At 35.1% G+C, this 72089-nt stretch overlaps 4 protein-coding genes across 4 annotated transcripts; all 4 read left to right on the forward strand.

Moving 5' to 3' along the window:
- The first annotated feature begins 6928 nt into the window (after positions 1–6928).
- Positions 6929–10645, forward strand: LOC144566203 (inositol transporter 1-like). Its single transcript, XM_078316147.1, has 6 exons — positions 6929–7526; positions 8302–8372; positions 8784–9119; positions 9230–9337; positions 9481–9669; positions 9842–10645. The coding sequence occupies exons 1-6, from the start codon at positions 7382–7384 to the stop codon at positions 10529–10531; spliced, it is 1539 nt and encodes a 512-aa protein (XP_078172273.1). The 5' UTR covers positions 6929–7381; the 3' UTR covers positions 10532–10645.
- Positions 10646–14769: 4124 nt separating this feature from the next.
- On the forward strand, positions 14770–18416 carry LOC144566335 (Tetratricopeptide repeat (TPR)-like superfamily protein). The gene is made up of 2 exons (XM_078316347.1): positions 14770–17887; positions 18250–18416. The coding sequence occupies exons 1-2, from the start codon at positions 14951–14953 to the stop codon at positions 18289–18291; spliced, it is 2979 nt and encodes a 992-aa protein (XP_078172473.1). The 5' UTR covers positions 14770–14950; the 3' UTR covers positions 18292–18416.
- An 8412-nt stretch (positions 18417–26828) lies between these two features.
- Positions 26829–30760, forward strand: LOC144566639 (protein NRT1/ PTR FAMILY 4.4-like). The gene is made up of 5 exons (XM_078316678.1): positions 26829–26935; positions 27213–27427; positions 27568–28011; positions 29745–29875; positions 29983–30760. Exons 1-5 carry the CDS (start codon positions 26854–26856, stop codon positions 30758–30760), a joined length of 1650 nt encoding a protein of 549 aa, XP_078172804.1. The 5' UTR covers positions 26829–26853.
- A 7121-nt stretch (positions 30761–37881) lies between these two features.
- On the forward strand, positions 37882–39458 carry LOC144566640 (uncharacterized). The gene is made up of 2 exons (XM_078316679.1): positions 37882–38191; positions 38938–39458. Exons 1-2 carry the CDS (start codon positions 37882–37884, stop codon positions 39456–39458), a joined length of 831 nt encoding a protein of 276 aa, XP_078172805.1.
- The last annotated feature ends 32631 nt before the right edge of the window (positions 39459–72089 follow it).

The following is a 72089-nucleotide window of genomic DNA, read 5'->3' on the forward strand; positions in this document are numbered from 1 at the left end:
TGTAACGTTTTAGCTCAATTAGCTCATTTTTGAGCTGACTCTATAAATAGTTAATTGGGATTTCTTCTCAAAAAAATCTCAGCTGACCCTAATTAATTCAAAAACGATTTTTTGAGAGCTTAGCCTACTCCATTGTTGTGAGAGCTTAAAACTTCAAAATCCCTCAAACAACCTCAAATCCACTTCACTAATCTCAACTTAGATTAGGTTAGAGTGATCTATTGAGTGTTTCTCTTGACTAGCTTGAACTAAGAGACCTTGTTCTCATCTCTTTGAGTTGGCCGTTTGACTTCCCGCTTGGTGTGTAAGGGCTTAACGGTTCACAAGTTGTAATCCTTTCGTATTGGGTAATAGAAAGGCGCACCACTCAAGGTTGCGAAGCCCCGGGGACGTAGGCCTTTGTTTTGCCGAACTCCGTTAACATCCCGTGTGTCAAATTTCTCTAAACTCTTCTCTTTACTTTCAATTGCGATTTAATTTCAGTTTTTGAGCAATTAGAGGTGCCCCTTAGTTCAATAATTGCAGCAGCTTCAATTCACCAATAACTTCAAATATGGCAACTATTTAACATCCATTTTAGGATCATTTAAGTACATGTGCATAGCAACAACCCCTTACTACAAGCTTTGTCAGTGCTTGAGTAAAGCTTTGAGAAAGGTGAATGCTATAAGAAAGATGAAATTTTTGACTTTGTAGCAAGTGGACAAAGATTATTTTTACCTACTTGGCATTTACCTCCTCATAAAAGTAAAAACATACAGTGAAAACCATGAAAATATATACAACTAGGCCTAATTGCATTTTTGCTACACCTATTGATTATATATTGTGATAATCTAAGTTAGTTTTAAGATATTTTCTCAAAAAGAAAGCTAGTATTAAGATTGTTGAAGATAGACGAGATGACAGTTTATTTTACATGCAACTTAATTTTATGGATTCATGTTTACAATAAAAAAATGAAAAAAAAGGAAAAAGAAAAAAAAAAGAGTTAAGTATATTTTAACTAAATTTTTGACAACAATAATTAATTTCTAATGCTGTGCACATTGGGGCTTAATATTGTGAAGAAATCAACTATATGTCATCCAAAATACTATTTGGTACTATTTTAAAAAGTTATAGGGGATACTATTTAGATACTATATCAAACTATAGAAGAATCTATCAATCAAATCATATTAATGCAATAATATTTGGCAAGAATCTTGCTGCCATATTTTTGGTTTGTATTTTGAGATCTTATGCCCAAAGTTGACTTAATAATGTATTAAATCAATCAAAGCACCTGGAGACAAATTTCTTTTAAGTATCACTTTATGAGACAACTAACATCCAAATTATATTCAATGTAGGTGTAGAGGAGGGAAAGCTAATATGCAGCATGTTGAGGCGTTGGAAGCTACAGGAATATATCAAGCAAATATAAATATCCCTCCATATCCACACTTCAAACTCCACGGCTGATGAGTGCAAAGAGAGCCTAGCAAAGAAAAAAAATAAGTTGAAATCAGCCCCAAAAATAGAGTAAAAAAAAAGTCAGATTTTTAGAAGAATTTTAGTAGAGAGCTTAGTGTCATGAGTAAAAAAAATGGGAGACATGATGAATATGTTTTCTCATTAATCAAGCCCTCAACTTGCAAAAAAAAAGGCAGCCATACTGACAATGAAGACGATGATCTGCGCATCTTGAAAATTTCTATTTTTAATTCTCCTTTAGCTATTTCGACTTCTTTTTTCCTTGTTTTATTGTTATGTTTTGTTTACTTCATTTTGTAATTTGCACTATTGTGGAAATATATTTTTGAAAGCTAGAAATTAGTAAAGACCGGTTTTCTTGCGGATGAGTGCGGTGCCTAACACCTTCCACATTCATAACCAAGACACGAACCCATTAGTCATAAGTTAAAATAACTTGTATTTCCCGTTTCCTGACGGGTGGCGACTCCGAGTAAAATTTATATTAAACTTAAGAGGTCGAGTTGAGCGTCAGTCTCGTAGCATGGTTGCTACATTGGCAGAAACAGAAAATGCTGAAAAACAGTATATTCGGCCAAAATAGCTGCACAAAAAAAATTTTCTAACAATAACTTCAAGTTATTATTTTATCCGAGTAATATGAACTTCGGGTTCTTGAGAAATTTTTAGTTGTGATAATAACTTCAGGTTATTACTCTTATTATTATAGTTAGGTAATACGAACTTCAGGTTCTTGATAAACATTTAGTTTTGATAATAACTTCAGGTTATTATTCCATCAATCACTTCATGGAATGATTCTTATAAACTAAAACAAATATAGTAAAAAATTTAAATAAAATTTAAATTAATGAAATATATAATAATTAATCATACTAATTACTTACATATTAACTTTACTTCTTCCGAGCAATTCGTGCTGATAACGTGTTGTAAAATAAAGATAAAGAAAAGTAAACAAGATATTAAGAATGTACAAGATGGCTATCTCTTATTCATATGATTTTCTTGTGTATCTAATACAATCTTACAATCCTCTATTTATAGGTAGAAAATGTAGGTAACAAGCCATTGTAAATTAATTGTATTGATAAATGAGAAAAGAATAACATAAATCTTTATGGAGAGTTTTGAAGTAATTATGGAAGAGTTGCAAATAAATATCCATCTATAACTTATTTTATTTATAACAACAATTAATAATTACACTACAAAAACCTAAATTATTCTAAACAAAATACCAGTCATTGTATGTCTACCGTTGATAGAAACTTAAACTGAATTTTCGTGGCACTAAACAACATTTTTTTGAAATTCTGATGCTTCGAATGTCCGGGGGTTCTCCCCCCAGAAAAATCTGGATCCATCTCGTCCCCCCTTTCCGAATTGTAGTCATACACGCAAATCCGACTTTCCTAGCCAAATTTGATGGTTTGTATTTTAAGTTGGGTATTAATAAAAATATCGGTAAATTACTCTACGCGCAAATTAAAAAAAATTCTATAATTAATAATTACACTACAAAAACCTAAATTACACTAAACAAAAAAATTATTTTTATTAATTATGGTTTATAAAAAAAATACATGAGACCGAATAGCCTATTTAGTCCCAAGAGAAATACGTTTCTACACACATGGCCACATCAAAAAGTGCAAAATAAAGGGAGATCAAATCTCCAATTCGGTCCAGAAAAAAGTAAATTTTGGGGAACAAGTTCCCAATTAAGTTCTTGTTGTTTTTGTAAAAAAAAAAAATAGTAATCATGCTGCTTTACTAAAATTAATTTAATTAATTATGATTTATAAAAAAAAATTCCAGTTCTTGATGTATTTCGTTTCGGGGAAAATACACAACCTTGAGGAAATAAATCTGCTGTGATTCTTTGGGATCGCAGGGACCCTGCAATTCCACATCCGCCCTTTTATTTATTTCGAGATTCGTGCAAGAAAAATAATTGCTTTTAAGATTCGTAAATTTCAAAAAATAGATGGTGAGATTTGAAATTGCAGGGTCCCTGCGATCCTCAAGAATCGCAGCAGATTTATTTCCCACCCTTGATGGACTTGCTTATGACAGAGTGGAAAAACATGCATCATTGCTATTGACGGAGGTGTGGTTGGATTTTGGTTGTCTTGAGCATAGTGACAAATGAATTATTCGGGTTCGGTTCGGCGAGATCAAAAATTTGTGATTCGGGTATAATTCGGGAATGATTCGGAATTATCCGGATCAGAAATCTCAGTCCTGCAAGGGAGCAAAAAAAGAAAAAACCAAAAAAATAATTGTTCTTGGAAAAATTCAGGAAAAATTCGTGAATAATTCGTGAATAATTTGTAAAATTCGAAAAAAGTTCGTAAAATTCGGGAATTATTCGGGTTTAATTCGGTCAAAGTTCAGTCAACCGAATAATTCAGTGTTTGGTTTGGCATCACCCCAAAAAAGAATTAAACGAGTATAATTCGGATATAATTCGGGTATCTTGTCACTGTGATCTTGAGTACAAACTAACTAAAAGGATGTGTAACAGTAGAAGCTGACAACTTTTATATTTGAATAGGAATATAGGATTTTAATGGATGTAGAGAGGACTTAATGAAGATAGGTTTGTAGGGCACTGTTCACGTAGGGAATTATTGTTGTTTCGTGTTTGAGTGGAGATATATATATGATATTAGCAAGGTCACACCAGTCACCTTCTGGGAGAATCACCATTTTTTCACTTGATATAATTCGTACGTTTTTTTTGAGTAAGAACAGGAGTCATGCTCCTATTTGATTAACCGCAATTGGTTACATTGTTTAGGAGTTTAAAGATTAAACCCCTTGATGTATTTACAACAACAACAACAAAAAAAAAAAACCCGAGTACAAAACGTCTCTGATAAAGCAAAACAGAAAAAACCAACAAAATAGAAAGATACATGAGTCTTGCTTATTAAGATATATATCTTCTATTCATCCAATCCCACTGGATCTCAATCTCCTCTAGCAGTTCTTCAATCGTCTTTGATTTCTCTCTAAAAGTCCTAGTGCATCTCTCTCTCCACAAGACAAATATAGCGATTAGCAGTAGCTCTCGTAGGACAATAGTTGATACATAGTATTGGTGGAGCCTTAGCACAGTATTTTTTTTATTATTATTTTTTTTTTGAGGAAAAGCCCGTAGGACAATAGTTGACACATAGTGGCGCCGAATGGTCCGTGTTGACCCCTCTTGAAGTTCCATGGTATCATTTGATACTATTAAAGATCTATCAAAAATTATTTCAGTCGGTGAATTTAATATTTTTTTTGTGATTAAAAAAATGTTTGAAAATTAACACTGCAGGCTATGTATCTTCTTCTAATAAAACAATAATGTATATTAACTATTGCATGTAGTCAATGAATTTTAGTAATTTAATATCAATCCAGATTCACGCAAATTAATTTGCATATGGATCTCAGAAATATATTTGATAGCATATGGATTTTGAAAATAATCCACCTTCTTTATTGAATTCACATTTGAATTTTGTGTGATTTAAATTTAAAATATGTTAATAATTTAATAATAAAATTTTGCATTTGAATTTTGTGTGATTTTAAATTCAAAATATGTTAAGAATTTGATAAGTAATTTTATTCCAATAAAATGTATATAATCCGAGTTGTTTAAAGTTATATATATATATTATATGATAATGGTTCAAATACTTCTATTTTTAAAACTATAATAACTTAAAAATTTAAAATTTAAATGTCAGAATAAAACAGTTAGATACGATGTATGTAATTTCCTCTATGCATGCACAAATAATCATGACATTTTAGTTAGTATCAATAGCTTGTAAAAATACATCGATATAGATAAATTATTCTAATATAATAAAATGGAGATAATTCTGTATTTGAACCTCCTCATGTTACATACGTTTGAAAAAAAATATATTATAATATAATAAATATTATTCTAATTAAATCCGTTCTTCTTATATGATAATCACTACGATAATAAATATGAATTGAATTTCATTTTCTTATTAGACATGTATTTCTATGTGAATATTGTAAAATATTAATATATTTGATACGATCCGAGTCCAATCCATCCGCGCGCAATCCTAATATATATAGGCATCATAATTTGTACATCCAAGAGATGACAAGGATTAGTTGATGAATTACCTTTCACTAATTATTTGATTTTTTTAATGTAATCATTCTTTACAATCTTGAATAATATTGAAGTTTTATACAATTTAATAAGTTACATGTCAAGCAAACTTACTTATTGACCTACTATCTAGTTTTGATATATTTCTAAATCAATTTAAAAATTAGAGTCAGAATTATTTGACATCACATTGGTCCTTTTGACGATATTTTTTTTTAAAATCAAGTAAAAAAAATTAAATACATAAAATATTGTTGGCCACAGATTGATATAATTTACTTTTTCCTCGAAAGCTATTTCATAAATACAAATTGTTACAAGTAGAACTATAGCATATTAGCATAGATCATTGTTTTCGTGCTGCAAATCATTTTCACGATTATCTAAATTCTGGACGGCTTAAAGATGATTTATAATACGGATTAATCCAGACGGTGCATTCAGAAACGGATGTCTCAGATCTGCTTATGAGCATCCTATTAATCAGAGCCAGACTACTTGAGAAGAACTGGAGGTGAATAACCGAGAAGTTTCCAGAAGTGCCACGTTGCGCTCGTTCATCTCTATGACTCTATCCCAAGTTCCCAACAAATGGCCGTCGCCCGTCGACATTCTCCTTTTTTATGGGCCCGCATATGGAACGAGGGTCTCCATCTCGAGTTCATGTCCTCCGAGGTAACAAAATATATCTTTTAGATCAGCACCGTTCGATCGAAATTCGGGGTCGATCGAAATTCGGGCCAATCCGACTCGAAGTGGAATGCGTCCACGGATATTTAATATTCGTGCCCGTTCTGATCAGACGGTCCAGATCTAAAAGTAAATATTGTGTTACCTTAGGTAATATGAATTCCACAATCATGCATTTCACAAAACAGCACTACTCGATAAAATAGAACGGCACCTCAGGAGTGAAAATCTAGAACAAAGTGCATAGGCGCTCAAATTGCTGTCTGCTGTTTGCTTCTCCAGATGTGATATCAGACAAGTAGCTGACTGTGTCTTTCCTTCTATTTCGTGTGACGCAGCATAAAGTAAAGCCATCCACGTTCTTTTTGGAGCCCGCATCTGCATTAACTGAAAAGAGCATCTTTTGAGTTAATGCATCTCGACCGTCTGATTTTAAATGGAGTCCATCCGGTCCGTAACTTAGGGACTACAATATTAGTGTGATCTAATATTAACGAATTTAAAGTTGATTGGACGGTCTAGATACATCAACTCAAAAAATTCCTTTTTAAGTTAATGCAGAGGATACGAGTTCTTCTTTTTCTTCGGAGGAGAAGCTGGTCAACCGATTTCGTTTTGTAAACAGAATTAATCCACATTTCATGGTGTAAAGAACGAAACAAGCAGCGATTTAATCTCTTATCCACTTCTCCAAAAAAACCCGCTACCTTTCCGTCAAATTTGTTATGCGTCTTGCTCTCGTGGGTTACTTGTATACGAAGGGTCTCTCTCTTTTGGAGTCGGGTTTCTGAGAAGTTGGGGACTAAATAGAAAAACCTTAGTCCTTTTGCTGGGTCCTTTTTCTATTTTGTGAATTGGTGACCCAGGATTTTGTCGTAAGACAATTTATCAGAGTTCAGGGATTCAGTGTAGAACATTAATATAAGGAAAGATCTTAACTTTTCTCTCCGTATTTTGGAGTTTCTGGTTAATTTAAATACCGGACTGGGAGAGATTTCTTGTGCTTGAGCAAATAACTTTAAGCAAATTTGTGGGTTATTTGGGAGAAAGAAGATGACGATAGACCTTTCTATGCCAGGTAGTTCTGGTCTATTGGATGCCTCTTCTAACAGAGATTTATCTGTCTTAAGCAACAAATACGTGCTTGGACTAACAGTTACAGCTGGAATTGGTGGATTGCTATTTGGCTATGATACAGGTACATAATTTTTTTTTTCTCGTTTCTTTTCCCGTTAGATTGAATTGATTTGTTCATCATTCCTGTGTAATATTTATTTTTTAATTTTTGGTTGTGAACAGGGAAAAGTAAATACGAAGTTATTGTTATCTTAGTGGGCTGTGGGCAAAAATATTACCATGAGACCCAGCTCTTTAATTAATTAAACTTGTCAAAGAAGCCGTTTATTTATAATCCACATAGTTCGTTTCGATAAAAATTACTTTTGGTTGATTTTTTTTTTTGTTATAAGCCAGTAATTGCATGTGATTGTTGCCACTTACCTATTTTCCATGTTCTTAGGTGTTAACGAGCCATTAAAAATTCAAGCTGTAGACACAGCTTAGTGCTGTACAGGTACATACCTGTACTGATCAGTGTAGTAATTCAGATCCCGTATAAAATAATGTGCAAAAGCCAAAGGGGCATTGGGCTTTGCTTTCATAATAATATTGGTAGTTGGAATGAACAGTGTATACCTGTATTGATCAGTGTCATAAGCCTTGATATAAAGTATTACACGAACGGGGACTAGAGGTTGCTCGTATGCATGATTATCTCTTGCATGCAGCTTAGTCTTTAACATTTATAAATTGAATATAAAAAGTCACATGTCAAAATGTTTAATTAATAACTAAGCTGTTTAAACTGTAAAAGTGACTTGTCATCTTTGGAATATTTCTTTAATGGAATCGGGTGGTATAAATGCCACTAATTGAAGAAAAAAAAATGTTCTGACAAATTTTCAAATTTGTAGGTGTCATATCTGGAGCTCTTTTGTATATTCGTGATGATTTTAAAGTAGTCAATGATAGTTCGTTTATTCAGGTATAGCAAATCTCTTCATATTACTTTTATACTGATAATAGTGACCTATTACTGGCAATTTTCTAGTATTCTGAAACATCTTAAAACATCATTTGCACTACAAGCCTTCACTAATCAATAACAAATTGCCATATGCCCCTGGAAAATGTGGAAAACATCGCTATATTGTTTTCTGCATTAACATCTGAACTTCCAAACTACCACTCCTATGCTCTTACTCCCAATGACTGGGCGACTTGATAGGGCAGTTTTGGTACTTTTGGAAAGAGGAGAGGAGGGTCATGGATTGTAAAGGATACTTTTTATTTTTAGCAGGCATACTATATATTCTTTTAAAGGACATTTTTATTGTATATTGTTTACTACAAACAACAGAACCTTTAAACAAAATTATGAACTCTCAATTCTCAGGAAACAATAGTAAGCATGGCCTTAGTCGGTGCCATAATTGGGGCTGCTAGTGGTGGGTGGATCAATGATGTGTACGGTCGAAAGAAGGCTACACTTATTGCTGATGTAGTCTTTACCATTGGATCCCTCATCATGTGTGCTGCACCTGATCCTTATATTTTGATTCTCGGACGGTTTTTTGTTGGTCTGGGAATTGGTGCAGCATCTGTGACGGCACCAGTTTACATTGCCGAGGCAGCACCATCAGAGATCAGAGGCGGGTTGGTGGCTACCAATGTGTTGATGATTACTGGGGGCCAGTTTTTGTCGTATCTTGTAAATCTTGCTTTTACTGAGGTAAAGGCTGTTCTTGATTGTGTAACTGGCTATATATATGGGTTTTTTCTTTTTCTTTTTCTTTATATCCTCTTTGCAACTTTTTGTGTGATCATACTGTTGTGGCTTAGGTTCCTGGTACGTGGAGGTGGATGCTTGGAGTGTCAGCTGTACCAGCAGTTGTACAATTTTGCATCATGGTTTTTCTCCCTGAATCACCTCGCTGGCTGTATATGAAGGTAACCATTCTATTCAAACGAGCTGTCAGTTTAGTCAATGTTTTTAGTTAAAATTCAATTAGTCAATTTATGTTTAGTTGTTCTTCATATTCGGAGCAATCATCCATATATTCATTTCGTTTCTTTTAATCTGTTGTTCATAGGATAGGAAATCAGAGGCCATAGCAGTGCTTGAGAAGATATATGATTCAGATCGATTGGAGGAGGAAATTGAACAGCTTGCCGCTGTTGCTATGCATGACTTTCAGTCTAGAAGTACAACTGTCAGTTACATGGATGTGTTTAAGTCAAAGGAGATGCGACTTGCCTTTTATGCTGGGGCTGGCCTCCAGGTAAAAGGAATGCAATTACATTTATTCAGGATGAAATTAGAGAGAGGTGTTTTTTATTTGAGCTTATGGTAGTTCAGTATCAAAATTACCCTGTTTTGATTGCAGTTGTCGGTCTGAACTAATCAATTAACAAGAGTTTATCCTTTATTTTTCTTGATTTAATGTTTGACAGGCATTTCAGCAATTCACTGGAATAAACACAGTGATGTATTACAGCCCAACAATTGTTCAAATGGCCGGCTTTGCTTCCAACCAGCTCGCACTCCTCCTCTCCTTGATTGTTGCGGCTATGAATGCAGCCGGTACCATTGTTGGCATCCTCCTCATTGATCGCTGCGGCCGCCGCCGCCTCGCACTCCTATCTCTCTCGGGTGTCATCGTCTCGCTCCTCATCCTTTCCATGGCCTTCTTCCTCCAATCGTCCTGCAATTCCAACAATCAAATCGTAACCCTGGGTTCTTTTTGCAGCTCAGGCGTCGGCTGGTTTGCCGTGGTCGGTCTGGCATTGTACATTGCATTTTTTGCACCGGGCATGGGGCCTGTGCCCTGGACGGTGAACTCTGAGATATATCCCGAGGCATACCGTGGGGTTTGTGGCGGCATGTCAGCCACGGTGAACTGGGTTTCTAATTTGATTGTGGCGCAGACATTTTTGTCAATTGTGGAGTTGGTGGGGACGGGAGGTACCTTTATGATTATTGCGGGGATTGCAGTAGTGGCGCTTGTGTTTGTATTGATTGTTGTGCCGGAAACAAAAGGATTAACATTTGAGCAGGTCGAGAGAATTTGGAAGGAGCGTGCTTGGGGAAGCGAGGCAGCTTCCAGTGGAAGCACCCAGAAGCTTCTAGAACACGTAGCTTGAGTTCTGTGAATTGTGATGATTCTATGCATTGAGGCCCCTTTTTGGAAGGGTGGTTTTGCCATGCATGGGGGCAGTGAAATAAAATTGTATAAATCTTTTTTTGTTTTTCCTTTTGAACTTGGTCAAAAATGTGCATTTTGTTCAATTGTTGAGCAACAGCTATAAATAAAAGTGGGGCTGGTAATATATCCATATCTCCGTATTATTTTGCTGGCATTGGTGAAACTAGCATCACATAATTTATTGTGCTTGTACAGTGTTTAGTGTTAGTTTGTTGTTCCTCTTATTATGAGTTCATTTTGTGTTTTTGTTTGGGACTACACTTATTTTTGTTATTATTGTGGTTGTTACATTGGTGCTTATTCCGCTTATTTTTCTCATGTGTCGGTAGTAAGGTCGTTGAGCATCAAATCAACTGGAACATTATTCAATTTTTTATACTCTCTCTATTGTTTTTTGTGACAGAAAATATTATTACTAATAAAACGAAATGTTTATATTTGAGCTCAAAGTGGAAACTATTTTACAGATGAAACTGAGTGCCTGATGTTAGCTCAGTTGGGAAGGGTGGTTATAAAGATGCAAACAACCAACACTTCTTCCGTGTATTTTAACTTTTTCATGCTGTCAATTTCATAATTAAAAACTGAAGGACTAACTTATAATTTAGTTGCAAAAAATAACTTTCTTCGTGGAAAGTCATATGGATTTAAAAATTCGGATTGAAGAGTTCTATGAACATTGAAATTTAAAAGAGTAGATTTTTATCTTTTTCTAAAATAAATTCATAATTAAAAAAGTGAAAAAATGGCAAAAGTGACGTGGTATTTAATTTTTTGAATAGCTTTATGTATAGGAGCTTGATAATTGTACTCCAAATAAAATTCCGAGTGCGTCCCCCAAGTAGTTAAACTAGAAAAAACTTCCAATATTATATAATTTCCATTTCCAGCGCTAATATCAAAACATTTAAAGCTCTGTTTATAACATTTTACAATGCTACTCGCAAGCATTTAAACCTCTATCTGCAAGCATTAAAATTTTAAATCTATATAGTTTTAACTTCTAACTATTTTTATTTTCAAGCAAAAAACGAAAAGATTTCTTTCACCCACTTTTTATTTTTATTTTTTTTCTGATCATTCTCATTTATTTTCTCGACGATCCGTGATGACTTTTGCGAATCTAAAAATATAAGAACGTTTTTTTATCCGATTTTCTTTTTCAAATGAGATCCACGAAGAATAACTTTCAAGTTGTATTTGTATCGTAATTTTTTTTTCCACTTTAAATCTCTGTGACTTTCAGTTTTTTTTTATTTTGCTTCAAGATAATTTAAACCTTTGTTTACAAGCATATAAACCTCGTGTACAAGCATAGAAACCTCATTAATAACACTTTAAATCTCTAGAATAAAACATATAAACCTCATGTACAAAGAATTTAAACCTCAACAATAACACTTCAAAGCATATAAACCTCAACAATAACACTGCATTTAAAAAACTCATGTACAAAGCATGTAAACCTCATGTACAAAGCCTTGAAAATTTTAATGGTTGTAGATTGAGATTTAAAAACTTGAAAATTTAAAGTACTCATGAGTTTTACTTAAAAAAAAACAAATGACTTTAAAATTACTCAAAAGTATTTCTTCATGGATCTTATTTAAAAGATAAAATCGAATAGAAAACATTCGTATTTTTATATTCGTAAAATTCATCACGGATCGTCGGGAAAATAAATTATAATGATCAGAGAAAAAATAAAAAAGAGTGGGAGAAAAAATCTTTCCTTTTTTTGCTTGAAGAAAAAAGTAGTTGAGAGTTAAAATTATCTAGAAATGTTTTCAGACAAAGGTATATATGTATGCGAGTAACATTTTAAAATGTTATAAACATAGCTTTAAATGTTTGGATATTAGTGTTGGAAATGGAAGTTAGACAATATTGAAAATTTTTTCTGTTAAACTACTTGGAGGATGCACTCGAAGGTACCATAATATTTCTCTTATGTATATTGCAGTTCCTACTTAATTGCCTTTTCATATCTTTAATTACGTATAACTTGAGGCAAGAACACAGGAATTCATATCTTCTGCATTAACTTGAGATCTGTACTAATATTAAAGGGCCCCGTGTGTTATAGGCTTGGGCCGGATTGGCCCGAATTCAGAAATTAACTCAAACGGTACGTTAACGCAGAGGATACGTGTCCAGAACACAGCGAGTCAGCGACTGCGAGAGTGCCAGTGTCAGTGTGTGTGAGAGTCTGAGAGACGACATGAGATGGGATCCATTAAATTATTAGAAATTGCACAAGTATTGGTAATGTTAATATAAAAGAGGGGAATTACTTGATAATGATTTATCTAGATATTTCAAATTTAAATAATTTAAAATAAAAAATTAAATATATATTGTTTAATATATAAATAGAGAATGAATCAAATTTTAAACAATTTAAATATTGTTCGATCATATATTAAGAACTGTCAATTTAAAATTAAAATCTAAATTACTTGATGAAAATGAAATATGTATCAAAATTTATCATTTTGCATAGATATAATATATGTACTATATATAGCTCATGTCAATAATGTTAGATTTTAGATTTAATTTTTTTATAATTGTCAGAATTATCAATAGACTTGCATGAACGGATTATCACGATATTCAAGTTGGGACTTGCAAAAATGTCCAGTGCAGTTTAACTCTCGTACCGTCAGGAATTGGGGTCACTGATACTGTAAATCCACTGTTCATTAGAATTAGTGGATCCGGACCATTCTTTTAATCTGACACGAATTTTAAAGGAGACCCCTACAATCTAAATAGACACTGAATTAAGTTTAGTCTGGCTGAAAATAAATCTGAATTATAAAGTAGTGGACACCACTTTACGATACCGAAGAGAATACTTTTTTTTTGGGCAAATACTAGAGAAGTAGAGAGGATACCTGTTCTACTGTCAGTCTGTTGTACTTTGCACTAATTGATAGAATTCAGATCAGCTGAAATTCCAAAGGAAATTTCAGGTCCCTGCAATTCCAAACTCTTCCGATCTCTCTTCTTTCTCTCTCATTAACTCTTTGATGAGAGAGACAGAAGACAGAGGAGAGAGATAGGAAGAATTTGAAATTGCAGGATCCTGAAATTCTCTTTGGAATTTCAGCAGATCCGGAACCCTGATTGATATTCATTAGTTGTCAACTTGTCATAGTTATGATATATTATAATTTTTTTTCAATTATGAAGAAGTATCAGTCTCCAGATCGATTTTTTATTTATAGAAAATAGTTTCATAGAAATTCAAAATATAACAAAAACGTTATGATTTGTTATGATTTGTAACGTTCCCGAACATTATAAACTATAACGTCCTGCTAAATTCCACTTTTCCCAACTCTCTCTATATAAATTTTTTTTGCTACAGTACGAAAGTTATGGTCCATGTCCTCACTGTAGGATTTTTTTTTGAGTTTCATTTTCATATATGTTAAAAAAAACTTAAATCCAACATTATGAGTATTATATATATGATTTATATATAGTGTTAATAAAAATATCTATCATAGCATAAAATTTGAAAAATTTGTAATTAATAGTTTTTTTTGTACATAATAAAACAATATTCAACTTCTACGATATTTAATTGTTAGACTATTTATATGATGAATAATGAATCTATAAATTTACTTTTTAATTTCAACCTCACTTGAATATATTTGAAAGTCAAACATTCTAATTTGAATAATTTCAATTTTGATTTTCGGATTCAAATTAAAAAATTAAAATGGATTTTTTTTAAACATATATAAAAATTAAATACCTGTTTGCTACAGTAGGGACATTATAGTCTATAAAGTCCTTACTGTAGCATTTTTTTTTTTTTTACAAGACTGGAGGTAAAATGAAAATTTAGTGGGATGTTTACAGCGTTCTTCTTGAATTCCGAATTTCCTCAAAAATTTTCCCTATTGTCAATAATTTTTTTTTATTTTCCTATAAATAAAAAAATCGGGTCTGCAGAGGTCAAGGAGCCCAAGGTCCAAAACATGATACAGTCCTATGGGCCGTTCATCATACGGATAGTCCGCTCCGCGTGTAGATTCGGATCCACCTATTGTTGATAAATTCAATCCGGTTTGGACCCAACTCGGACTGCATTAGATGATACGGGTTTAGCAGTGCTGTTAACTGAATATTCATAATTTCATAATCCGAATCCGAATCAGAAGTCAAATGATCCGATCCAATAAACCTCTGCCGAGTGCTGACTGCTGTTCTCTCTCTAGGGTTTAAAGAAACCTCCAAAAATGGCTCTCCATTTTCCCACTCTTTCACAGTAAAGTAATAGAATATTCCATGTTGCCTTAGCTCAGGAAGGAAGACCCTCTCTGGTTACCGCTCTTTCATGATCCGCCGTACCTGTGGCATCGCTTTTTCTCACTGGACTCTCCATTTCTCACGCTTGACTCAAACCCAGAATACCATTAATTGCTTTTTTAGCGACAGCTGCTCTTCTCATAGCGACGATTTGAGTGGCTTAATTGACCCCGATTTTGAGGCCTCTTTTGATCGAGAGAAGCAGCCTGACATATCTCTTTCAGCTAAAGATTTCGACTTTTTGCAAGAGACGACTAGTAAGAGGTTGCCTCTTGATTCAGCTTCCTTTAATTTCTCATCTGATTCAATCCTGATTTCAAAGGTTGTAAAGGCAAGTAGAAGCAACACGTTTGACAACAAAACACTGAAAATTCTGAGGCAATTCAGAGAGAAATTGAATGATTCTTTAGTGACTGAGGTGATTAATTTGGTCAAAAACCCGGAATTATGTATCAAGTTCTTCACCTGGGCTGGCCGGCAAATTGGGTATGTCCACAAGGGATCCACATACGATGCCCTGATTGAGATTCTAGGGTTTGACGAAAGAACAAGGGTCTCTTATGAATTCCTTAAGGAGATCGGAGATGATGACCACGAGGTGCTCGGTAAAATGCTCAATGTATTAATTCGCAAGTGTTGCCATAATGGGTTATGGAATGGGGCATTAGAAGAATTAGCCCAGTTAAAAGAGTTTGGTTTTAGGCCAACAAAAGTTACTTATTATGCACTAATTCAAGTTCTTTCTACTGCCGGTCAATTAGATATGGCTTTCTCTGTCCATGCTGAGATGTCTAATTCAGGATTTTTCTTGGATAAATTCACCATGGGTTGTTTCACACATGCTTTGTGCAAAGCAGGTCGGTGGGTTGAGGCTTTAAACCTAGTAGAAAGAGAAGATTATGAACTCGATACAGTTTTATGTACTAATATGATAAGTGGTTTGTTAGAGGCGTCTCTCTTTGAAGAGGCCATGTCCTTTCTTCATAGGATGCGATGCAATTCTTGCATTCCAAATGTCATCACATACCGAACTCTCTTATCTGGTTTCTTGAAGAAACAGCAATTAGGCTGGTGTAAACGGGTTTTGAACATGATGCTTAACGAGGGTTGTAGCCCAAACCCTGGTCTGTTTAACTCATTAGTGCATGCCTACTGCAAATCAGGGGACTATAACTATGCTAATAAGTTAATGCAGAGGATGGCTTCTTATGGGTGTAAACCTGGTTATGTCATATATAATATATTTATTGGTAGTATTTGTGGGTCAAATGGGTTGCCTGCTCCTGAATTGCTGGATTTGGCTGAGAGGGCTTATGATGAGATGCTTGAAAAGGGAATAGTTCTTAATAAAATAAATGTGGTAAATTTTGCTAGGTGTTTATGTGGTGTAGAAAAATTTGAGAAGGCTTTTGGTGTAATAAGAGAGGTAATGAAGAATGGTTTCATACCAGACACTGGTACGTATTCCCAAGTTATTGGAATTTTGTGTCAATGTGCTAAAGTGGAACGTGCACTACAACTGTTTGATGAAATGAAACGGGTTGGTGTGAAACCTGATGTTTACACTTATACCATATTAATTGACAGCTTTTGCAAATTAGGGCTAATTGCACAATCTAGAGCTTGGTTTGATGAAATGGAGAAAAATAGGTGTGACCCTAGTGTGGCAACATACACCTGTCTTATACATGCTTATTTGAAATCCAAGCAAATATCAGAAGCAAATTTAATATTTGAGAGGATGCTTAATAGGGGTTGTAACCCTAATGTGGTCACTTATACAGCAATAATTGATGGCTTATGTAAGGCTGGTGAGGCTGACAAAGCATGTCGAGTGTATGAGAAAATGCTCGGTAGCTGTGATCAAGGAGATGTTGAATGGTACTTTCGGGGCGAGAATGCTGAAAATACAGAAAAAACTGAGCCCAATGTGGTGACCTATGGTGCGTTGGTGGACGGCTTGTGCAAAGCCCATAAAGTGACTATGGCGCGTGATTTATTAGATGCCATGTCAACTGTTGGGTGCGAACCAAATCACATGGTATACGATGCTTTAATTGCTGGTCTCTGCAAGGCCGATAAACTAGGTGATGCACATGAGGTGTTTGTTAAAATGACCGAGAGAGGATACTTGCCTAATGTGTACACATACAGTACTCTGATTGATAAGTTGTTTAAGGATAGGAGATTGGATCTTGCACTGAAGGTACTTGCTAAAATGCTTGAGAGCTCATGTGCCCCTAATGTGGTTACATACACAGAAATGATTGATGGTCTGTGTAAGGTTGGTAAAGTTGAGGAGGCATTGAAACTTTTTGATATGATGCAAGAGAAAGGGTGTAACCCCAATGTGTATACGTACACGGCATTGATTGATGGGTTAGGTAAAGCTGGCAAAATCAACTATGGTTTGAAGCTGTTTGATGAAATGCAAACCAAGGGTTGTGCACCTAATGCTGTCACTTACAGGGTTCTGATAAACCACTGTTGTAGGTTTGATCTTTTGGACCATGCTCAACAACTACTTGATGAAATGAAACAAACCCATTGGCCTAGAAATGTGAAAGGGTATAAAGATGTGATCCATGGGTTCAGCAAAGATTTTATTCTATCTATCGGTTTAGTTGATGAGGTGGCAGCATCTGATACCCCGCCTCTTGCTGCATCATATGCCATTGTGATAAACAGCTTTTGCAAGGTTGGTAGGGTGGAGGCAGCCTTGGAATTGTACGAGGAGATAAAGGAAGGCATGCCATTGGATTTTGGTACCAATAGGATGTATTGTTCTTTGATTGAGGCACTTTGTTTAGGATTTAGAGTTGAAAAGGCATTTGAGTTGTATAGTGATATGATCAATTGTGGACAAGTACCAGATTTGGGCATCTTGGTTTGTCTTGTTAAAGGGCTTGCTAGAGTCAACATGTGGGATGAGGCACTTCTACTTTGTTATGGTGCTTCTGTGAAGGTATATTTACTTACTATATTGTTGTTATTTTTTTTTTCCTATTTTAATTATGACAATATGTTTGTATTTCCCCTTTGTTTGGCAATATGTTGCAGATTGTACATGTAGATATGACATCACCTTGAAGAAAATTAGCAAAATATTCCCCCTCCCCCATAAATAAATAAATAAAACGATAAAGCCTACAAACAGCTTAGGTTGTAGGGACAATGCATATCATACGGATCAGGACAATTAAAAATGATTTCCTTGATGGAATGATATTTTTCCTTTGCAAATTAAAGAATTATATGTGCTCTTATATACAGAATGATTATTTGTTTCTGAACTAAATCTGTATTTCCTTGCTTTGTTTCAATCAGGGAATAGTATTGTGTGATGGCAAGTCCTTTGACGGAGGCTAGGTACTTCTGAAATTTTATTTATTCATTTATTTCTGAAACACCACATTTTGAGTAACTGTGATTGAGATATACTTGTTCAATAGGAAATGAAAATAAATAAAATTGAAACCTAAAAAGCTTTCCCCCTACATCTCTCAGTTGTTTGGCAATAACTTGTATGCTGGCATCAGAAGAAAGTTGTGTATATATGTGTGGGGTGTGTTCGGGTTGTGAATTTCAGTGTGAAATGGCACTGTTGAATCTGACCACCAGATATAAATATATAATTGAAGCCAAATTGGGTGAGAATATTAGTTCGGGTTTTGATACTGTACCAGTTACCTCTCTTCATGTCCATGAGACCATGACCCTTTCCGTGGTCTAGTTATAAATTTTATTTAACATTGGTGTTTGAAGAAGAAAGAATATAGAAGCACACTTATATTACCAAGACCTTGCCCCACACCCGATTACTAATTACAAATCGCAAGATTGCATAAAGAAAAGAGAGGCAAATCACAAGCAAGCTTTAAAAAATCAAGAAAACTATGCTAGGTAGTAGATGGCACTTATAATGACATTTCAACTACAATAAGATATACTGAAATTATAATTGCACACTTCATGTTAATTTTTTTTATTTATTTATTTTTATCTGCACACCTTGGTAAAAAATAAATAGAAGGGGCCCCATTAATGACTGTAAGCTGCGGAGTCGCTAAAGAAAATATCCACGTGTTAAATTTCTATTTTTTATGATAGAATCATGATCTTATTACTACACTATATATGATTAACCAATTTCTTAATAATTACATTATATTGCATATACTTCATATCAGATTATCAACCGTGAAAGCTATGAATCTTAGATATGAAATTATTGTCATTTACTAAAGAAAGCGCTTGTTTGGGTTTGCAACTTGAGTGTGCACGATATATGCTTTTCTATTTGGTTTAACCTTAACCTTAGAAATGTCTATGATGATAATCTTGTTTGAATAGCCTGTCGCCCACATGACCACATAATATCAGGCCCATGAGGCATGACAAAGGTACAGCATCTCTTTGCGGACAGAGCATGGATTCCAAAGGATATGCCAATAGAAAAATAGATCTATACTTTCGTTTTATTTCGGGATGAAACAAGTCGTATGTTAAATAATTATATTGGATCGTGAGTTAAACATGTAGTACGTTATGTTTCGCAAAGGAACTTGAAAAACAATAATTGAGCTATCAGCTTCCCCTATAAAAAAAGAATGCACAGAGCACTCGTTACATAAAAAAAAGAGGGGAAACTTTTAAAGTTTGTGCATACCAGTGTTGTAAAAAATGGCTTTAACGGCCGATTAATCGGAAACGGTGGCCAAATCGTCACGAATACACTTAACGGAGTCCTTTTTTGCAGATTTTTCCGATTAATCGGCCATTTATTCCCGTTTTTTCCAGTTTTATTCATAAGTTTTTTTTTTCACATTAAAATTTGTTTTTTATGTGATAGTGTGTGAAATAAGTTTTATAAATCATGTATTGTAGTTTTATTTGTACTTAGACATACATTCAACATTTTTTATATATATTTTTTCTTCTTACTTACTTTAAAATTGATTAATTCTTCTTCTATTTATTTATTATATTTTTTCTTACTAATTACTGATGTAATTTTTTCAATTAGTACGACATATTCATTTATGAAACTAAGTTGTTATTATAAACTAAATTTAGTAATTTTATGTTAAAGTCTTTCACATAATATGTTATTAGCATTTGAAAAAAGTTTAACTCTTGAATTTATTTTTTCATTAAATAATGTGTTATTGACACATGTAAAGTACTTGTACGTTAAAAAAAATAAGTGTAGTGTCATGTTATAATAATAAAATTAAGTTAAATTAATTTTATTTGATAAGTTTAATGAATTAAATAAATTATTTTTAATAAATTATGATATATATACATGAATTTAATAAAAACGTTAAATTGTCCGCATAATTCCGATTAATCGGTTGCATACCGATTAATCGCTTGGCGGTACCCCGTCCGTCCAATAACCGCATACCGTTATTTACAACATTGGTGCATACTACATACATCTTTTATCTTTGTATTAAAAAGGCAATTGTCAATTAAGAATTTACGAATTGGTCAGTGCCTTCTAAATTGACCAAACAGAGAAAGTTTCAAGTTTACAGTCCAACATTTTAGCATGAGAATATGGCATACCGCATTTCAGCATATGAGAAACGACCGTGGTGAAATTTTGGCAATTTCTTATGAATAATAAAATATACTAAAGTCAAATAAATAATATGTAAACTATATGAAATTCTGAAAAGCATGTAGCGAAAGTCAAAATAAATCCAGAACAACATGTATGGGCTACAATTTCAGCTGGTACGTGTCAATGGATTAGATAGTAGCAAAATCTGGGCCGCGATTTTTAGAATAATTGAAGATCCAGTAATTCTTCCTATGTTAAGAAGATGCATTAAAGTATATTTGAGGAAAGAAGATGCTCTTAAGTGTATTTGATGCGGATTTTGACTTCAAGCACGGTACCGATGAGCAAGGGCGCCTGACCCAGGATTTTTTTATTTATAGAAATTATTTAAAAATATATAGGAAATCTGATGGAGTACAGGAAACTTCGATCAATCAAATCAATGATCGGTTCCTCTGGACATTTTCAACGGAATCAAATTATTCAAATCAATGATCGGTTCCTCTGGACATTTTCAACGAAATCAAATTATTGATTCAGTTATTTAGCTACTCAATTTTTTTGAATTAGTGTTCATAGGTCTGTATGAAATTAAAGAGTTTAGGAGCCAAATTTGCTGTGTGACATTTTGTGTAGTTGTGTGCCGTGGTGTGAGTATAGTAACAGGGTTCGCGAATAATTCGGATTTAAGCACTTTACGAATCATTAATTCTACGAATAAAACGTTAATTCGAGAATTAAATGAATTATTCGTGATATATTCGCGTATTTTACAAATCTTACGTTTTATACGTGATATATTATGCAAATACTACAAACAGGGTCATCTCTAAAAGTATTAGCATGCGTAGTTGTTGCAAGGGTAGTCAGTTGCATGCAACAAGTCAAAAAATAGTTGTTGCATGAGTGTCATTGCAAGTACTTAATAGTTGTAAGGATTGTTGTTGCAAGGGTAAGCGCACGCAACAAGTTTTTTCGGACTTGTTGCAAGGGTATATCCATGCAACAAGCCATTTTTAGATGCATATAATAAATTCGGATTCTAGTAGTGGATGCTTCAAACCGTTAGAAATCAGACGTTATAAGACCACATTTTTGTTGTAGTATTTTATGTGGTAGTGTTTTTTTTTTTTAGAAAGTTACTATTAGAGACTTTTGTACATAAATATATACATCATGTAACTCACTTGTACAAACATAAGAATGCAATAATAAATTAAATACAATTCTCATCAATCATCATGCATGTCTGATCTTTCTCTCTTCTCTCTTATTCTCTAAAATTCAACAAAAACAAACAATTGCCACTAAACCTGAAATCAGCAAAATATGAAAGGATATATATATATATCTAAAGAAAAGCAAACCACCTAACAGAAACTAGTTTTCTTTCACAATCTTTTGAAAGACCACTTAATAATTTCTTCACGGACCACTAAATTCCAAGTCTTTCTTTTCCATAGAAAATTGGAACTGAAACGAAGAATTGTGTGAGATTAGTCCCTAGCAAGTAATGAAAGCCGGTCTCCGCAAAACGCTAGAAAAAGTTTTTGTTTTTTTTGAATTTTCTAAGGCAAGAAAGGCATATATCCACTATTGGTTGAATTGATCAGTTCAGTATTGTACCCTACTAAGTCAACGAAAATTAACAAGGCGGGTGTAATTAATTAACTCCAGAAGATTGCCGAGATAATTAATTCATTAATAACCGACCACCTAGTTGGTTTAATGACAGCGGAAAACTTCCTAAATGTAAATGACGTATATTAATATACAAAATTGTAATTTTTTTCTTCTTACCATAACCTGGAAGATAATAACATAAATCTCTCATTAAGTTACCTTGTATCATACCATGTTTGGATGGAGAGTAGAGGAAGGAATAGGAGGTTAAGAATAGAAGGGAATGGAATGGAATAGAAAAGAAGATTAACATATTTAACCTCTTCGTGTTTGGATGATTAATGAGAGAAAATAAATGTAACTTTCCTTTCCGTCTTATTTTTTGTTTGGTTGACTAAAATTTAGGAGGTTAATGAGAAATTTAATGACTGTTGTAGGTTTGAGGAAAAAATCTTGTATGAGAATTATATATGTAAAATATAGGGTTAGGCATTTGTGTTATTTTTTCTAAAAATATTTGTAACAAAATTTTTTTCCATCCGTTACACCCCAATTTGGAAGGGAAACCGATTCTATTAATTATAATGATACAAGGTTAAACCTTTCACCTCCTATACCCTTCACCTTCGACATAATTTTAACAACCAAACACGATTCAACGGAAAATTTTTGTTTCTTTCCATTCCCTCCCTTCCTCTACTCTCCATCCAAACAAGGTGTTAGGGGTGTAAATGATACCCTTTTAGCCGTTTACCTGACCCGTACCGTATTCGATAAGTGGGTATGGGTACGAGTAAGAATTTTTTTTCGTTAGTTAAATGGGTAAGGGTACGGATAAATGCTATTTCGTACCCATTACCCTATAGGGTAATTATATAAAATATAATAATATGATAATATTTGATTGAGCAATAATTAGTGAGTAATTTTGTTATTTAGTGTATTATTTTTGTTGTAAGAAAAATATTAAACATTATTTTTATTTGTATGTCTTGTTCTTTAATTACATAATTAAATTTGTCGGAAGATATATTTTTGTTTTTGAATTCTCTTGTTATATAAAAAATACAATTTCGTTGAAATTAATTGCACATTTATTTTTATTTTTATATTAGTAATATTATTGCATATGTGAGAAATAAATGAGTTTTGATGTTCTATTTGTAAAATATAATAAAACTAATTATTATAGTAGTATTATTCGTTATTTACCCGCTACCATTTTGTTACCCGATAATTTTAACGGATAAGGGTAGGGTAGGGTAGGGTAATGTTAAATCTTAATGGGTAAGGGTATGATATAAGGTCATTCTTATTGGGTATGAGTATGAAAATGCTTCCACCCTACCTGTATCATACCCATTGACAACCCTACATACTATCATTTAACTCTCAAATTAATAAATGGGGTTAATAAATTGATTTTAGATTAAAATTTCCTAAGGTAGCTTGTTAGGGTGTAAAAATTTGTATTCGAACATATAACTCAAACCTAAGAGTAGAACTAGGGTGTTCTTAAGTTCACCAAGCTCCTTAGTTAACTCAAGTCTAAAACCAGTCAAATCAATTTCAAGTGACAAATTCAAACTATTGAAACCTGCTTATCTTACGAGTGATGTGTTTACATGTAAAAAAAAAAAAATTAAATTTTGAAATTAATTTTGTATAGAGTCAAAAAGTCAAAAAGTCAAAACACATTAAAAAAATGAATGCATTGAAATTAATTTATTAACCTTTTATTTTGACCACTTGACTTTATATTAAACTAATTCGAATGTTTAAAATTTTTACATGTAGACGCATCACTCATAAGGTAAGTGGATTTTAACGGTTCAGATTCATCATTTGAAGCCGATTTGACGGATTTTAGACTTGAATTCACCAAGAGACTTGTGAAAATTAGTACACGAACAAACATTAATTCTTAATGCACGTGCAAGACTTTAATTGTTAATTAACTTGACAAGTGATCGAGGGCACTTGTCTTATTTGTCATTTGGCAGTTTTCTTTGGATGGAACATGAAAGTACTACTTTTATTTGATTTTAAAATGAGCTGTGAGACTCAGGCGTGTATGAAACTATGAATAAAGTTTCTCTTTGACATAGCTGCGAATCAGCCTATCATATATAGCACGTGCTTAAATATCTCGCATTAATCTACATACTTCCCTCGCAAATAAGAAAAATAATGATTTTACTAAGCCAAGAATGAGTTCAGACTTCAGACAGAGATGGTTCTACTTATGATAACTCGTCGTCTTTTACTCAATTAATTTCAACCACGGTTAGTAATCATTTCGGTTTGCAGTTTATTATTATTTTTATGAGAAAATTCCTGATGTGCCTAAAGAAACTTTTGAAATAGCCAATGTCCCATAGAATCAGTATAATATCCAATATCTCTGTAAGAATTTAATGGTTTTATTTCTATCCCTTTTTATCATTTAACTTTTTATTTAATTATTTTAAAAATTATATTGACTAATATGCCCTTTGTTTTGAAATGGAGGTGTCCATTGGATTGTAACAGATTGAATTTACAGGGCATTGAACCAGAAAAAGAAAGATCGCGCCTAATATTTCATTGTCTCCTCGTCTTCTTCCTTCCTTCCTTCCAATGCTACTATTAGTCCACCTCTCTCCTCCGACCTGTTCGTCCTCTTCTTTTTTTGTTGCCGCTAGTGCCTTGCTCAGCAGTTGACTTTTTAAGTTTCTTTAAAAGACAGATTTTTTTAGCTTATTTTGATTCATCTATCAATTGAAAAATAGAAAATTTAACCTAAATGCTAAGGTTTAATCATGCTCTACATGCTATCTTAGTTTTGGGGCTTAATTCAAGAAAAATCAGAAATTATGAGCCTTTATCTAATTGGTTGTTTTTCCTGTAACTTAATACCAGTTGGTTTAACCTTTAGTTCTTCACTGGTCTGGGGTTGGTGTAGTGCTGGGACAAAGGTTTGGGATTGATGTTGGTTCAACCCTCAGTTCTTCAACCATTCATCCTTACTCAGTATGTCAGCAATTCCATTAGCATAAGCTTGAAGAAACTAAACATAAATACCGGTAACAATTGATTCCAACAAGTAACTTATTGGCTTAATGCTAGAAGAAACTAAAAATAAATAAAAAAACTTGAAATGTTACTTCTACCTTTTTTGTTGTTCCATATGTTGGGCGAATCATATCCAATATTATGTTATTTAGGAAGTTCACATAGACTATCTAATATTTAATGGTTCCTATGGAATTGGTGGTACTTTGATTCCACTTTTTTTAAGAAAATAAAGGCCACTCAAGCTTACTTCTTAGGTTCAGCCTAGCAAAGCTTAAACGGTTAAACCCTCTTATAAGCTGGTTAACATTTAAGATTTAACACAAGCAGGTGGTGGGATGAGTAATATTAAGTTGCATAGTTCTTCGCATGAAGATTAAAAACTAGTACATTTAGCAAAAAATTACAAGTTACATACTGTTGTCTTAAGCTAACTTTATTCATTACTCCTTTTTCTTAAGCTAAATTAGACTAAACCTTAACTCCATAGATTAAAAACAATATATCTTGGGTACTAGATAAATATTGAGTTCCATAATTCCAGTTAGTTTCACACTTGTTCAGAATATTCATCACGATCGACCAAAGTTGCTATATATTAATTTATAAAATCTGTTTCTCTTTGTTTTCCTTACAGAACGCAATAACATATATCAATCAGGCTAGGTAAGCTGTTTCCATCAATCAGTCTTAAAGGAGATGTGGACCATCAACTATAATATTTGTTGATTAAGAGTTTAAGACTAAATCAAGAAAGTTTTCACGAAATTGTTCCAAAGAAATTAGAGTTAGATAATCTAAATTTATCTTAGCTAATTTAATTTCACCCTTCAGGCTATGAAATTGTTCACCCAAATTGTGTTTATTTTGCAATAGATCAAAAGAGCAAGGCACGAGCGGTAACAAAAAATAAGAAGAAGAAAAATAAGAGATCGGAGGAGAGAGGTGGAGTACGTAGGAGTAGCATCGGAAAGAAGAAAGAAGATGAGTAGACAGAATGAAATATTAGGCACGATATTAATTATTTTTTCTGATTCAACGCCATCTAAATTCAATCTGTTACAAATTTATAAACAAAGGGCATATTGGTCAATATGATTTTTAAAATAATTAAATAAAATGTCAAATGATTAAAAGGGGATAGAAATAAGAATGTTAATTTTTATGGGAATATTCGATATTAAGATGATTTTATAGGAATATTGGCTATTTCAAAAGTTTCTATGGACACACTGGAAATTTTCCCTATTTTATATGTTTATTTTCTTATGTGAGGGCAAACTACAACAGATTTAGCTTGGGACGACAATTTCATAAATTTTTCTTATTTTTAGTTGTCCAAATATTAATTTGTAAAAAAAAAAGTAATTACAGTACTTTTTCGGTGTATTGTAAGGAACCATAGCATTGTTACAGTAAACATTATAATTAAGGAGGACACTTAGGAGGTGGACCCAATACATTTCTCTTTTATCGTTGTTATTGTTAGCAGAGTTTTTGGCACGACATGACGGTCGTCAGCATATGTATATTTTTTCTTTAATCTAGAAGAAACTTTGACTTTAATACGACTTCCATCTATAAATACTCACTTTGCACTCATCTTTCTTGCAAAAACACACAAACAGAGTTGCCGCTGCTACGGTTTTCACAGAGAGAGAGAGAGATCTAGAGAGGAGAAAATGGAGGGTATATTGAACTGGAGAGATAACCCAGTGGATCCAAGAAAGCATGGAGGGGTTAGAGCTACTTTGTTTCTCTATAGTAAGCGTGCATTAATTTTTATCTCATATATATTTATCACATTTCTCAGTCACTGATAGTTATAATAAAAGGAAAGGAACCAACAAATTAACATTTTTTCTCTCACAACTTTTTACCTGTGATAATAATGAAAATTGGTTAAAAGGAGGAACAAAAAGTTCGGACAAATTAATTAAATTTAAATGACATTAAAAGTTTGCTGCATCAACATCTGATTTTTTTGTTTTCTTATTTTGTGTATAATTTTGTTCTGACCGAGTGATTTGGGTGAATGCAGCTTTGGTGGTGGTGAGAAGCAGTATCAATGCTGCAAATACAAATCTTGTTGGGTTTTTTCGCTCCACTCACAACATGAGCATTGCGCGTAGTGTTATCCTCAGCACAAATTTTGGTGGTGCCACATGGATGCTCTCCATATTAGGTGCTTTCGTCGCTGATTCATATATCAAGCGCTTCAAAGTCATTATCTTCTTCGGCCCGTTTGAGATACTGGTACGGTACATCTTCTATTCAATTTATTATTTGCGTGCTCTCTCATTCTTACATATAGAATCAATAATTTTTTCAGTTCAGAACTTGAAATATGTTCTCACATTAGCATGCTAATGTTATGAACTATAATATATATGAAGGGATATGGTTTGCTTGCGCTACAAGTGTACATCCCCTCGCTCCACTTCCTTCCATGTAACTTAAATCAAAACAAGAATGCGGACTGCGAATCTTTGTATGGATGGAGAGCTTTACTGCTTTACCTTGGCCTCTTCATGATAGCGCTAGGAGAGGGATTCATGCGTGCTGCCACACCGGGATTTGGTGGCGACCAATTTGATGCTGACGATCAAACTGAGTCAAAGCTCAAAATAAGTTTCTTTGACTTGGCAGCAATGGCAACTTGCTTTGGAGCACTAGTTGGTTTAGTACTTGTGGTATGGGTTGAGAGTTTCAAGGGATGGGATTTGGGACTAGGTGTGTGTGCGCTGTTTATATTGACCGGGCTGATAGTAGTAGCGGTCGGACTTCCGTTCTACCGCAACAAAAAGCCTTGTGGCAGTCCATTGACTCGTATAGTGCAGGTACCTATATATGTTGTACTGCATGACATCAACTAGACATCTAGCATGAATTTCATTTTTTTTCCACTATGAATATTATTTTGATATAAGTACGTGTAATATTCTTGTGCGAGTACAAATGATATGGAAACTATCTTCTAATTAATGACATATAAATTATTAAATATATTCTAATCAAGGTCTTATTGCTTTCCTTATATCCGCAACTACCAAGAGAAAATCAGTTATTAATGCTTGAACTTAAGCGGTTTAGTACTTGTGGTATGGGTTGAGCTTTGATGCTACCAATTCGTTTTTCAATTTTCAAAGTTCAAAACGTCGATCCGAACCGTTCAATTTGTTCTCCATATAAAATTGTGCTTGGAGACCAAATTTTACATTTTTCTGAATTTTTTTACTATTTATTAAGCCACTTTGAAAATTGCTGATCCAACGGTGGCTTAACAAAACAGTAAATTCAGAAGCCACCGTTGGATCAGCTGTTTTCAAAGTGGCTTAATAAATAGTAAAAAAATTCAGAAAAATGTAAAATTTGGTCTCCAAGCACAATTTAATATGGACAACAACTTGAACGGTTCGGATCGATGTTTTGAACTTTAAAAATTAAAAAACGAATTGGTAGCACCAAAGCTCAGAAACTACCACTTTGATCTTTGCCAACCTCTATATATATATATATATATATATATAGATAGATAGATAGATAGATAGAGAGAGAGAGAGAGAGAGAGAGAGGGGCTAAGCTAAAAACGTTTTTTTCTAGCCACCGGAACAATTGACTCGGTTTTTCAATTTTCAAAGTCCAAACAGTTGATCCAAACCGTTAGATGTTCAATCTATATTAAAATGTGCTTAAAGACCAAATTTTTACATATATTTATATGAGAATGGCTAAGCTCAAAATGTTTTTTCCTAGCCTCCAGAACAAATGACTCGGTTTTTTAATTTTTCAAAGTCCAAATAGTTAGATATTTAATCTATATTAAAATGTGCTTGGAGACCAAAATTTACATTTCTTTGAATTTTTTTACTATTTATTAATATGGTTTGAAAATCGTTGTTTTTATTAAAATTCTGCACCATTGAAAAACATCGATTTTCAAACCATCTTAATAAATAGCAAAAAATTTCAAAAAAAATAAATATAAAATTTGGTCTCCAAGCACATTTTAATATAGATTGAATATCTAACGGTTTGGATTGACTATTTGGAGTTTGAAAATCGGAAAACCGAGTCGTTTGTTCCGGATCGAGGCCAGAAAAATACGTTTTGAGCTTAGCCATTAATTCTTATATATGTGTGTGTGTGTGTACACGCATGCTAGCAAATCAAATGTTGTATAAAATAGTCAAGTGGAGTTCGCATACATGGTAATATCTTTAATGAACTTAATATAAAACTGAATTGTACGTATAATATAATCATATATATATATATATATATATATATATATATATATCTATTTAAACATTCAATTTAAATTATTATAATTTCCCTATTAAAGATCTAATAAATAGCACAATAGTACGTCAAGTAAATTAGGTAGACTATATTAAAAAAGATCATTACATACCGCAATTTGCATAACGCGTTCTGTATTGTATATATCATAACTTTCTTCTTGAACGGAAATTGTATCCATATTACAAAAAGAAAGTGATAGATTATTGTATTATATTCAGTGAGCAATTTATGTAAACCTGACCAATAGAATTACTGTTCTGAATTTTAGGTCTTTGTGGTGGCGTTGAAAAAGAGAAAAGCTCGTGTCTCGCCTGAGAATTTAGAAGATCATGAAATTATTGAGAACACGACAGATGATATAACAAGTTTAGAAGTACTTCCTCGCACAAAATATCTCAGGTAAATTTTTATTTCCGAAGAATAAAGTAAAATCACATGTATATATATCTTCTCTTTAATATATATTTTGCTGTAATTCATTATTAATCTTGAAAATTTCTTTACAGGTTCCTTGATAAAGCGTCAATGTACACAGGAGACACCGATGCTTGGTCGTACTGTGACATTTCTCAAGTCGAGGAGGCAAAAATATTTGTAAAGATGCTCCCAATATTCATCAGCTCAATTTTTTGTTACTTGCCTTTTTCCTTCTTCTTCACACTAACCGCACCAGCAGCCTCCACTATGAACACAAAACTACTGGGCGTCAAAATTGCACCTGCATCACTCTACGCAGTCGCAGTAGTTATTCAATTTGTTGTACTTCTAATGTACAACCGTTTCATTATTCCGGTTATTCAAAGGTATACGAGCAGCAGATACTACAGTAGCACATCACATTTAGTACGTGCCGGTGTAGGTTTTATATTTGCCATGCTTGGTACCGGTGTGGCGGCCTTAGTAGAGAGGAAAAGGAGGACGGCGGAGGATCCAAAGGATTTATCTTTTCTTTGGTCATTACCACAATTTATTTGTGTCGGTGTCATGGAAATACTTTCATTTGTCGGGCTAATCGAGTTCTTCAGTTATCAGTTGCCAGTGCAGTTGAAATCTATAAGCTCATCTATGGTGTTTTGTATTGTCGGCACGGCTATCTGGCTCGATGGTGCACTTGTTGTCGTCATAGGCAGAGTTACAAGACATGGAGATAAGAAAAATGGATGGTTGGATGGCACGGGCTTTGAGTCTACTAGGCTTGATCTCTTCTATGCGTTCTTAACTGCTCTTGAATTTCTCTCCTTTCTTATTTTTGTATTTTGTGGAAGAAGATACCTGTTAAGGTAATAAAGGTCTCAGTAAATATAGATTTGAATTTTGATATTACGACTATTGAATGTTGAAGTAATCATGTTTGTATATTTTGCAAGGTTCTAACTATATAGCGATTATTGCGATTATTATGTTATCGCGGAGAAGCTAAAAAAAAAAAAAACAATTAGCTCCAATAACATATCTACAGCAGAAGTCATCATACACACTATTATTATTATTTTTGTAAATATTATATATTTCTACTAATTATCAATATTATCGACATTAGAAAATTAAGGTAACAATCAAATGACAACTAATTTAAGTTCATATTTTTTTCAATCATGTAAATAAAAAAAAAGATCTCCAAGGTAACATTCTTTAATAGTTATTACTTCATGATATTATATATTATACTAGACGAAGATCAATTAATTTTACAAGTGAAACAAAGTCAATACCTATTTGATCATTTTGCAGATTATAATAATCAAAATCAACTTGATCAATTGAAACAAAGGGCAATAATTTTACAAGTGAATACTAAATGAAGAGCAAACAAAAGAAATAATTAATATTTGAATATTTTCCGATATAGAAGGAGAGGTTAATAAAAAATAGAAACAAAAACCATAATCCAGTTTAGCATACCTAGCATAGCGGACCGTGTAACATCACAAATAGAAATAGAAACGCAAAAGTCCATGTAAATTGAAAAAAATCCATGTAGTATAGTGGTCCGCAATAGCGCGTAGCGATAATAGCGGTTCACTATTACAACTATGGCGTATGTAGCTAAATTAGCGCACTTTTATCCCATAACTTGACTTTTATGGTCCGAACTAACTATAGTGCAGCTATAACTAACTATTTAGAATCTTGATATTTTGATACAAGTTGTTTATAAATGTTAATGGGTGAAATTTGTTTTTTGTTTTTGAAAACCTGATAGTTGCTATCAGTATAAATACAATAGTTATTACAGAATTCTACAAATATAAATAAAAAATAACAACTTTATGCATCGGACCGCCTATACTTTAACAATATTTGAGCCACAGCTTGACTTCCCGGTACACTTTGTCTGCCACTACTGAAGGTTCCTCTCCACATCCTTCAAAGATGATGCCATTGCGGTTTCTCCAAATGTACCAACAGCAAGCAAAGAAATATACTGCACATCTTCTAGCTACTGCTTTATTTCTACATGTCTGCTGTGAGTTGAGTAACATGCTCTGAATTGAATCCCCATGTCGCAGGAAGTTGAACCCTGTCACTAGTGGAGAACACACAATTACTGTCACCTCATTTAGCCGACACTAATACTTTAGTATCGGTTATTTTGAATTAACCGACACTAATAACATTACTGTCGGCTGATTAACAATAGGCGACACTAATAACTAAGAATTACTGTCGGCTTATTAGATTTACCCGACACTAATACTTTACTGTCGGATTAGTATAATTAGCCGACATTAATAAGTAAGAATTAGAGCCGACTTATTATATTTAACCGACACTAATATATTACTGTCGGCTCTTTATAATGAACCGACACTAATTCTTACTTATTACTGTCGGCTAATTATACTAATCCGACAGTAAAGTATTATTGTCGGTTAAATCTAATGAGCCGACAGTAATAAATTATTTATAGCTAGGTTTTTATGAACTCACCCAGCCACGCTGAGCTCCCTCTCCACTGATATCTCTCTACGCGAAACACGGTATTTTCTTCGAATATTAAAACATTAGATTATTTTTATATGTTTAATCCTTCTAATAAATGCACCGGGTACCCAGCATCAGCATTTCTTGTTCTATTTTTTGTTTTTGTTTTTTTTTCTCTTTTGTTGTTAATTGATCTTGTCTAGACCTATCAATTTAAAAAAAAAAAATTGTGAAAAACACCGCAAAGAGATGTCATTTCTTATGATTTTATAGAGTCGCATACTTATCATTTTTATCTTTTCTGGAACTAAAATTGCATTCTAGATAAATTGAGAGAGAAGAATTATTAAGCCTTTTCATTTTTAATTTTATTTTATTCTCATTATTTTTTCTTGAGACGGACGGAAAGAGGAACCAAATATAAAGGAATTAAGGGGCCAAGAGTTTAGCAGGGTCGTTAAAAAGGAAATAATGGTTGCAATAATTAAGGAAAATATAAGAAAGAGAGTTATATTATGCAAGACAGAAGGTGAATCGGTGAAACACTTATTCTGCGATTGTGTTATCTCGATAGAGATTCAGATGACAACCCTAAACAGATTCTCCCTCTCCACTAATATCACTACTAGAATTTTCAGTAATGGCAACGGTAGGATTGGGCTTGTTGCAATGGCTTACCCTTGCTATAAATCCCAAAAACGCCATTTGCAAGCGCTACGCTTGCAATAACTACCGTTGCTTTAAACCTCCATGCAAATACTCAATTTCTGACTTTTAGCAAGCGCTTACGCTTGCTAAAACATTTCCCTAAACTTTCTGCAAGGGCAGCCGTTGCAAAAAGACACACTTGCAAAAACTTTGTCCCGCGTGAGCCACTGAGTATTAGCAAGGTTATGTAGCGTAGGCCCCATAGAGTATTAGCAAGGATATCATTTATGGGCCCCACGTATTATTTGCAAGAATGTCCCGCGTGGGTCCCACCTGACTATTTGCAAGGGTAATGAATGTGGGTCCCACCTGATTATTTACAAGAATATCATTGATACTTTTTGCATGCTCCAATTCTATAATCCTCCCTCGTTGTACCAACTCGATACCAACCCGGTACCAACCCAATAAACTATTACATTTCCATTGAACCAGATTTATATAAACACATTGAAATATAGAGAACATTTAATAAACATTAATCAACATAGTACAATTATCATACATTGTACCAAAATACCAAAAAACATTACAACAAAAGTACTAAAATGAACTTCTAAATATATCCAAAACATATCCATCACCATAATTTACAATCAATAAATTATTTGCATAATTCTAAAATATGTCATTAGCGCCAATCATCAGACACAACATTTAAGCACATTCAAGATAGCTTTCGCAATCAAGTACCTAATTAAATAAACAATCAAAATATTAAATAATGAGTATTTAAGATAACAATACTTTCACAAAATATTTTGAAAACTTTACACATCTCATGAAATTCACTTAGATAAAATTTAGATCCTACTATACCTGCTAAATCCAGAACAGAAAAAACATTAACACACCAGTCCATATCCAGTAGCTTCAGTACAGAAGCTAGAACCTTACTAGAAGATCTTTGGTCCTTGTAAAACATACCTGTACCAAAACAAACTAAAGTAATCATTCAAAAAACCCTCCGTTTATCCAAATTAAGAAGTGTAGCATGAAATTTGTAATACAATAAGATGTACCTGGAAGTGACCAGAAAGTCATTTGTACTGCCCAAAGAGGTAACCCGCTCTCTTCGACCAAACCTAAAATATGTAATAATTATAGTGTGATGAGTAATGCCTTACATGACAGAAACAACTTTTGTGTATAGAAGTAGCAGCATGTCAGAACTCTCTTGGCAGGTGTTATTAATTACCAAATATTTCAGAATGCAGTGATCCCTTCTAGAATCAACACGTAGGTAGACCCGGTAACTTCTCTGCATTCACTGAAAATGAAAATAGAGCAATTTATCAATTTCTGTACAAAAGAATATTAGGATGACTTCTAAGAGGTCCTGGGTTCAAACCTTACATCAAAAAATATGGATGGACTTGGGAGCAACTGGTCAGCAGTCACGGAACAAGACTTAAGCCTGGTTGGTCAAACTTCCAGACTCAGAACTAGGTCCAAATGGTAGGTCTTTCATGTTATTTTACCTCTCTATATTGGCTTCTTTTTGCAGCTGGGAGTCCTTACCAGATTTAGACTCTAGTGCCTTGCATCGTTTTCTACTTGGAACTTCCTTAACAGTACCTAAGAGACAAAATAAATTCAATTATACAAGTAATATGCCTAGCTTTTTGTCCTTTTTTATTATAATACACAACATCTAAGAGAAAAAAAACAGACCTGAAATTATCAACTGTGCCTTTTTTATTATAAGACACAACATCTAAGATCCACAAAGTTGCACAACATTCTTCAATGTTATCAATGAGGGCCGCCTCCCACATGAAATTTGAACAAATAAATTCAATTATACAAGTAAGAAGAAAAACTTAACATATGAAAATAAGAAGAGAATTAGAAGCTCTGGAAAACTTGTATTGAACCCTACCAATACTCATTTACCCAATTAACCAGCTTGTTCCACAATTACCCAATTATATCATGCACAATCCAATTACATCCAACACACTTATAACCTACAACAAATTTAAGGAAAAATGTATCATGTTAATAACATCAGCAGCAGTGATAATGAATTAGCAATATTATTAATAGAAAATATAGAACCAGATTGCTAATGACCAAGAAATTAAAAAAACACACTTCCTTAGTTTCTAATATTGTGCTAAGGTCACTGAAATTATTAAAATTATGCTCTAAGGATGAAAAAAGTGACTATATAAATTTTCATTCATGCACTTTACTTGTTCCTCACCAGGTCTCAGACCAACCGGTACTGCACTAATCAAACACAAATCTAAGATCCACAAAGTTGCACAACATTCTTCAATGAGGGCGCGCCTGATGACAATAGTTGTGTGCTTAGTCATTTTGAGTTCTAATTCTAGAATATAATTCTCATAACAATTTGCATATCTAAATTTATGTATATATGTTTCAGGTGGAGCTTTCTTGTTCTTGAGGTGCTCTATCACAAGATCTACAAGGTTTTTTGCACCTTCTTTTTTCATTATTTTCTGGTTCTGTTTTACAAAGTTGTAGATTATCAACTTGGGCTACTGACTGTGTATGGGATGAGCCTTTGTTTATACCTAGATCTTATCTTTTACATTTGTTGGCTAAATTTTTCACCTTTTTGTGTTATTTAGAAATTGAACTGTCAATAGCTTATCAAAGCATGTTGATGCTTGTTTAAGTGTTGCCTTGCTTGCTTGTTAGAATTCTGTGTTATGGCAACAAAGAGGGAAGGTTAATTTGATGGTTCTTTTTAAATATGGCAGTAAGTTTGAGGTTTTAACACTTTTTTAATAAGATAAACCATTAGTGATGATTTATAAGAAATACAGGATAATTGATAAATTTTTAATGGATGTCTAAAAAATATGTGCACAGTTCCTGTCTTGTCAGTCCCATCAAGTAGATTATGCCTTTTAGTCCTTAATATGTCAAAAATATCAATTTTTATAATTGAATATATTTTGATTATGTAGAGTTTAATATAAATCCATCTAGAAGTATTTTTTTCTTCTATTTTAAGTTTTCTAATTAGTGTCAAATTTTTGCATGTATAAAAAGCTTCCTTGTATCAGTAGACAGTTCAAAAATAGTCTAGGATTACTCCTTGATTTAAACAACATAAAGTGTCAAATTTTCAGCAAAAACAACATCCACAGGTTTATACTATAGAACAAAGTGTTTGTTGCAGATTAGAAGGTTAAGAGGTAGAAACAGCCAGCAATACTAATTAAATAGTTGGTGAAAAAATAATATTAAAACCTCTAATCCATTGTAATATTGTTGTATTAATGCATCCAGATTCTTCATTTATCTAATATCATTTACCTTCTATACAAGCAAATGAATACAATTGGTGACCAGAATAAGGGTCATGCACAACATTTTTCCAAAAAAAAGCCAAAGGGCGGGTTTGAACAACATTTGCAAATCATAAAAGCATTTGCAACGGTGACGCTTTCAAATAGATAGGACCTTGCACCAAAATATTATAAACAACATTTGCAACAGTGGCTCTTGCAAATGATAAGTCGGACTCGAATAAAATAATATAAAAATCTACACTAAAAACAATTGCAACGGTGCCGCTTGCAAATAATAATCACTTGCACAATAAAATAATGTAAACAGAATCCTTAAATTTATTTGCAACGGTGCCCGCTTGCAAATAATAACGACCTGCACAATAAAATAATGTAAACATAACCCTTAATTTTATTTGCAACGGTGCCCCTTGCAACTAGTGTGTGCTGATCGTCTAGGACTCATTTGCAAGCGCAATAGGAGACATTAGCAAGGGTAAGTATAAGACATTAGCAAGCGTACTTATTTGCAAGGGCTGCCGTTGCAAATATATTAATTTATTCAGAAAAAATCAGAATCTCAATTTCTATTGCAAGGGCTCTTATTACGCTTGCTAAAACCACTTAGTACCGTTGCAATTACTGGGAATTCTAGTAGTGTATTAGATATATCAAAGCATATTTTAACATCCGATAAATTTTTATATTAATTTTGAACCGTTCCGCTATTAACAAAAACATTAATTTTAGAATTTGTGTGGTTATCACTGATAATTGAATTTCTATGGTAATTGAATAAAAATATACGTACTGTTTGTTTTTCAAGAAATATATAATAGTCATCTTGCTACAATTTTGAGGGATTTGGTGTCACGATCTCTTCATGTCACTCGATTCGGCATCAAAAAAAATTGTAAGTACAATACGAAACTTATGTTTAATTTTGTGCATGGATGTGTATTATGATAAATGTATGTAGTTAGTTAAATGTATGCATAGTTGGTAGGTATCGTGCTAAAGTATTGTCTTATGAGCCATAACCGAATTATTAATGCCTTTAGGTCATGATACCCGTTCAAAATTAATCCAATAGGGATTAATTTTGAATAGTCCCCGTTTTGGGACTGCTCTTTGAATATTTTGTCTCAATTAGGATGTGAACACGCGTTAGTCGCGTTTTAGTATTTAAGAAAATTTCGGCAGCATTTCCTTCGATTAGTTCCCCGGATACTCGGGGAACTAAAGAGAAATGCTGCCAAAATTTTCTTAAATACTAAAACGCGACTAACGCGTGTTCACATCCTAATTGAGACAAAGTATTCAAAGAGTGGCGTAGGATTGTAAACCGGCCCTATATAAGCCCTAAATTCAATATTTGACCCTAAAAGTGTACTTAATTGTGTTTTCTTATAATTGCAGATGGATCGCAGTTGGATGTATGGAGCATCACGTGTTTCAGATTAATATTTGACAGGTGTTGATGAATTTATAAAAGTTGCCATGGAAGACATGACAAATACTGGAAATGTGAAGATGGCATGTCCTTGTCGTGATTGTAACAATAACCAGAAATGGTCTAACCCCGTCCAAGTGAGGAATCATTTAATCCGCCGTGGATTTAAGCAAGATTATACACGTTGGATATGGCATGGCGAGAGTTTGGAAACCGGCATAGATACTGGTACTGGTAGTAGGAATCAGGAAGACCACAATAGCGGAAGTGATGTGCAAGGCGATGGAAATGATGATATGGTGGTAGACGAATGTGGTAATCTTGATCAAATGTTACGTGATTTAGAAGATGATTTTGGTAATGATAAGCAATATCATGTATTTGAGAATTTGTATGAAGATTCTAAAAAATATTTGTATCCTGGTTGTATTAAATTTACAAAATTGCAAGGTGTATTGAAATTGTATAATCTAAAAGCATCTAATGGTTGGAGTGATAAAAGTTTTACTGCGTTATTAGAAGTATTAAGAGAAATGCTGCCGGATGGAAACGAGATACCATGTAATATTTATGAAGTGAAAAAAATGTTGTGTCCAGTGGATTTGGAAGTTCAAAGAATACATGCATGCCCAAATGATTGTATATTATACAGAAATGAGTATGTAGATCTCGATGAGTGTCCAAAATGTGGTACATCACGCTACATAAGAAGGAAAATAACCAACGATAACAGTGATGATTCTAAATTGAAAAAAGGGCCTCCGGCAAAAGCATTGTGGTACCTCCCTGTGATACCAAGATTCAAAGCTATGTTTGCAAATGCCGAAGAAGCGAAATTATTGCGTTGGCATGCGGAAGACCGAAAAAAGATGAAAAATTACGGCACCCCGCTGATTCTTCTCAGTGGAGGAATATCGACAGAAAGTTTGACTTTGGCAGTGATTGCAGAAACCTAAAGCTTGGGTTCAGTATAGATGGAATGAACCCGCATAGTAGCATGAGCAGTAAGCATAGTAGTTGACCGGGTCTATTGTGCATTTACAATCTTCCACCTTGGTTGTGTATGAAACGCAAGTACATCATGCTGACCTTACTGATATCAGGACCCAAACAACCCGGAAACGACATAGATGTGTACCTAGCACCGTTGATAGAGGACCTACAAAAATTGTGGTTACCAGGAGTGCAGATGTTCGATGCATATAGTAAGGAAACTTTCACCTTACGGGCTATGATTTTCTGCACCATTAATGATTTTCCGGCATATGACAATTTGTCGGGTTATAGTGTTAAAGGAGAAAAGGCGTGTCCTATTTGTCAAGACGATACAGACGATATGTGGTTAACTAATTGCTCTAAAACTGTGTACATGGGTCATCGTAGGTTTCTTCCTACCAATCACGCACACCGAAAGAGAAAGAAAGAATTCAACGGAAAGACCGAGAACAACAAAGCACGTTATCCATTGACCGGTAAAGAAGTTTATTCACGAGTAAAGGATATCAAAGTTGATTTAGGGAAATTTAAGAAAAAAAGGGGAAGAAAGAAAGGGGCTCCGAAAAGTTGCTGGAAGAAGAGATCAATATTTTGGGATTTACCATACTGGGAGCACTTAGAGGTTTGACATTGTCTTGATGTGATGCATGTAGTGAAAAATGTTTGTGATAGCATAGTTGGAACATTGTTGAATATTCCGGGTAAGAGTAAGGACGGAATCAATGTTCGAAAAGACATGCAATTAATGAACATACGGCCGGATCTACAACCAGGAGAGAAGGAAAGATCAGATGGTAAAAATTTGTACATATCTAAAACCCGCCATGCATACGCTGTCGAAAAAGGAAAAGATAAGCTTATGTGAATGTCTTCATGGTGTCAAAGTTCCCTCCGGATATTCTTCAAATTTTAAAAAGCTAGTTTCACTGGAAGATTTAAAATTGACAGGTATGAAGTCTCACGACTGTGATGTTTTAATGACACAGCTTCTTCCTATTGCAATTCGAGGTATATTGCCAGCGTGTGTTAGGAAGACCATCACGAGGCTTTGTGGGTGGTGATGATCGCGATAGACAATTTGTCGAGGAATACCTAACAACAGCATTGAAAGAAAACAGAGACAAAAAATTATATTCTTACCATATCATGAGGGGTTAGTTCTCTCTCTCTCTATTTATATAATTTCTTCAATTTCTTTCATTTCGTAGACATTAAAAATTATAGCATGTTTTACATAAATATGCAGTATACATTGGATATTGATTGTGCTGATGCCAAGAGCGAGCACGTTTTACGTGTTTGATTCCCTGGGTAGCCCGAAAAAAGTTTACAAGATCTTCAAAGCGCTTGAGGGGTAGGTTTTTCATATACCGCTAAGTTGAATTGTAAATCATGCTCTTTTTTTTCTTTTTTCGGATTCCATAAGGTTTGGACTTGCAAATTGAATTTATACGCTCTCACAATTGAATTCTTTTCTAACAGCCCATTCCTAACGGATTCATGCACCGGAGGACCTGGAAAAACTAGGTGGAAGTGTTCAAATGTTCAGGTAATAGTAATTAATTCAGATTTGTTCAATGGAAAAGAGATGATGTGAATAATTCATATCTTTTGACGTCATATATGTCTGTATCATTCGACATTTTGGATAGTGTCCTAATTTGAAATTTTTTAATGTAGTGCCCACGACAAGTTGGAGATTGGGAATGTGGATATTATGTCATGTTATTCGTGTATGACATAATAACTCGATTCCTTGATGTTTTTCCGAACCTCACGGTATGTATATTTTTTTTTTGGCAAAGGTATATACATAATTAATTTATCTTACGCCAAAAATATGAAATTTTGATCTTTTATCATTTGTCGCTACAAAATGCAGAACTTTCCCAAAGAGTATAACGGAGTAAACATCGAATACATACGAACAATGTGGGGTAAATATTTTTTGAGGGAAGTATTAGACGTGAAAAGTAAAACAATTTAGGACGTGTTGTTTAAACATGCTTAACTTAGATGTTTAATTTAGGATGTGTTGTTTTGTATTATTTGGTAAACTTTGTAATTTTAGGATGTGTTGTTTTGTATTATTTTTCTGGTGAACTTTGTAGTTTAGGATGTCTTGATCTCTTTATATAGGCCAGCAAAAATATATGGTAGCTGGCCAAATAACATAATTTATATTTTTTATTATTTTTTAAACATTAGTGTCGGTTTTTTATTATTTAGCCGACACTAATTAGTATTAGTGTCGGCTAATAATGAAATAACCGACACTAATGACTATTACTGTCGGTTATTTCATTAAAAGGCTGACAGTAAAAACTATTAGTGTCGGCTAATAATCATTAACAAGTTTTAAGTGTCGGTCTATAGATTTAGTATCGGCCCATTAATTATTAGCCGACAGTAATAGTCATTAGTGTCGGTTATTTCATTATTAGTCGACACTAATACTAATTAGTGTCGGCTGTTTATTAAAAAGCCGACACTAATACTTATTACTATCGGCTATTTAATACCAGCCGACACTAATTCGTATACATTTAATGTCGGTCTTTTAGAAGTATTAGTATCAGCCCCATTACTGTCGCCTAAAGTCCGATAGTAATACCCATAAAGAACCGACACTAATTTCAAGTTCTCCACTAGTGTGTTAGTCTAGATAGTTTGTACCACACTGCTTTTGCAAAGTTGCAATAGAAGAAGAGGTGTATGGCAGTTTCTATAAGACCTGTTGGACACGTTACACACTGTAGATCACAATGAAATCCTCTTCTAACCATTCTGTGATGAGTTAGCAATTTATCTCTCAGGCATAAATAGGCAAATACCCGAACTGTAGGTGGAATTGCAAGATGCCAAGTGAACTGAAACCGGCAATCTGTTTTTCCACCCGACACCATGATATCATAGAATGATTTAGCTGTGTATTCCTGCATGGTTCTTATTCCATCGCCAAATTAGTAGGTCTTGATTTTCAGAATTCAGGATAGCATTGTCTTGTAAGCTATTTTGTACTGCCATGTGCAAGGACTATTTCCTATTTGCCGGTACCGGTGCTTCCATTGAAGCCCTGATCGTATTGGACCACGAATCAAACCAGTAGGAAATTTGTTCACCTGTACCAATTTGCCATTGCGTGCTCCAATCAAACAGAGGCCTAATTTTGAGGAGTTGCATCCAAAAAAAAGAACCACTGCGCATCCAGATATGATGCATTTGATTTCTAGTTGTTGATCGGAGGGTTATTGCCACTTGGGCCCATAATGTATCTGGGCGAAATTTGTTTAAGTCATATGTAAACTAGATAATTGATTATTATACTTCAATGCTGATTTGAGACGCTTTCACAGTAATTTTACGATTTTAAAACCCTTCATTTATTAATCTTTTTAGTTTACCACAAATTTAAGAATCAAATATATATTATATATATATATATATATATATATATATATATATATATATATATATATATATTGTGTTTCAAGTTTACAATCCAACATTTTAGGATGAGATCTATGATATTCAGCATTTCAGCATATGAGAAACGACCGTGGTACCTGTTTTAAAGTTAATGGGACATTTTTAAAATTTTCAGTTGGGAAATTTTGGCGATTTCTTATGAATATATAATAAAATAGACTAAAGTCAAATAAATAATATGTAAACTATATGAAATTCTGAAAAGCATGCAGCGAAAGTCAAAATTAAAATCCAGAACATACATGTATGGGCTACAATTTCAGCTTGTACATGTCAATAAATTAGATAGTAGCAAAATCTGGGCCGTGATTTTCAGAATAACGGAAGATCCGGTAATTCTTCCTATGTTAAGAAGATGCTTAAAGTATATTTGAGGAAAGATGATAAAGTACATGAAGTTTTGATCACGGTACCGAACTACCGATGAGCAAGGGGCCAAGGGCGTCTGACCCATAATTTTTCCTTTAGCTCCTCAAATTATTTGAATTAGTAGTTCACAGGTTTGTATGAAATTAAAGAGTTTAGGAGCTAAATTTGCTGTGGCATTCTGTGTAGTTGTGTAGCGTAGCGCGACACACAAAATAACCGAATCAATCTACATCATCAAAATCTCCATACAATTCATCTATATTTCTATATTATTTTTAAATAATTTAAAAAATAAAAAAATTCTGCTTCTGACCTGCTTGTTTTGGACAGATAGTCAGTCCATAATGAATTATCAAGTTTTTTATTTTGAAAATGAAGATATAAAATATGAAGTATGATTAGGTATGAAATGCATGAGGCATTGGAACCTCATCTCTCTCTATATTATATATGTAGATGTACATATGTACATCTTTCGAAAAGGCATGAGGCATTGAAACCTCCTTCTCTCTTTATATATATGTACATGTACATGTGTACATAAAGAAAAGCGAACCACCTAACATAAACTAATTTTCCTTGACAATCTTTTGAAAGATCACTTAATTATAATTTCTTCACGGACCACTAAATTCCAGGAACAACAGAAGACACCCATAAATCAAACAAAATTCAAAGAAAAATAGAGGGAAAAGAGGTGAGAGGGTATTTTAGTCATTAATTATTTGGAGTGGCAAAATTTAAAATTAAGTAAGTTTAGAGTGGCATTAGAATGATTTCTAATTTTGGAGTGGCATTTTTCAAATTTGAAGATTTTGGAGTGGCAAATAACCAATTTTCCCTATAAATAAACATGCGATATTCTCATATCCTGCCAAGGGAGCCCACTGGGTTCTAACCATAGTTTTTGAACCTCTGTCAAACCTCGTTAGCCGAAGTGCTTAATACTTACTCGTATATGTCTGTTACCATATACAATGACCTTACACCTATTGTTGTGTGGAGGACATTGGCATATAGTAGACAGAACTATGTATGTAAGGATATATTCAATAATAATTCAAATATAACAAAATCTCAAATAAACATAAAAGAAAAATAAATATATAAAGAAATAATATAGAATTCAATACATCCAAACCCTACAGATGAGATACTTAGCAACTCAAAGCCATGACAAAATAAAATGAATAAAATACGAAAGAAATAACCACAACCCTTGAAGATTGAAGAACTCCTCCTTAGGTGACGTATTCTTCTCCTGCCTTTGACTTCAAGCGCTTCCCTTCTCTACTATAATTTCTGGACTTACACAACAAAAACATGCACCCTAAATTCTATTACAAGAGGGGTTTATATAGTATTCCTAAGGTGTAACCATGGTGGTCATTTATAGCCTCACACGCCATTTATAACTTGCCACGAATAGATGGAGGCTATCTATAGTATTTTAATACTATAAATAACATGTCACGAATAGACTTTCAATCTTAGAAAACCTGCCATAGTAGTAGGTTCGTCCTTCTATAAGGTTGCTGCTCAACGGTTGAGATTTAATCCAACCAAGACAGTCCACAGATCCAATTCGTATGCTCTGTGGCCTAGGCATCCAACCAACATACGGGTTTCTCATGCCACACGGCACCTGACTTAGCTGAATTTTCTATGTTTTTCACCATGTTGCATGTTGTGCACTTCGTGTGAGGTGTTGCATGCTTCATGTGATGCCCTATTTTGACGCTTCATTCAGAATTGACCAAAATATGACATTTTTGCTTTGTTTTTGGCCTAAATACACAACTTTCTCCAAAACCTACCAAAATAGCCTAAACAACATTTATGGTAAATAATTCGGAAAAATCGCTACTTTGCATACACTTTTTCACCATTTTTTGTACTTAAAAGTAGTGATTTTTGTTATATAAATTGGCGTTATCATATGACAAGAGAAAAGTGTAGTTTCAACTCAAATACAACACCCCAATTGAAGGCATTTCTAGCACACTAGTAGTGTCTCTAGATGGCAAGAGAAGTGGGTGGTTTCAACCCAAATATAACACTACAATTGAAGGCCATTGCCGCACACTAGTAGTGTTTGTAGATGGCAAGAGAAGAAGGTAGTCGCAATTCTAAACAACACTTTAATTGATATGATTTGCAACACTCTAGTAATGTCTCCAAATGGCAAGAGAAAATGGTGGTTGCAACCCTAATACAACACTCCAATTGAAGATGTTTGCAGCACTCTATTATTGTCTCCAAATAACAAGGGAAAAGGGTTGTTGCAACACTAATACCACACTCTAATTGAAGGTGTTTGGAGCACTCGAATTGTGTCTCCAAATGACAAGATAATAGGGCATTTACAAGCCCAATATAACACTGCAATTGAAGGTGTTCCGAGCACTCTAGTAGTGTCTCTATATGGAAAGATAATAGGGCATTTACAACTCTAATACAACACTTCATTTGAAGGTGTTAGGAGCACTCAAGTAGTGTCTCCAGATGGCAAGATAATAGGGCATTAACAATCCTAATACAACACTTCATTGGAAGGTGTTTGGAGCCCTCCATTAAGGACTTTATATAGGAAGATAATAAGGCATTTACAACCGTAATACAACACTCCAATTGAAGGTGTTTGGAGCACTCTAGTAATGTCTTTATATGGCAAAATAATAGGGCATTTACAACCCTTAATAAAACACTCCAATTGAAGGTGTTCAGAGCACTGTAGTAGTGACTCTATATAGCAAGACAATAGGGCATTTACAACCCTAATACAACACACCAATTGACGGTGTTTGGAGCACCCTAATAGTATCTCTATATGGCAAGATAATAGGGCATTTGCAATCCTAATACAATACTTTAATTGAAGGTGTTTGGAGCCTTTTAGTAGTGACTCTATATAGCAAGAAAATAAGGCATTTGCAACCGTAATACAGAACTCCAATTGAACGTGTTTGGAGCACTCTAGTAATGTCTTTATATGGCAAGATAACAGGGCATTTACAACCCTCAATAAAACACTCCAATTGAAGGTGTTCAAAGCAATGTAGTAGTGACTCTATATAGCAAGACAATAGGACATTTACAGCCCTAGTACAACATTCCAAATGAAGGTGTTTATATGGCCAGATTAGCATTTACAGCCCTAATACAACATTCCAAATGAAGGTGTTTGGAGGTCTCTAGTAGTGTGTCTATATGGCCAGATCATAAGGCATTTACAACCCTAATACAACACTCCAATTGAAGGTGTTTGGAACAGTCGAGTAGTGTCTCCAGATGGAAAGATAATCAGGCATTAACAATCCTAATACAATACTTTAATTGAAGGTGATTGGAGCCTTCTAGTAGTGACTCTATATAGCAAGAAAATAAGGCATTTGCAACCGTAATACTGCACTCCAATTGAAGGTGTTTGAAGCACTCTAGTAATGTCTTTATATGGCAAGATAATAAGGCATTTACAACCCTTAATAAAACACTCCAATTGAAGGTATTCAAAACACTGTAGTAGTGACTATATATAGCAAGACAATAGGGCATTTACAGCCCTAATACAACATTCCAAATGAAGGTGTTTGAAGGTCTCTAGTAGTGTCTCTATATGGCCAGATCATAGGGCATTTACAACCCTAATACAACACTCCAATTGAAGGTGTTTTGAGTAGTCTAGTAGTGACTCTATATAGCAGGATAATCGGGCATTTACAACCCTAATAGAATACTTTAATTGAAGGTGTTTGGAGCCCTCTAGTAGTGACTCTATATAGCAAGATAATAAGGTATTTGCAACCATAATACAACACTCTAATTGAAGGTGTTTGGAGCACTCTAGTAATGTCTTTATATGACAAGATAATACGGCATTTACAACCCTAATACAACACTCCAATTGAAGGTGTTCGGAGCACTGTAGTAGTGACTATATATAGCAAGACAATAGGGCATTTACAGCCCTAATACAACACTCCAATTGAAGGTGTTTCAAGCACTCGAGTAGTGTCTCTATATGGAAAGATAATAGGGCATTTATAACTCTAATACAACACTCCAATTGAAGGTGTTAGGAGCACTTGAGTAGTGTCTCCAGATGGAAAGATAATCGGGCATTAACAATCCTAATAGAATACTTTAATTGAAGGTGTTTGGAGCCCTCTAGTAGTGACTCTATATAGCAAGATAATAAGGTATTTGCAACCATAATACAACACTCTAATTGAAGGTGTTTGGAGCACTCTAGTAATGTCTTTATATGACAAGATAATACGGCATTTACAACCCTAATACAACACTCCAATTGAAGGTGTTCGGAGCACTGTAGTAGTGACTCTATATAGCAAGACAATAGGGCATTTACAACTCTAATACAACATTCTGATTGAAGGTGTTTCGAGGTCTCTAGTAGTGTCTCTATATGGCCAGATCATAGGGCATTTACAAACCTAATACAACACTCCAATTGAAGGTGTTTGGAACAGTCGAGTAGTGTCTCCAGATGGAAAGATAATCGGGCATTAAAAATCCTAATACAATACTTTAATTGAAGGTGTTTGGAGCCTTTTAGTAGTGACTCTATATAGCAAGAAAATAAGGCATTTGCAACCGTAATACAGAACTCCAATTGAACGTGTTTGGAGCACTCTAGTAATGTCTTTATATGGCAAGATAATACGGCATTTACAACCCTCAATAAAACACTCCAATTGAAGGTGTTCAAAGCAATGTAGTAGTGACTCTATATAGCAAGACAATAGGACATTTACAGCACTAGTACAACATTCCAAATGAAGGTGTTTATATGGCCAGATCATAGGGCATTTACAGCCCTAATACAACATTCCAAATGAAGGTGTTTGGAGGTCTCTAGTAGTGTGTCTATATGGCCAGATCATAAGGCATTTACAACCCTAATACAACACTCCAATTGAAGGTGTTTGGAATAGTCGAGTAGTTTCTCCAGATGGAAAGATAATCGAGCATTAACAATCCTAATACAATACTTTAATTGAAGGTGTTTGGAGCCTTCTAGTAGTGATTCTATATAACAAGAAAATAAGGCATTTGCAACCGTAATACAGCACTCCAATTGAACGTGTTTGGAGCACTCTAGTAATGTCTTTATATGGCAAGATAATAGGGCATTTGCAACCCTTAATAAAACACTCCAATTGAAGGTGTTCAAAGCACTGTAGTAGTGACTTTATATAGCAAGACAATAGGGCATTTACAGCCCTAGTACAACATTCCAAATGAAGGTGTTTGGAGGTCTCTAGCAGTGTCTCTATATGACCAGATCATAGGGCATTTACAACCCTAATACAACACTCCAATTGAATGTGTTTGGAGTAGTCTAGTAGTAACTCCATATAGAAGGATAATTGGGCATTTACAACCTTAATACAACACTCCAATTGAAGGTGTTTCGAGCACTCGAGTAGTGTCTCTATATGGAAAGATAATAGGGCATTTACAACTCTAATACAACACTCCAATTGAAGGTGATAGGAGCACTCGAGTAGTGTCTCCAGATGGAAAGATAATCGGGCATTAACAATCCTAATACAATAGTTTAATTGAAGGTGTTTGGAGCCCTCTAGTAGTGAATATAGCAAGATAATAAGGCATTTGCAACCGTAATACAACACTCCAATTGAAGGTGTTTGGAGCACTCTAGTAATGTCTTTATATGGCAAGATAATAGGGCATTTACAACCCTAATACAACACTCCAATTGAAGGTGTTCGGAGCACTATACTAGTGACTCTATATAGCAAGACAATAGGGCATTTACAACTCTAATACAACATTCCGATTGAAGGTGTTTCGAGGTCTCTGGTACTATCTCTATATGGCAAGATAATAGGGCCTTTACAACACTAATACAAGGTGTTTGGAGAACTCTAGTAGTGACTATATATAGGAAGATAATCGGGCATTTACCACTCTAATGCAACACTCCAATTGAAGGTGTTTGGAGCACTCTAGTAGTGACTATATATAGCAAGATAATCGGGCATTTACAACTCTAATACAACACCCCAATTGAAGGTGTTTGGAGCACTTGAGCAGTGTCTCTATATGGAAAGATAATAGGGCATTTACAACCCTAATACAAAACTCCTATTCAAGGTGATAGGAGCACTCGAGTGGTGTCTCCAGATGGGAAGATAATCGGGCGTTAACAATGCAGATGCAATACTTTAATTGATGGTGTTTGGAGCCCTCTAGTAGTGACTCTATATAACAAGATAATAAGGCATTTGGAACCATAATAGAGCACTCATATTGAGGGTGTTTGGAGCACTGTTGTAATGTCTTTATATGGCAAGATAATAGGGCATTTACAGCCCTAATACAACATTCCAAATGAAGGTGTTTGGACGTCTCTAGTAGTATCTCTATATGGCCAGATCATAGGGCATTTACAACCCTAATACAACACCCCAATTGAAGGTGTTTGCAGCACTCGAGTAGTGTCTCTATATGGCAAGATCATAGGGCATTTACAACCCTAATACAAAACTCCTATCGAAGGTGTTTGGAGCACGCAAGTAGTGACAATATATAGCAAGATAATCGGGCATTAACAATCCTGATACAATACTTTAATTGAAGGTGTTTGGAGTAGTCTAGTACTGACAATACATAGCAGGATAATCGGGCATTTACAACCCTAATACAACACTCCAATTGAAGGTGTTTGGAGCACTCGAGTAGTGTCTCTATATGAAAAGATAATAGGGCATTTACAACCCTAATACAACACTCCAATTGAAGGAGTTAGGAGCACTCGAATAATGTCTCTAGATGGTATGATAATAGGGTATTTACAATCCTAAAGTAATACTCCTATTGAAGGTGTTTGGTGCCCTCTAATAGTGACTATAGATAGCAAGATAATAAGGCATTTGCAACCGTAATACAACACTCTAATTGAAGGTGATTGGAGCACTCTAGTAATGTCTTTATATGGCAAGATAATAGAGCATTTACAACCCTAATAAAACACTCCAATTGAAGGTGTTTGGAGCACTGTAGTAGTGACTCTATATAGCAAGACAATAGGGCATTTACAACCGTGATACGACACATCAATTGATGGTGTTTGGAGCTCTCTAGTAATGTGTCTATATAGCAAGATAACAGGACATTTACAACCCTAATACAAACACTCCAATTGAAGGTGTTTGAACCATTCTAGTAGTGTCTGCATATGACAAGATAATTTCGCATTTACAACCCTAATATAAAACTCCAATTGAAGTTTTTTGGAGCACTTAAGTGTTTCCAGATGACAAGACAATATGGCATTTACAACCCTAATACAACACTCCAATTGTAGGTGATTGGTGCACTCTAGTACTGTGCCCATATGACATGATAATAGGGCATTTACGACCCTAATACAACAGTCCAATTGATAATGTTCGGAGCACTTGAGTAAATGACTCCATATGGCAAGATAAGAGGGTATTTACAACCATAATAATACACTCCAATTGAAGTTGTTTGGAGCACTCGAGTAGTGTTTCTATATGGCAAGATAATATGGCATTTAAAACCCTAATACAACACTCCAATTGAAGGTGTTTGAAGCACTCTAGTAGTGACCCTACATAGCAAGATAATAAGACATTTGCAACCGTAATACGACAGATCAATTGAAGGTGTTTGGAGCCCTCTAGCAATGTCTATATATGGCAAGATAATAACGCTTTTACAACCCTAATAGAACTCTCCAATTGATGATGTTTGGAGCACTGTAGTAGTGTCTCAATATGGCAATATAATAGGGCATTTACTACTCTAAAACAACACTCAAATTGAAGGTGTTTTGAGCACTCATAATAGTGTCTCTAGATGGGAAGATAGTAGGGCATTTACAACCCCAATACAACACTCAAGTTGAAGGTGTTAGGAGCACTCGAGTTGTGTCTCCAGATGGAAAGATAATATGGCATTTACAACCCCAATACAACACACCAGTTGGAGGTGTTTGCAGTACTCTAACAGTATCTCTATATGGAAAGATAATAGGGCATTTGCAACCCTAATACAACACTCAAGTTGAAGGTGTTAGGAGCACTCGAGTTGTGTCTCCAGATGGCAAGCAAATATGGCATTTACAACCCCAATAGAACACACCAGTTGGAGGTCTTTGGAGCACTCTAATAGTATCTCTATATGGCAAGATAATTGGGCATTTACAACACTAATACAACACTCTAATTGAAAGTGTTTGGAGAACTCTAGTAGTCACTATATATAGCAAGATAATCGGGCATTTACCACTCTAATGCAACACTTCAATTGAAGGTGTTTGGAGCACTCTAGTAGTAACTATATATAGCAAGATAATCGGGCATTTACAACTCTAATACAACACTCCAATTGAAGATGTTTGGTGCCCTCTAATAGTGATTCTAGATAGCAAGATAATAAGACATTTGTAACCGTAATACAACACTCCAATTGAAGGTGTTTGGAGCACTCTAGTTATGTCATTATATGGCAAGATAATAGGGCATTTACAACCCTGGGAAAACACTCCAATTGAAGGTGTTTGGAACACTGTAATAGTGACTCCAGATGGCAAGATAAGAGGATATTTACAACCATAATAATACACTCCAATTGAAGTTGTTTGGAGCACTCGAGTAGTGTCTCTATATGCAAGATAATATGGCATTTAAAACCCTCATACAATAATCCAATTGAAGGTGTTTGAAGGACTCTAGTAGTGACCCTACATAGCAAGATAATAAGGCATTTGCAACCGTAATACGACACATGAATTGAAGGTGTTTGGAGCTCTCTAGCAATGTCTATATATGGCAAGATAATAACGCTTTTACAACCCTAATAGAACTCTCCAATTGAAGGTGTTTGGAGCACTGTAGTAGTGTCTCAATATGGCAATATAATAGGGCATTTACTACCCTAATATAACACTCCAATTGAAGGTGTTTTTGAAAGTGTTTTGAGCACTCTAATAGTGTCTCTAGATGGGAAGATAGTAGGGCATTTACAACCCCAATACAAGACTCAAGTTGAAGGTGTTAGGAGCACTCGTGTTGTGTCTCCAGATGGCAAGATAATATGGCATTTACAACCCCAATACAACACACCAGTTGGAGGTGATTGGAGCACTCTAATAGTATCTATATATGGCAAGATAATAGGGCATTTGCAACCCTAATACTACACTCAAGTTGAAGGTGTTAGGAGCACTCGAGTTGTGTCTCCAGATGGCAAGACAATATGGCATTTACAACCACAACACACCAGTTGGAGGTGTTTGGAGAACTCTAATAGTATATCTATATGGCAAGATAATAGCGCATTTGCAACCTTAATACAGCACTCCAATTGATGGTATTTGGAGCACTATAGTAGGGACAATATATAGCAAGATAATCGGGCATTTACAACTCTCATACAACACTCCAAATGAAGGTGTTTGGAGTACTCGAGTAGTGTCTCTATATGAAAAGATAATAGGACATTTACAACCCTAATAGAACACTCCAATTCAAGGTGTTTGGAGCACTATAGTAGTGACTCTATATAGCAAGACAATAGGGCATTTACAGCCCTAATACCACATTCGAAATGAAGGTGTTTGGAGGTCGTTAGTAGTGTCATTTACAACCCTAATTCAACACTCCAATTGAAGGTGGTTGGAGTAGTCTAGTAGTGAATCTTTATAGCAGGATAATCGGGCATTTACAACCCTAATACAACACTCAAATTGAAGGTGATTGGAGCACTGTAGTACAGACTCCAGATGGCAAGAGAAGAGGGTATTTACAACCGTAATACAACTCTTCAATTGAAGGTGTTTGGAGCACTCGAGTAATGTTTCCAGGTGGAAAGATCATACTGCATTTACAACGCAAATACAACACTTCAATTGAAGGTGTTTGGAGCACTCTAGTAGTGACCCTATATAGCAAGATAATAAGGCATTTGCAACCATTATATGACACTCCAATTGAAGGTGTTTTGTGCACTCTAATAGTGTCTCGAGATGGCAAGATAATAGTGCATTAATAACCATAATACAACACTCCAATTGAAGGTGTTTGGAGCACTCGAGTAGTGTCTCCAGATAGCAAGATAATAGGGCATTTACAACCATAATACAACACTCTAATTGAAGGTGTTTGGAGCACTCTAGTAATGACCCTATATACTAAGATAATAAGGCATTTGCAACCGTAATACTACACATAAATTGAAGGTGTTTGGGGCACTCTAGTAATGTCTCTATACGACAAGATATTAGCGCATTTACAACCCTAGTTCAACACTCCAATTGAAGGTGCTAGGAGCATTCGAGTACTGTCCCTATATGACAATATAATAGGGCATTTTCAACCCGAATACAACAATCCAATTGAAGGTGTTTGGGGCACTCTAGTAGTTGCTCTATATAGCAAGATAATGGGGGCATTTACAACCCTAATACAACCCTTCAATTGATGGTGTTTGGAGTACTCTAGTAATGTGCAAGATAATAGGGTATTTACAACCCTAATACAATACTCCAATTGAAGATGTTTGGAGCACTCGAATAGTGTCTCCATATGACAAGATAATTTGGCATTTACAACCCTAATATAAAACTCCAATTGATGTTTTTTGGAGTACTTTAGCAGTTTTTCCAGATGACAAGACAATATGGCATTTATAACCCTAATACAACACTCCAATTGAAGGTGTTTGGAGCACTCTAGTTATGTCATTATATGGCAAGATAATAGGGCATTTACAACCCTGGGAAAACACTCAAATTGAAGGTGTTTGGAACACTGTAATAGTGACTCCAGATGGCAAGATAAGAGGGTATTTACAGCCATAATAATACACTCCAATTGAAGTTCTTTGGAGCACTCGAGTAGTGTCTCTATATGGCAAGATAATATGGCATTTAAAACCCTAATACAACAATCCAATTGAAGGTGATTGAAGCACTCTAGTAGTGACCCTACATAGCAAGATTAGGCATTTGCAACCGTAATACGACACATCAATTGAAGGTGTTTGGAGCTCTCTAGCAATGTCTATATATGGCAAGATAATAACGCTTTTACAACCCTAATAGAACTCTCCAATTGAAGGTGTTTGGAGCACTGTAGTAGTGTCTCTATATGGCAATATAAAAGGGCATTTACAACCATAAAACAACACTCCAATTAAAGGTGTTTTGAGCACTCGAATAGTGTCTCTAGATGGGAAGATAGTAGGGCATTTACAACCCCAATACAAGACTCAAGTTGAAGGTGTTAGGAGCACTCGAGTTGTGTCTCCAGATGGCAAGATAATAGGGCATTTACAACCCCAATACAACACACCAATTGAAGGTGTTTGGAGCACTCTAACAGTATCTCTATTTGGCAAGATAATAGGGCATTTGCAACCCTAATACAACACTCCAATTGATGGTATTTGGAGCACTATAGTGGGGACAATATATAGCAAGATAATCGGGCATTTACAACTCTAATACAACACTCTAATACAACTCTAATACAACTCTAATACAACTCTAATACAACTCTAATACAACAACTCTAATACAACACTCTAATACAACACTCGAGTAGTGTCTCTATATGAAAAGATAATAGGGCATTTACAACACTAATACAACACTCCAATTGAAGGAGTTAGGAGCACTCGAATAATGTCTCTAGATGGTATGATAATAGGGTATTTACAATGCTAAAGTAATACTCCTATTGAAGGTGTTTGGTGCCCTCTAATAGTGACTATAGATAGCAAGATAATAAGGCATTTGCAACCGTAATACAACACTCTAATTGAAGGTGATTGGAGCACTCTAGTAATGTCTTTATATGGCAAGATAATAGGGCATTTACAAACCTAATAAAACACTCCAATTGAAGGTGTTTGGAGCACTGTAGTAGTGACTCTATATAGCAAGACAATAGGGCATTTACAACCCTAATACAACACACCAATTGACGGTGTTTGGAGCACCCTAATAGTATCTCTATATGGCAAGATAATAGGGCATTTGCAATCCTAATACAACACTCCAATTGAAAGTGTTTGGAGCACTGTAGTACTGACTCTCTATAGCAAGACAATAGGGCATTTACAACCGTAATACGACACATCAATTGATGGTGTTTGGAGCTCTCTAGTAATGTGTCTATATAGCAAGATAACAGGACATTTACAACCTTAATACAAACACTCCAATTGAAGGTGTTTGAACAATTATAGTAGTGTCTGCATATGACAAGATAATTTGGCATTTACAACCCTAATATAAAACTCCAATTGAAGTTTTTTGGAGCACTTAAGTAGTGTTTCCAGATGACAAGACAATATGGCATTTACAACCCTAATACAACACTCCAATTGTAGGTGATTGGTGCACTCTAGTATTGTGCCCATATGACATGATAATAGGGCATTTACGACCCTAATACAACAGTCCAATTAATAGTGTTCGGAGCACTGGAGTAAATGACTCCAGATGGCAAGATAAGAGGGTATTTACAACCATAATAATACATTCCAATTGAAGTTGTTTGGAGCACTCGAGTAGTGTTTCTATATGGCAAGATAATATGGCATTTAAAACCGTAATACAACACACCAATTGAAGGTGTTTGAAGCACTCTAGTAGTGACCCTACATAGCAAGATAATAAGGCATTTGCAACCGTAATACGACAGATCAATTGAAGGTGTTTGGAGCCCTCTAGCAATGTCTATATATGGCAAGATAATAACGCTTTTACAACCCTAATAGAACTCTCCAATTGAAGGTGTTTGGAGCACAGTAGTAGTGTCTCAATATGGCAATATAATAGGGCATTTACTACCCTAATATAACACTCCAATTGAAGGTGTTTTTGAAAGTGTTTTGAGCACTCTAATAGTGTCTCTAGATGGGAAGATAGTAGGGCATTTACAACCCCAATACAAGACTCAAGTTGAAGGTGTTAGGAGCACTCGTGTTGTGTCTCCAGATAGCAAGATAATATGGCATTTACAACCCCAATACAACACACCAATTGACGGTGTTTGGAGCACCCTAATAGTATCTCTATATGGCAAGATAATAGGGCATTTGCAATCCTAATACAACACTCCAATTGAAAGTGTTTGGAGCACTGTAGTACTGACTCTCTATAGCAAGACAATAGGGCATTTACAACCGTAATACGACACATCAATTGATGGTGTTTGGAGCTCTCTAGTAATGTGTCTATATAGCAAGATAACAGGACATTTACAACCTTAATACAAACACTCCAATTGAAGGTGTTTGAACAATTATAGTAGTGTCTGCATATGACAAGATAATTTGGCATTTACAACCCTAATATAAAACTCCAATTGAAGTTTTTTGGAGCACTTAAGTAGTGTTTCCAGATGACAAGACAATATGGCATTTACAACCCTAATACAACACTCCAATTGTAGGTGATTGGTGCACTCTAGTATTGTGCCCATATGACATGATAATAGGGCATTTACGACCCTAATACAACAGTCCAATTAATAGTGTTCGGAGCACTTGAGTAAATGACTCCAGATGGCAAGATAAGAGGGTATTTACAACCATAATAATACATTCCAATTGAAGTTGTTTGGAGCACTCGAGTAGTGTTTCTATATGGCAAGATAATATGGCATTTAAAACCGTAATACAACACTCCAATTGAAGGTGTTTGAAGCACTCTAGTAGTGACCCTACATAGCAAGATAATAAGGCATTTGCAACCGTAATACGACAGATCAATTGAAGGTGTTTGGAGCCCTCTAGCAATGTCTATATATGGCAAGATAATAACGCTTTTACAACCCTAATAGAACTCTCCAATTGAAGGTGTTTGGAGCACAGTAGTAGTGTCTCAATATGGCAATATAATAGGGCATTTACTACCCTAATATAACACTCCAATTGAAGGTGTTTTTGAAAGTGTTTTGAGCACTCTAATAGTGTCTCTAGATGGGAAGATAGTAGGGCATTTACAACCCCAATACAAGACTCAAGTTGAAGGTGTTAGGAGCACTCGTGTTGTGTCTCCAGATAGCAAGATAATATGGCATTTACAACCCCAATACAACACACCAATTGACGGTGTTTGGAGCACCCTAATAGTATCTCTATATGGCAAGATAATAGGGCATTTGCAATCCTAATACAACACTCCAATTGAAAGTGTTTGGAGCACTGTAGTACTGACTCTCTATAGCAAGACAATAGGGCATTTACAACCGTAATACGACACATCAATTGATGGTGTTTGGAGCTCTCTAGTAATGTGTCTATATAGCAAGATAACAGGACATTTACAACCTTAATACAAACACTCCAATTGAAGGTGTTTGAACAATTATAGTAGTGTCTGCATATGACAAGATAATTTGGCATTTACAACCCTAATATAAAACTCCAATTGAAGTTTTTTGGAGCACTTAAGTAGTGTTTCCAGATGACAAGACAATATGGCATTTACAACCCTAATACAACACTCCAATTGTAGGTGATTGGTGCACTCTAGTATTGTGCCCATATGACATGATAATAGGGCATTTACGACCCTAATACAACAGTCCAATTAATAGTGTTCGGAGCACTTGAGTAAATGACTCCAGATGGCAAGATAAGAGGGTATTTACAACCATAATAATACATTCCAATTGAAGTTGTTTGGAGCACTCGAGTAGTGTTTCTATATGGCAAGATAATATGGCATTTAAAACCGTAATACAACACTCCAATTGAAGGTGTTTGAAGCACTCTAGTAGTGACCCTACATAGCAAGATAATAAGGCATTTGCAACCGTAATACGACAGATCAATTGAAGGTGTTTGGAGCCCTCTAGCAATGTCTATATATGGCAAGATAATAACGCTTTTACAACCCTAATAGAACTCTCCAATTGAAGGTGTTTGGAGCACTGTAGTAGTGTCTCAATATGGCAATATAATAGGGCATTTACTACCCTAATATAACACTCCAATTGAAGGTGTTTTTGAAAGTGTTTTGAGCACTCTAATAGTGTCTCTAGATGGGAAGATAGTAGGGCATTTACAACCCCAATACAAGACTCAAGTTGAAGGTGTTAGGAGCACTCGTGTTGTGTCTCCAGATAGCAAGATAATATGGCATTTACAACCCCAATACAACACACCAGTTGGAGGTGATTGGAGCACTCTAATAGTATCTATATATGGCAAGATAATAGGGCATTTGCAACCCTAATACTACACTCAAGTTGAAGGTGTTAGGAGCACTCGAGTTGTGTCTCCAGATGGCAAGACAATATGGCATTTACAACCACAACACACCAGTTGGAGGTGTTTGGAGCACTCTAATAGTATATCTATATGGCAAGATAATAGCGCATTTGCAACCCTAATACAGCACTCCAATTGATGGTATTTGGAGCACTATAGTAGGGACAATATATAGCAAGATAATCGGGCATTTACAACTCTCATACAACACTCCAAATGAAGGTGTTTGGAGTACTCGAGTAGTGTCTCTATATGAAAAGATAATAGGACATTTACAACCCTAATAGAACACTCCAATTCAAGGTGTTTGGAGCACTATAGTAGTGACTCTATATAGCAAGACAATAGGGCATTTACAGCCCTAATACCACATTCGAAATGAAGGTGTTTGGAGGTCGTTAGTAGTGTCATTTACAACCCTAATTCAACACTCCAATTGAAGGTGGTTGGAGTAGTCTAGTAGTGAATCTATATAGCAGGATAATCGGGCATTTACAACCCTAATACAACACTCCAATTGAAGGTGATTGGAGCACTGTAGTACAGACTCCAGATGGCAAGAGAAGAGGGTATTTACAACCGTAATACAACTCTCCAATTGAAGGTGTTTGGAGCACTCGAGTAATGTTTCCAGGTGGAAAGATCATACTGCATTTACAACCCAAATACAACACTTCAATTGAAGGTGTTTGGAGCACTCTAGTAGTGACCCTATATAGCAAGATAATAAGGCATTTGCAACCATTATATGACACTCCAATTGAAGGTGTTTTGTGCACTCTAATAGTGTCTCGAGATGGCAAGATAATAGTGCATTAATAACCATAATACAACACTCCAATTGAAGGTGTTTGGAGCACTCGAGTAGTGTCTCCAGATAGCAAGATAATAGGGCATTTACAACCATAATACAACACTCTAATTGAAGGTGTTTGGAGCACTCTAGTAATGACCCTATATACTAAGATAATAAGGCATTTGCAACCGTAATACTACACATAAATTGAAGGTGTTTGGGGCACTCTAGTAATGTCTCTATACGACAAGATATTAGCGCATTTACAACCCTAGTTCAACACTCCAATTGAAGGTGCTAGGAGCATTCGAGTACTGTCCCTATATGACAATATAATAGGGCATTTTCAACCCGAATACAACAATCCAATTGAAGGTGTTTGGGGCACTCTAGTAGTTGCTCTATATAGCAAGATAATGGGGGCATTTACAACCCTAATACAACCCTTCAATTGATGGTGTTTGGAGTACTCTAGTAATGTGCAAGATAATAGGGTATTTACAACCCTAATACAATACTCCAATTGAAGATGTTTGGAGCACTCGAATAGTGTCTCCATATGACAAGATAATTTGGCATTTACAACCCTAATATAAAACTCCAATTGATGTTTTTTGGAGTACTTTAGCAGTTTTTCCAGATGACAAGACAATATGGCATTTATAACCCTAATACAACACTCCAATTGATGGTGTTTGGAGCACTCTAGTTATGTCATTATATGGCAAGATAATAGGACATTTACAACCCTGGGAAAACACTCCAATTGAAGGTGTTTGGAACACTGTAATAGTGACTCCAGATGGCAAGATAAGAGAGTATTTACAGCCATAATAATACACTCCAATTGAAGTTCTTTGGAGCACTCGAGTAGTGTCTCTATATGGCAAGATAATATGGCATTTAAAACCCTAATACAACAATCCAATTGAAGGTGATTGAAGCACTCTAGTAGTGACCCTACATAGCAAGATTAGGCATTTGCAACCGTAATACGACACATCAATTGAAGGTGTTTGGAGCTCTCTAGCAATGTCTATATATGGCAAGATAATAACGCTTTTACAACCCTAATAGAACTCTCCAATTGAAGGTGTTTGGAGCACTGTAGTAGTGTCTCTATATGGCAATATAAAAGGGCATTTACAACCATAAAACAACACTCCAATTAAAGGTGTTTTGAGCACTCGAATAGTGTCTCTAGATGGGAAGATAGTAGGGCATTTACAACCCCAATACAAGACTCAAGTTGAAGGTGTTAGGAGCACTCGAGTTGTGTCTCCAGATGGCAAGATAATAGGGCATTTACAACCCCAATACAACACACCAATTGAAGGTGTTTGGAACACTCTAACAGTATCTCTATTTGGCAAGATAATAGGGCATTTGCAACCCTAATACAACACTCCAATTGATGGTATTTGGAGCACTATAGTGGGGACAATATATAGCAAGATAATCGGGCATTTACAACTCTAATACAACACTCTAATACAACTCTAATACAACTCTAATACAACTCTAATACAACAACTCTAATACAACCAGTGTAGTAATATTAGGTAATATGCGGCGCATATGCGGCCGCATATGCGTATGCGGTTCCGAACCGCATAGAAAATCAATATGCGGTTTAATATGCGGTTCCGCATATGCGGCCGCATATTAGGCCGCATATTTTTGACCGCATATGTTTTAACAGGCCGCATATAATCCTTGAACCTGCTATTTGTTCTAACTATTTGTATTTGTATTTGTATTACTATGTATTATTATGTATTTGTACTGTTACAGAACTTGTTGGTTTTTACCTGACCAAACTGATAATAAATCAGCTGTTATTCCTTGAACCTGTTATTTAGATCTCAACCATTGGACTTCATTGATGTTGGAATCGGAATAACAGTAACATGTTACTGTAATTCTCAAGGAAATGTATTACTATTTGTATTACTCTGTATTACTAATTTGCTATTACTGATGATATTGGCATGTTGTCATTACTATGTATTTCTATTTGTACTCATAAATTCTTATTCCTATTTGTATTACTATGTATTTCAATTTTCAAATATATATGAATTCTTATTTTAAAATCCACATATATAAATCCGCATAGAAATCCGCATATGCGGCCGCATACCGTATATGCGGCCGCATACCGTATATGCGGCCGCATACCGTATATGCGGTATGTGGTGCCCTTCCGCATACCGCATAGAAACCTAATATTACTACACTGAATACAACACTCTAATACAACACTCGAGTAGTGTCTCTATATGAAAAGATAATAGGGCATTTACAACCCTAATACAACACTCCAATTGAAGGAGTTAGGAGCACTCGGATAATGTCTCTAGATGGTATGATAATAGGGTATTTACAATCCTAAAGTAATACTCCTATTGAAGGTGTTTGGTGCCCTCTAATAGTGACTATAGATAGCAAGATAATAAGGCATTTGCAACCGTAATACAACACTCTAATTGAAGGTGATTGGAGCACTCTAGTAATGTCTTTATATGGCAAGATAATAGGGCATTTACAAACCTAATAAAACACTCCAATTGAAGGTGTTTGGAGCACTGTAGTAGTGACTTTATATAGCAAGACAATAGGGCATTTACAACCCTAATACAACACACCAATTGACGGTGTTTGGAGCACCCTAATAGTATCTCTATATGGCAAGATAATAGGGCATTTGCAATCCTAATACAACACTCCAATTGAAGGTGTTTGGAGCACTGTAGTACTGACTCTCTATAGCAAGACAATAGGGCATTTACAACCGTAATACGACACATCAATTGATGGTGTTTGGAGCTCTCTAGTAATGCGTCTATATAGCAAGATAACAAGACATTTACAACCTTAATACAAACACTCCAATTGATGGTGTTTGAACAATTATAGTAGTGTCTGCATATGACAAGATAATTTGGCATTTACAACCCTAATATAAAACCCCAATTGAAGTTTTTTGGAGCACTTAAGTAGTGTTTCCAGATGACAAGACAATATGGCATTTACAACCCTAATACAACACTCCAATTGTAGGTGATTGGTGCACTCTAGTATTGTGCCCATATGACATGTTAATAGGGCATTTACGACCCTAATACAACAGTCCAATTGATAGTGTTTGGAGCAGTTGAGTAATGACTCCAGATGGCAAGATAAGAGGGTATTTACAACCATAATAATACACTCCAATTGAAGTTGTTTGGAGCACTCGAGTAGTGTTTCTATATGGCAAGATAATATGGCATTTAAAACCCTAATACAACACTCCAATTGAAGGTGTTTGAAGCACTCTAGTAATGACCCTACATAGCAAGATAATAAGGCATTTGCAACCGTAATACGACAGATCAATTGAAAGTGTTTGGAGCCCTCTAGCAATGTCTATATATGGCAAGATAATAACGCTTTTACAACCCTAATAGAACACTCCAATTGAAGTTGTTAGGAGCACTGTAGTAGTGTCTCAATATGGCAATATAATAGGGCATTTACTACTCTAAAACAACACTCCAATTGAAGGTGTTTTGAGCACTCATAATAGTGTCTCTAGATGGGAAGATAGTAGGGCATTTACAACCCCAATACAACACTCAAGTTGAAGGTGTTAGGAGCACTCGAGTTGTGTCTCCAGATGGAAAGATAATATGGCATTTACAACCCCAATACAACACACCAGTTGGAGGTGTTTGGAGCACTCTAACAGTATCTCTATATGGCAAGATAATAGGGCATTTGCAACCCTAATACAACACTCCAATTTATGGTATTTGGAGCACTATAGTGGGGACAATATATAGCAAGATAATCGGGTATTTACAACTCTAATACAACACTGCAATTGAAGGTGTTTGGAGCACTCGAGTAGTGTCTCTATATGACAAGATAATAGGGCATTTACAACACTAATACAACACCCCAATTGAAGGAGTTAGGAGCACTCGAATAATGTCTCTAGATGGTATGATAATAGGGTATTTACAATCCTAAAGTAATACTCCTATTGAAGGTGTTTGGTGCCCTCTAATAATGACTATAGATAGCAAGATAATAAGGCATTTTCAACCGTAATACAACACTCTAATTGAAGGTGATTGGAGCACTCTAGTAATGTCTTTATATGGCAAGATAATAGGGCATTTACAAACCTAATAAAACACTCCAATTGAAGGTGTTTGGAGCACTGTAGTAGTGACTCTATATAGCAAGACAATAGGGCATTTACAACCCTAATAAAACACACCAATTGACGGTGTTTGGAGCACTCGAATAATGTCTCTAGATGGTATGATAATAGGGTATTTACAATCCTAAAGTAATACTCCTATTGAAGGTGTTTGGTGCCCTCTAATAGTGACTATAGATAGCAAGATAATAAGGCATTTGCAACCGTAATACAACACTCTAATTGAAGGTGATTGGAGCACTCTAGTAATGTCTTTATAAGGCAAGATAATAGGGCATTTAAAAACCTAATAAAACACTCCAATTGAACGTGTTTGGAGCACTGTAGTAGTGACTCTATATAGCAAGACAATAGGGCATTTACAACCCTAATACAACACACCAATTGACGGTGTTTGGAGCACCCTAATAGTATCTCTATATGGCAAGATAATAGGGCATTTGCAATCCTAATACAACACTCCAATTGAAGGTGTTTGGAGCACTGTAGTACTGACTCTATATAGCAAGACAATAGGGCATTTACAACCGTAATACGACACATCAATTGATGGTGTTTGGAGCTCTCTAGTAATGCGTCTATATAGCAAGATAACAGGACATTTACAACCTTAATACAAACACTCCAATTGAAGGTGTTTGAACCATTCTAGTAGTGTCTGCATATGACAAGATAATTTGGCATTTACAACCCTAATATAAAACTCCAATTGAACTTTTTTGGAGCACTTAAGTACTGTTTCCAGATGACAAGACAATATGGCATTTACAACCCTAATACAACACTCCAATTGTAGGTGATTGGTGCACTCTAGTACTGTGCCCATATGACATGATAATAGGGCATTTACGACCCTAATACAACAGTCCAATTGATAGTGTTCGGAGCACTTGAGTAATGACTCCAGATGGCAAGATAAGAGGGTATTTACAACCATAATAATACACTCCAATTGAAGTTGTTTGGAGCACTCGAGTAGTGTTTCTATATGGCATGATAATATGGCATTTAAAACCCTAATACAACGCTCCAATTGAAGGTGTTTGAAGCACTCTAGTAATGACCCTACATAGCAAGATAATAAGGCATTTGCAACCGTAATACGACAGATCAATTGAAGGTGTTTGGAGCACTCTAGCAATCTCTATATATGGCAAGATAATAACGCTTTTACAACCCTAATAGAACACTCCAATTGAAGTTGTTAGGAGCACTGTAGTAGTGTCTCAATATGGCAATATAATAGGGCATTTACTACTCTAAAACAACACTCCAATTGAAGGTGTTTTGAGCACTCATAATAGTGTCTCTAGATGGGAAGATAGTAGGGCATTTACAACCCCAATACAACACTCAAGTTGAAGGTGTTAGGAGCACTCGAGTTGTGTCTCCAGATGGAAAGATAATATGGCATTTACAACCCCAATACAACACACCAGTTGGAGGTGTTTGGAGCACTCTAACAGTATCTCTATATGGCAAGATAATAGGGCATTTGCAACCCTAATACAACACTCCAATTTATGGTATTTGGAGCACTATAGTGGGGACAATATATAGCAAGATAATCGGGTATTTACAACTCTAATACAACACTGCAATTGAAGGTGTTTGGAGCACTCGAGTAGTGTCTCTATATGACAAGATAATAGGGCATTTACAACCCTAATACAACACCCCAATTGAAGGAGTTAGGAGCACTCGAATAATGTCTCTAGATGGTATGATAATAGGGTATTTACAATCCTAAAGTAATACTCCTATTGAAGGTGTTTGGTGCCCTCTAATAATGACTATAGATAGCAAGATAATAAGGCATTTTCAACCGTAATACAACACTCTAATTGAAGGTGATTGGAGCACTCTAGTAATGTCTTTATATGGCAAGATAATAGGGCATTTACAAACCTAATAAAACACTCCAATTGAAGGTGTTTGGAGCACTGTAGTAGTGACTCTATATAGCAAGACAATAGGGCATTTACAACCCTAATACAACACACCAATTGACGGTGTTTGGAGCACTCGAATAATGTCTCTAGATGGTATGATAATAGGGTATTTACAATCCTAAAGTAATACTCCTATTGAAGGTGTTTGGTGCCCTCTAATAGTGACTATAGATAGCAAGATAATAAGGCATTTGCAACCGTAATACAACACTCTAATTGAAGGTGATTGGAGCACTCTAGTAATGTCTTTATATGGCAAGATAATAGGGCATTTAAAAACCTAATAAAACACTCCAATTGAACGTGTTTGGAGCACTGTAGTAGTGACTCTATATAGCAAGACAATAGGGCATTTACAACCCTAATACAACACACCAATTGACGGTGTTTGGAGCACCCTAATAGTATCTCTATATGGCAAGATAATAGGACATTTGCAATCCTAATACAACACTCCAATTGAAGGTGTTTGGAGCACTGTAGTACTGACTCTATATAGCAAGACAATAGGGCATTTACAACCGTAATACGACACATCAATTGATGGTGTTTGGAGCTCTCTAGTAATGCGTCTATATAGCAAGATAACAGGACATTTACAACCTTAATACAAACACTCCAATTGAAGGTGTTTGAACCATTCTAGTAGTGTCTGCATATGACAAGATAATTTGGCATTTACAACCCTAATATAAAACTCCAATTGAAGTTTTTTGGAGCACTTAAGTAGTGTTTCCAGATGACAAGACAATATGGCATTTACAACCCTAATACAACACTCCAATTGTAGGTGATTGGTGCACTCTAGTACTGTGCCCATATGACATGATAATAGGGCATTTACGACCCTAATACAACAGTCCAATTGATAGTGTTCGGAGCACTTGAGTAATGACTCCAGATGGCAAGATAAGAGGGTATTTACAACCATAATAATACACTCCAATTGAAGTTGTTTGGAGCACTCGAGTAGTGTTTCTATATGGCAAGATAATATGGCATTTAAAACCCTAATACAACACTCCAATTGAAAGTGTTTGAAGCACTCTAGTAATGACCCTACATAGCAAGATAATAAGGCATTTGCAACCGTAATACGACAGATCAATTGAAGGTGTTTGGAGCACTCTAGCAATCTCTATATATGGCAAGATAATAACGCTTTTACAACCCTAATAGAACACTCCAATTGAAGTTGTTTGGAGCACTGTAGTAGTGTCTCAATATGGCAATATAATAGGGCATTTACTACTCTAAAACAACACTCCAATTGAAGGTGTTTTGAGCACTCATAATAGTGTCTCTAGATGGGAAGATAGTAGGGCATTTACAACCCCAATACAACACTCAAGTTGAAGGTGTTAGGAGCACTCGAGTTGTGTCTCCAGATGGAAAGATAATATGGCATTTACAACCCCAATACAACACACCAGTTGGAGGTGTTTGGAGCACTCTAACAGTATCTCTATATTGAAAGATAATAGGGCATTTGCAACCCTAATACAACACTCAAGTTGAAGGTATTTGGAGCACTATAGTGGGGACAATATATAGCAAGATAATCGGGCATTTACAACTCTCATAGAACCCTCCAATTGAAGGTGTTTGGAGCACTCGAGTAGTGTCTCTATATGAAAAGATAATAGGGCATTTACGACCCTAATACAACAGTCCAATTGATAGTGTTTGGAGCACTTGAGTAATGACTCCAGATGGCAAGATAAGAGGGTATTTACAATCCTAAAGTAATACTCCTATTGAAGGTGTTTGGTGCCCTCTATCTAGTGATAATAAGGCATTTGCAACCGTAATACAACACTCTAATTGAAGGTGATTGGAGCACTCTAGTAATGTCTTTATATGGCAAGATAATAGGGCATTTACAACCCTAATAAATCACTCCAATTGAAGGTGTTTGGAGCACTGTAGTAGTGACTCTATATGGCAAGACAATAGGGCATTTACAACCCTAATACAACACACCAATTGAAGGTGTTTGGAGCACCCTAATAGTATCTCTATATGGCAAGATAATAGGGCATTTGCAATCCTAATACAGCACTCCAATTGAAGGTGTTTGGAGCACTGTAGTAGTGACTCTATATAGCAAGACAATAGGGCATTTACAACCGTAATACGACACATCAATTGATGGTGTTTGGAGCTCTCTAGTAATGTGTCTATATAGCAAGATAACAGGACATTTACAACCCTAATACAAACACTCCAAGTGTTTGAAGCATTCAAGTAGTGATTCTATATAACAAGATAACAAGGCATTTGCAACTGTAATATAATACTCCAATTGAAGGTGTTGGGGCCACTCTTGCAGTGACTCTATATAGCAATATAATAGGGCATTTACAACCCTGATAGAACACTCCAATTGAAGTTGTTTGGAGCACTCTAGTAGTGTTTCCAGATGGCAAGATAATAGGGTATTTACAACCCTAATACAACACTCTAATTGAAGGTATTTCGAGCACTCGAGTTGTGTCTGCAAAAGACAAGATAATAGGACATTTACAACCCCAATAGTACACTACAACTGAAGGTGTTTCGAGTAATCTAGTAGTGTCTCTATATGGAAATATAATAAGGTATTTACAACTCTAATACAACACTTCATTTCAAGGTGTTAGGAGCACTCGAGTAGTGCCTCCAGATGGCAAGATAATAGGGCATTAACAATCCTAATACATCAATTCATTTGAAGGTGTTTGGAACCATCTATTACTGACTTTATATAGGAAGATAATAAGGCATTTGCAACTGTAATACAACACTCCAATTGAAGTTATTTGGAGCAGCACTCTAGTAATGTCTTTATATGGCAAAATAATAAGGCATTTACAACCCTAATCAAACACACCAATTGAAGGTGTTTGGAATAGTCTAGTAGTGACTCTATATAGAAGGAAAATCGAGCATTTACAACCCTAATACAACACTCCAATTGAAGGTGATTGGAGCACTCTAGTAATGACTCCAGATGGCAAGAGAAGAGAGTATTTACAACCCTAATACAACACACCAATTGAAGGTGTTTGGAGCACTCGAGTAGTGTCTCTATGTGGAAAATACGGTATTTACAACTCTAATACAACACTCCAATTGAAGGTGTTTTGTGCACTCTAATAGTGTCTCGAGATAGCAAGATAACAGTGCATTTATAACCATAATACAACACTCCAATTGAAGGTGTTTGGAGCACTCGGGTAGTGTCTCCAGATAGCAAGATAATAGGGCATTTACAACCATAATAAAACACTCTAATTGAAGGTGTTTGGAGCACTCTAGTAATGACCCTATATACTAAGATAATAAGGCATTTGCAACCGTAGTACTACACATCAATTGAAGGTGTTTGGAGCCCACTAGCAATGTCTCTATATGGCAAGATAATAGCGCTTTTACAACCCTAATACAACTATCCAATTGAAAGTGTTTGGAGCACTCGAGTAGTGTCCCTAAATGATAAGATAGGCATTTACAACCCTAATACAATACTCAAATTGTAGGAGTTAGGAGCACTCGAGTAATGTCTCTAGTTGGTATGATAATAGGGCATTTACAATCCTAAAACAATACTCCAATTGATTGTGTTTGGTGCCCTCTAATAGTGACTCAAGATAGCAAGATAATAAGGCATTTGCAAATGTAATACAACACTCCAATTGAAGGTGTTTGGAGTACTCTAGTAATGTCTTCATAGGGCAAGATAATAGGGCATTTACAACCCTGATACAGCACTCCAATTGAAAGTGTTTGGAGCACTCTACTAGTGTCTCTATATGGCAAGATAATATGGTATTTACAACCCTAATACAACAGTCCAATTGAATGTGTTTGGAGCACTCTAGTAGTGACTCTATATAGCAATATAATTGGGCATTTACAACCCTAATACAACTCCAATTGAAGGTGTTTGGAGCACTCTGTTAGTGACTCTATATAGGAAGATAATTTGGCAATTGCAATCTCAATACAACACATCAATTGAAGGTGTTTGGAGCACTCTAGTAGTGACTCTATATTGCAAGATAATAGGGCATTACAACCCTAATACAACACACCAATTGAAGGTGTTTGGGGGCACTTGAGTGGTGTCTCCAGATGGTAAGATAATGGGGCATTTACAACCCTAATACAACACTTGAATTGAAGGTGTTTGGAGTACTCTAGTAGTTTCTCTATATGGCAAGATAAGAGGGAATTTACAACCCTAGTGCAACACTCCAATTGAAGGAGTTTGGAGCCCACTAGTAGTGGCTCTGTATAGCAAGATAATAAGGCATTTGCAACCGTAATACAACACATCAATTGAAGGAATTTGGAGTACTCTAGTAATTTCTCTATATGGGAAGATAATAGGGCATTGACAATCCTAATACAACAATCCAATTGAAGGAGTTTGGAGCACTCTAGTAGTGACTCTATATAGCTAGATAATAAGGCATTTGCTACAGTAATACAACCCAACAATTGAAGGTGTTTGCATAACTCTAGTAATGTCATTATGTGGGAAGATAAGGGCATTTACAACTGTAATACGACACTCCTATTGAATGTGTTTGGAGCACTCTAGTTGTGATAGCAAGATAATAGGGCTTTTATAACCCTAATAAAACACTCCAATTGATGGTGTTTCGAGCACTCTAGTGGTATCTCTAGAAGGCAAGTTAATAGGGCATTTACATCCTTAATACAACACTCCAATTGATGGTGTTTGGAGCACTCGACTAGTGTCTCCAGATGACAAGATAATAGTGCATTTTCATTCCTAATACAATACTTCAATTGAAGATAATTGGAGCACTCTAGTACTCTATATAGGTAGATTATAAGCATTTGCAACAGTAATCCAACACTCCAATTGAAGGTGTTTGGAGCACTCTAGTGTATGGCAAGATAATAGGGCTTTTACAACCCTAACACAATAGTCCAATTGAAGGTGTTTGGTGCACTCCAGTAGTGGCTCTATATAGCAATATAATATGGCATTTGCAATGGTAATATAACCCTCCAACTAAAGGTGTCCAGATGGCAAGATAACAACACTCCAATTAAAGGTCTTTGGAGCAATCTAATAGTATCTCTATATGGCAAGATATTTCGGCATTTAAAACCCTAATACAACACTCCAATTGAAGATTATTGGAGCCCTCTAGTAGTGACTCTATATAGCAAAGATAATAAGGCATTTGCAACCGTAATACAACACTCCAATTGAAGGTGTTTGGAGCACTCTAGTAGTGTCTCTATATGGCAAGATAATAGGGTGTTTACAACCCGAATACAACACTCCAATTGAATGTGTTTGGAGCACTCTAGTAGTGACTCTATATTGCAATATAATTGGGCATTACAACCCTAATACAACGCTCCAATTGAAGGTGTTTGGAGCACTCGTGTTGTGTCTCCAGATAGCAAGATAATATGACATTTACAACCCTAATACAACGTTCCAATTGAAGGTGTTTGGAGCACTCTAGTAGTGTCTCTATATGGCAAGATAATAGTGCATTTACAACCCTAATACAGCACTCCAATTGAAGGTGTTTTGGAGCACTCTAGTAGTTACTTTATATAGCAAGATAATAAGGCATTTGCAACCGTAATACAACATATCAATTGAAGGTGTTTGGGGCACTCTAGTAATGTCTCCAGATGTGAAGATAATATGGCATTTACAACCCTAATACGATGCTTCAATTGAAGTTGTTTGGAGCACTCTGGTAATGCCTCTATATAGCAAGATAATATGGCATTTACAACCCTCATACGACACTCTAATTGAAGGTGTTTGGAGCACTCTATGAGTGACTCTATATAGCAAGATAATAGGGAATTTACAACCCTAATGCAACAGTCCAATTGATTGTTTTTGGAGCACTCAACTAGTGTCTCTAGATGGCAATATAATAGGGCATTTACAACCCTAATACAACACTCCAATTGAAGGGATTTGAAGCACTCGAGTTGTGTCTCGAGATGGCACGATAATATGGCATTTACAACCCTAATACAATGCTCCAATTGAAGGTGTTTGGAGCACTCTTGTAGTGACTCTATATAGTAAGATAATAAGGCATTTGCAACCGTAATGCAAGACATCAATTGAAGGTGTTTGGAGCACTCTAGTAATGTCTCCATATGGCAAGATAATATGTCATTTCCAACTCTAATACAACTCTAATTGAAGGTGTTTGGAGCACTCTAGTAGTGTCTCCATATGGCAAGATAATAGGGCATTTACAGCCCTCATACAAAACTCCAATTGCAGATGTTTGGAGTGTTCTAATAGTGTCTCTAGATGGCAAGTTAATAGGGCATTTACAACCCCAATACAACACTCGAATTAAAGGGCTTTGGAGCACTCTAATAGTGACTCTACATAGCAAGATAATAGGGCATTTACAACCCTGATACAGCACTCCAATTGAAAGTGTTTGGAGCACTCTAGTAGTGTCTCTATATGGCAAGATAATAGGGTATTTACAACCCTAATACAACAGTCCAATTGAATGTGTTTGGAGCACTCTAGTAGTGACTCTATATAGCAATATAATTGGGCATTTACAACCCTAATACAACTCCAATTGAAGGTGTTTGGAGTACTCGAGTAGTGTCTCTAGATAGCAAGATAATAGGGCATTTACAACCCTAATACAACACTCCAATTGAAGGTGTTTGGAGCACTCTAGTAGTGACTCTATATAGCAAGATGGCATTTGCAACCGTAATGCAAGACATCAATTGAAGGTGTTTGGAGCACTCTAGTAATGTCTCCATATGACAAGATATTATGTCATTTACAACTGTGATACAACACTCCAATTGTTGGTGTTTGGAGCACTCTAGTAGTCTCTCTATTGTTAGATATGTGTTCTAAAAGTTATCTTATGTTGATCACTTTTACATGTTATGTTTATGAATTGGATGCTACATGCATTTTGTTCCATGAAATTTATGTTTATCTATAGAAGTGTTCAATAAAGATGCTCTTGGTCTTGAACTATAGAACTCTATATGATGACAAACATAAATCTATAAAATGTTCACAAACTTGGTTATTAGCATGCAACACTAATATACCATGATAAGTTTGTCATGTTGATTAAAGTACATTGTAGT

This window comes from Carex rostrata, chromosome 15 (genome assembly GCF_964058835.1).
Source record: "Carex rostrata chromosome 15, lpCarRost1.2, whole genome shotgun sequence".
Lineage (NCBI taxonomy): Eukaryota > Viridiplantae > Streptophyta > Magnoliopsida > Poales > Cyperaceae > Carex > Carex rostrata.

Coding starts and splice junctions, on each gene's coding strand:
- LOC144566203 (XM_078316147.1), top strand. CDS start 7,382: ATGACGATAGACCTTTCTATGCCAGGTAGTTCTGGTCTATTGGATGCC. Junction 9,120..9,229: donor TAAATCTTGCTTTTACTGAG/GTAAAGGCTGTT, acceptor GTTGTGGCTTAG/GTTCCTGGTACGTGGAGGTG. Junction 9,670..9,841: donor ATGCTGGGGCTGGCCTCCAG/GTAAAAGGAATG, acceptor AATGTTTGACAG/GCATTTCAGCAATTCACTGG.
- LOC144566335 (XM_078316347.1), top strand. CDS start 14,951: ATGATCCGCCGTACCTGTGGCATCGCTTTTTCTCACTGGACTCTCCAT. Junction 17,888..18,249: donor GTTATGGTGCTTCTGTGAAG/GTATATTTACTT, acceptor TGTTTCAATCAG/GGAATAGTATTGTGTGATGG.
- LOC144566639 (XM_078316678.1), top strand. CDS start 26,854: ATGGAGGGTATATTGAACTGGAGAGATAACCCAGTGGATCCAAGAAAG. Junction 26,936..27,212: donor AGCTACTTTGTTTCTCTATA/GTAAGCGTGCAT, acceptor GGGTGAATGCAG/CTTTGGTGGTGGTGAGAAGC. Junction 27,428..27,567: donor TCGGCCCGTTTGAGATACTG/GTACGGTACATC, acceptor ATATATATGAAG/GGATATGGTTTGCTTGCGCT.
- LOC144566640 (XM_078316679.1), top strand. CDS start 37,882: ATGGAAGACATGACAAATACTGGAAATGTGAAGATGGCATGTCCTTGT. Junction 38,192..38,937: donor TGATTTAGAAGATGATTTTG/GTAATGATAAGC, acceptor TACTGATATCAG/GACCCAAACAACCCGGAAAC.